The sequence below is a fragment of the Narcine bancroftii genome, chromosome 4 (genome assembly GCF_036971445.1).
Source record: "Narcine bancroftii isolate sNarBan1 chromosome 4, sNarBan1.hap1, whole genome shotgun sequence".
Classification (NCBI taxonomy): Eukaryota; Metazoa; Chordata; class Chondrichthyes; order Torpediniformes; family Narcinidae; genus Narcine; species Narcine bancroftii.
Window position 1 is genome coordinate 300,345,220 of NC_091472.1, and position 60,948 is coordinate 300,406,167.

General features: G+C 38.3%; 2 protein-coding genes across 2 annotated transcripts in view; both read right to left on the reverse strand.

Annotated features, from left to right (window-relative positions):
- klhl23 (kelch-like family member 23) overlaps positions 1-1,414 on the reverse strand; it is a 10,030-nt gene extending 8,616 nt beyond the window's left edge. The window contains exon 1 of the mRNA XM_069930578.1: positions 184-1,414. Within this exon, the coding sequence (XP_069786679.1) occupies positions 184-1,414 (1,231 nt within the window). The remainder of the gene's footprint in view (positions 1-183) is intronic.
- Positions 1,415-19,802: 18,388 nt separating this feature from the next.
- Positions 19,803-60,514, reverse strand: phgdh (phosphoglycerate dehydrogenase). Its single transcript, XM_069935686.1, has 12 exons — positions 60,279-60,514; positions 59,202-59,353; positions 57,730-57,795; positions 56,179-56,233; positions 55,770-55,868; positions 40,099-40,231; positions 38,575-38,723; positions 34,988-35,140; positions 34,533-34,671; positions 33,931-34,058; positions 25,018-25,243; positions 19,803-21,752 (listed from the first exon to the last, which is right to left on the reverse strand). The coding sequence occupies exons 1-12, from the start codon at positions 60,411-60,413 to the stop codon at positions 21,598-21,600; spliced, it is 1,590 nt and encodes a 529-aa protein (XP_069791787.1). The 5' UTR covers positions 60,414-60,514; the 3' UTR covers positions 19,803-21,597.
- Between the last annotated feature and the right edge of the window lie 434 nt (positions 60,515-60,948).

Sequence of the window (60,948 nt, forward strand, 5' to 3'; positions counted from 1 at the left end):
ATCATTCTTAAAAGTAAATATACTCTAGTTTTCTCACTGATCTTACTTCAATGACATATGCAGTCAGTCCAGTTTTTAATCCTACTTAGTTAGTTTGGTAAAGGTAAAACATGTCAAACTTTTGCTTAACTTTAAATATAAGTAGGTGGATTAAATATGCTTGTTCTAATATTGGATACATACCTTTTAACATGTTTGCAATCGAAGTCCATTTTTTTATCAAAGGATCATAAAACTCTGCATCTTGAACTGGAGCTCCAGCTCGGTATCCACCCATCACATAGACACAGCCACGCATTACCACTGAACAGTGATAATAACGAGCATTTAACATTGGGCTCCCTTCTGCCCAATTATCCATTTCTGAATTATAAATCCACATTGTGTCCAGGGCCTCCAGGTTATCAGAACTATAACCACCTGTTACATAAATATTTGGTCCCAGAGCAGAAACACTATAACTTTCCCTTGTGTGATCAGGCATCTGTGAACCTTGTGTCCATAAATCAATTGATGGATTCCAAATGTGGACCTCTGAAAGAGGATGCCAGTAATAACCACCAATTATATACATATTGCATGTGGACTTCTTGTCAGATAGTGAATTTATAGCGTAGTTTTCATTTGATTTCAGAACATGACACTTTAAAGAGTGCATCTTAGCATCATTGGTGAGAAGGGACTGCCCATTCACTTCAAGTGCTGTTTTGAGACACAGATCATCCAAATCAATTTGAACATATTTTAATAATTCCACCAAGCATTCAATTCTATTTTCCATGTCAAATGCAATCCACCTGACAATAGCTTCAAGAAGTATATCTATCTTCTGCACGTTGAGATTTTTTTGAGACAGAATAAAAAGGAGTTTGTCCATGGTGATTTCTAAATATTCATCCAGTCTTGAAATTTCCTCGAAATTAGAGAGAATCAACCTTCGAGACTCTTTCTCTAAATCTATACAAAGATGCCTTTCTGCAAAAGAATGCATTCCTATACAGTTTCCAATATCTAGATGTCTGGCCAGAAAATGTTCACATGCTATTTTAACTGATGTAAACTGTAGGAGATCTGCAGTCTCTAACAATGTTTGGACATTGTTCTCTGTTATTAGCACTTCTGATGTGTATACATACCTTATAAGAGCATTCAAGATACTGTGATCAATGTTTGAAAGTTTAATGATCTTGGTAGCTTTTTCCTGCATATCTGCAGTGAACATTGCTTTAAAATAACTGCTGCAAGCTGCCAGAGCAACTTTATGGCAGTGAAATAATTGTCCTGAGACACATTCCAATGTAATGTCTGAGAATAATTCATTTTGATAAAATTCTTTAAATGCATTAAGGAATTCTGCAGAATGGTTTGCATCCTTGAATTCATAGGTATATGAATGATGTTCTTTCCCAGTCATATCTGTAAAAAATTACATTTATTATTTCACTTTCATATTACAATATGTTAATATAATATTTTCTAATAATTGATAGTTTCTAGTGAGCAGGCTTATAAACATATTTAATCTGGAAGAGAGCAAAAGTCAGCACATCCATTAAATGACAATGACATGCCAATGACTTCTCAGTTTTAACCATTATCCCATTCTATGTTACGACCTTGATTTCATCATAAATATGTTGAAATTAGACGCTGTTGTGTGTGGAGGAAACATGGCCTCCCTACCTGTCTGAATGTGTGTATTGTGGGTGGTCACATGCCCCCCTCCCATTTGAAACTTATTCAGAAGTCATACCATCTGTCAATCAAGGATGGGCTCTGAACATCCATTAGTGCACACCTTGCCATTGGCTAATTTCAATCACCTATGGTCATTATTTGCTCAAAGCACAGATTAGCACTGTATATAACACCAACACACAGCACATTTTTTCTCTCTGCCTCATGGTCCAAGCCCAGACATCAATCCATGCCAGGTAGCTACTGTGGACAAGGCTAGAAGTGTCACAGATAAGGTGCGCACTACACTGAAGCTGAGCTGTAGTATTGCGATAGATCAAGATTTGCAGAGAGTCTCACAGGTACAGGGAACCGGGTGTAAGAAAAAGTTCCTATTTGTAGTGTGTGTACTCAAGTGTGTGAGTGTGTTGTGTATAGGTTCACTATTGTCAGAGTCCAACATAAGTCTGAAGTGAATGTCTATATCGATGCTTAAGTGAAATAATAATCAAGTACTGTTTAACATTCTCCCCTGTTGGTCTCTCGTGTGTTAATTAAAGTTACATGTGATTATAACACTCGTGTCCAGACTCATCTCTCCATGAACCCACCGAACCTGATACACTTCCCAATATGACAGGTGCCTCAAATATCAACATAACATTCAACCAGTATAGAACACAGAAACCTAAATAAACATCAGAATGGTAGTGTTTGCTGTGTTAGGAGTGCAATAGAAATTAGATATTCAATAAAAAAATGCCCAAATTATTGAAATTATTTTTAACAAGGATGTGATAATCAGAGGTCACCCCAGTTATATTTAGTCATTTTCTCCCTGTCACAAGCTGAGAAGATTCTACAGTATTCAAGTCATTCTTCAGAATTGGCTTGATAACTGCAGGTAACATTTCCACCATATACTATAATGTAATATACTATAATGTAATTAAAAAAAGGGAATAACTGTATTAATGGAAAAAAAATTTGATAAGTAGAGGGGTGAACATACTTAAAATTGTTTAAGTAGCCAGTTAAAACAGCAAGCATTGAAATTGTACATATACAGAAAATACGTAAATTTTTATTGGTGCTTGTGTCTCCTCATAATTTCAAGGCTCTGCTGAATTTTGCAGACAGTTGCACAGAAATGTATTGAGCATTTTGCAAATTCCTATGCATTGATGTGTACATTAAAGATGACAGCAGCTGGAATGCAAAGGTGTTGGGATTTGCTGATCTTCTTACATCCAGAATTTTCTTCCTCACTTACAATGTGGGAACCACGATAGTAAAACCCACTTATCTATCTTCTCATCTCCACCATAATGTGAGTATCTCGCTTGGTCCATGAAAGGACTGTACCATTTGATGGAAGAATTTGGCTCTTACGAAGGTTGATTATTGTTCTCCTGCTGCATGTCTCATTTGACGAATGAAGAAACTGTGTGAGATTAAAGATGTGCATTAAAAATTTTATGGTATGATTTTCATTTTACAAGTGATCACTTGAACCCAAATTACACAGGTGTATACAAAATGCCTAGGTGAAATATAATTTTATCACCAAGTAGCTGCAAACTGCCCTTCTGAAAGTAAAATAATTTATTGCATGGGATCAGTGGATGAAAAATATTTGTTGGTGTGCATTACAACAAAGAGGAATGGCCTTTCCTAAATATTCAGTCATCTCAACAATAGAATACATTTGGATCGGTCAGGAATCACACAGCAAGAGATGTCTCAGACTGATCCAATGTCCATTGTTGAGATTCAGTCATGCTGAGGAAATGTCATGCCTTTTTTTTTAAATTTTTTTATTTTTCACACTATAAACCATATTGATCATTTTCCTTTTCAAATATATAGTGTCATTTTCTTCCCCCCCTCCCCTCCCTCCCTCCCTCACCTCCCCTCCCACCTATTTAAAGTTCAGAATCTAAGATACATTAAACCCGTTAAACAATGTTGTCACTCAATAAAAATAAACAAGAAATTCCACTGAGTCAGGTCTTTTCATTATCTTCTCCTTCTGTCATTTTAGGTGGTAGATGTCCACGGTAGGTTTTCGCTATTGTGTTTCATGTATGTCTCCCATATTTGTTCAAATATTGTAATGTTATTTCTTAAATTGTATGTTATTTTTTCTAATGGAATACATTTATTCATTTCTATATACCATTGTTGTATTCTCAAATTATCTTCTAATTTCCAGGTTGACATAATACATTTTTTTGCTACAGCTAGGGCTATCATAACAAATCTTTTTTGTGCTCCATCCAAATCAAGTCCAAATTCTTTGTTTTTTATATTACTTAGGAGGAAGATCTCTGGGTTTTTTGGTATATTGTTTTCTGTAATTTTATTTAATATCTGGTTTAGATCTTCCCAAAATTTTTTCACTTTCTCACATGTCCAGATTGCATGAATTGTTGTTCCCATTTCTTTTTTACAACGAAAACATCTGTCAGATGTCCCAATTTGTCCTTCAAGTAGGATTTCACTTGGTAGTATGTCAACCTTGTATCGTCAGTTATATTATATTTATCCTTCAGTTGTTCAAAGGATAATAGTTTATTTCCCAAAAAACAATTCTCTATTCTTTTGATCCCTTTTTTCTCCCATTCTCTAAAGGAAAGGTTATCTATTGTAAAAGGGATTAGCTGATTTTGCGTCAGTATTAGTTTTGGTAGTTGGTAATTTGTTTTATTCCTTTCTACATGAATTTTCTTCCAAATGTTGAGCAGATGATGCAATACCGGAGAATTTCTACGTAGTACCAATTTTTCATCCCATTTATATAAATATGTTCAGGTATCTTCTCCCCTATTTTATCTAGTTCTAATCTAGTCCAAACTGGCTTTTCCCTTGTTTGATAAAAATCTGATAGGTATCTTAATTGTGCGGCTTTATAATAATTTTTAAAGTTTGGTAGTTGTAAGCCTCCTTGTTTATACCATTCTGTTAATTTATCTAGTGCTATCCTCGGTTTCCCCCCCACCTTCCATAAAAATTTCCTTATTATTTTCTTTAAATCGTTGAAAAATTTCTCTGTTAATCGTATTGGTAATGTCTGAAATAAATATTGTATCCTTGGGAAAATGTTCATTTTAATACAGTTTATCCTTCCTATCAGTGTTAGTGGTAAATCTTTCCAATGCTCTAAGTCATCTTGTAATTTTTTCATTAGTGGATAATAATTGAGTTTATATAGATGGCTGAGGTTTTTATTTATTTGTATACCTAGATATCGCATTGCTTGCGTTTGCCATCTGAATGGTGATTCTTTCTCAAATTTTGAGAAATCCACATTATTCATTGGCATTGCTTTGCTTTTATTTGCGTTAATCTTGTACCCCGACACTTCTCCATATTCCTTCAATTTCCTATGTAATTCTTTTATTGATATTTCTGGTTCTACTAAGTATATTATAACATCATCTGCAAATAGACTGATTTTATATTCCTTGTCTTTTATTTTTATCCCTTTTATTTTCTGTTCTTATCAGTTCTGCCAGTGGTTCTATGGCTAAATGTCATGCCTTTTTGTTGTAATCAACACCAACAAATGTTTTTCTTCCACTGATCCCATGCAATAAACTCCTCAGGATATTCCAGAGATTTGGTATGACATTGGAAACTTGGGCAGACTTCTACAGATGTGTAGTGGAAGTATGCTAACTGGCTGCACTAATACTTCTGAGGGCACTAATACTTCTGAGCAGAAAGCCCTGTAAAAGTTAGTAGACACAGCCCAAAATAACACATGAAAGAACTCTCCCCACCATCAAGAAAATCTACATGGAATGAATCCTGCAAGCAGCAATCATCAAGGATCCACACCTCCCAAGACATGTTCTAGTCTTGCTGCTGCCATCAGAAAAGAGGTATAGATGCCACAAGACTCGCACCACCTGGTTCAGCAACAGTTACTACCCCTCCACCATCAGACTCCAATAACAAACTCATTTAAGGATTCTTACTTTGCACATTATTTATTACTAAAAAAAAATTTGTGTTGCAGTTTGTTTAAATTCTTTCTTTGTATTTCTCTTCTGTATCTGTATTTTTTCTTTGTTATAGCTTTTTGCACCCACAATATGTAGAAATTCTACCTAGCCCACAGGAAAATGAAGTTCAGGTTTGTATGTAATGTCATGTGTGTACTGGACAATAAATCTGAACTTTGAGGAAGGGAGAACTTTCAAGCTGAATGATTGTGAGAAGTGACCTGTTGAAGTACAGCTAAAGAGTGAAGGGAGAGTTTAGAATAAACTCAATATGCAGCTGAATCTTCATGATTCAGTGAAATTATTAAGCTGGTCACATTGAGTTCAGGAAGAGAACAAAATTCTTGTTGCTGTCCAGACATGTCTATGGGAGACAACTTCTTGATGTACTCATCCTGTCAACAGCTTGACAACCAGTGAAACAGCAATAAATGTCTATATCAAAAGTCCAATTGCCTTTCCTCATTGCCAATAGCTTCAAATTCCTTTCAGCATATTCCCTGATCTTGTCATTATTGTGCCACTATCTGATTGGTCAAGAGAGATGGAAAAATACTGTTAACGGGATAGCTGAGCAAAATCTAATCCTTCAAAAAAATTCAAAATAGTTTTGTTTCCAACTCACTGGTCAGCACTTCTAGTGAGAAATTAATATATATCAAAAGAACTTAACTCTCACTGCTATGAGCCAAATAATTTAAGTTCAGTTAATTAAATAAATATAGAATGAGACACGAAACTGCAAGATTCTTTAAAACAAATACCCCGTACATTCAACTTATACCAGCATTAAGCTGGGATAGAACCACCTCAACATTTCACTGTCCTGACCAATCTTTTCTTCATCATGGCTGGGTCAGAATTCTGAAATGTCGTCATGGCAATAATGAAATCACAGGAACAGCCAACCTCCAGAGGGATAATTAGGATGGGCAATCGAAACTGGTCCTGACAGAAGCACCCATCTCCTGCAAAAAGGAGTCAGATGTTTTAAGACTTGGGGAAAACACGGGACTGAATTCTAGCAAACTTATTAGCCAAAATGTATGTGAAGATTGTTCCATTTTCAAGCTATGCATCATATGAAAGGCCCAAAACGTAACCAGTAAATAAATGATACACATAGCCTGGAATTTTACTGTTCCACATAATATTTAATTTGAATCATCAACCCAAAATTAAATTTGACCGCAGTATTTTAATAATTAAGATGGTTGATTGTCAGGTGGTTAAGTTCCTTTATATTTGGTAATAAGGAAGATCAAATTGTAAGGTGCTGGTCAAGGTCAACATAAGAATGATTCACTTGACACGTGTCTTCCTTCCAGGAAATTCTAATTCTAAGCATACAATGTTGTATATCTACATGTTTATTGCTGAACATACAGTATATATTTTATCCTACTACACTCGCTGTTTTTGATTCCATCGATGATAACAGTTTCTGTTGTTGATTTCCCTATAAATATAACGTATAATTTTGTTGTCTTCGAAAAATAGTGATTTCAGAGCTTAACGTTGTTATTGTTGGAACAAAAATGAGAATCAACCGCTTATAAATAGCGACAAAGCATGCAAAGTGCATTTATCAAGCCATAATCCTGGAATGATCTTAAAAACAACACCCATACTGAGGAAGCAACAATACCTTGTTCTTACAAGATTATTCTTTTCGCCAGGACCAAGTAGATCAAAAAGTTTATGTGTTGTTAGTGGGCACTTGCCTGACTTAGCGAAGGCCGAGGATCGCACATGGACTCTACTTAATCCTGAGAACTCGAGGGCTCCAGTCCTATTTTGGACTACTAGATAGTTCATCTGATCAGCTGTCATAGTTTACTGATGGTAGTCAACAAATTCAAGCTAAAAATACACTCCAAAGTTCTCCAGAGCAGACCTGCATGTGGAACATGGAAAGTCAGGCAGCACAGTGTAAAGAATGTTTAACAGCGTGTAATGCTAGACGATGCGGAATGTAGTTTATTATAGTATCTCGGAACGAGGTTTTTTTTTCAGAAGCAATATTGTGGAGTTAACTGGTGATTATTTTCTGAGCGTTTTATCCTCGAGAGGATCAGCAGCTAAATATATTTCAGAGATAGATAGGCTTTTAGTCACAAAAGAGATATGTTGAGAAATCAGAGAATTGGTATTGAAATGTTCAGCCACAATTATATTGAAGTGCTAAATAGCCAACTCCTGCGCCTAAACCTGTATTTATGTTCTCAGACATTGATGGAGGTAGACATGATCAATTGAGGTTTGAAAATTATGAGGGGTATACTGGACCACAAAGATTTTGCTTCCTGAACACTTTTGGATGTATTTTATGGATCTTGGGTTGCTGATCATGAAAAATTTCCTATCACGCACTGTTTTTAGATATACCTATCTTTGAGATTTCTTGTCATGTTTTAATCCTACTTCAAAACCATGAAGTGCAACATATCACTGAAAATTCATTTTCTGCATTCGCACTAGATCATTTTCCATGCTGATCTTGGCACAGTCAGTGACGAATATGGTGAAAGGTTTCACCAGGACATTGCTACCATGAAAAAGTGGTATCAGGGCAACTGCAATCCATCAATTCTAACCAACTATTGTTGGACACTGACAATTGTAAGGTAAAACATCATGAGATGGGAATGTGTAGGGAGTTACCCTGTACAAGGCTGTAACAAGAAGGGGAGGTGTCCTTGTACTCCTGTTAGGTAAAACATCATGAGATGGGAATGTACAGGGCTGTAACAAGATGTGAATGCATCCTTGTACTTACAAGATAAGAGAGACATTGATGGATTGAGAGGCAGGAAGCTAGCAGGGAAAGGATAGCAACAGTTTTAGTCATTGGACAAGTAATGATATGATGATGTTCTAAGCACATATCCAAGGGTATAAAAAATCACCATTTTGCTGATAACGGCAGAATGCATTCTCCGACTAACATGGTTAGTCGCAAGTGTTACAATCCGGTAATAAAGAACAAAGAACCCTGATTTCGACTCAGTCTGGTGTTTGTCTCACTCATTCATGAACAAAGCAGACCTAACACAAGGGAGGCATCAGATGCTGAGTACAAACATTTTTAAGCCAATTGAACTAACTGCAGTGAACTGGGATTCACTGGTAGGGTGTTGTGATGATGGCTGGCCCCGCCTCCTGGCTCCACCCCCATCTTCCCACATATAACACTCGTTTCCCACCTAAACCCAGAACCCTTCTAAAGACTACTTTTGAAACCTACCCTTAGTTATAAGCTAATAAAAGCATTTGTTCTTCCCCTTTTATTCACAGTACAATTTTATTAGCTTATTCCCTAATGATGGAAGCGCTACTTAATCCAGGTATGCTATTGATAGACCCCCTGTCCCCCAACGCAACTGAGAAGTTCACATACCGGAGACCTCTTCCACACCAATGAACTCAGGAGGTCTGCACTCATTTCGAGGGTAGGAATGAAAGGGTATGCAGTCATCAGGAACTGCTCTACGTATGACACTGTTATCGAGGTGCAGAAGGCTAGGTACCAAGTCGCAGAATGAAGTCCTAGCAAGGCATCGACTCGTTCTAGCGGTCAGGAGTGAACATCGATGGCTACCTGCTGAATCTGTGGACGCTTGCCAAAAAGTGCAGGTATGAAGTGGCTGCAGGCTGTGTTCATGAGGAAGAACAGATCTGGGACACTCTAGTCACGGGGGTCTGCTCAAGATACATGAGGCAGCGACTGCTCAAGTCAGGAAAGAAGGACCTGGCTAGCCACATCGAGCTGGCCAAATCACTGGAACAGGCCAAGCTCCTGATGACTTGGAAAGCTCGCTGGCCAACTCTTGCTTGAAGCACTTTGAAGTTCTCATCCGAGTCAACCAGTTCTGCAGCGGCCTCGAGGAAGTTGCTAAAGCAGCTGATCCACTGCTCCCCTCCTGGGGATTGGGGGTCTACTTCTAACTGATCAGACCACAGCAGCTTCTCCATTACTGGAGAGATAATTTCTGTACATTAAATTGTAGTTCACTACCAGTAGCCACAAAGACTAGGCAAAGGGAACAATTGGCTTTAATGTACAGAAGAACCTTGCTGGCCCAGATCCAGGTATTGGAATGGCGGGAAGGGAGAGGTGGCTTGATCTTTATGGCCCAGGACCACAGGGGAGGAGTCATAAGGTATGAGTCATCAGTGGATGGGCCAACTCCATATATACAGTAGTCAGCCATAACTACATACAATGGAGGAAACGTATCACCACAAACCCTTCATGTTTTCAGCCTCGAAAGCAGTCTACAGAGGTCTCTATTCAACAAAGGGATGCATCAACTTTTATACACTCAAGAAAACAAGTTGAACTCAAAGATTACATCATTATTCTACATACAAGATAAATTACTAATACATACAAGGTAAATCACACCCCTTGTAGCCCCCTCCCCTATATCCCTGTATCAAGGTTGAATAAAAACACTGAGTTATAGTTATTCCACGTAAGGTAGGTTTCTTTTCCTGATTTTCCTCCTGTTCAGGCTGTTTCTCCACTTTTTTTTAAACTTTCTTCTTCAGTTATCCTCACTGCCTGATACACTTTCTCCAGTCTCTCTCCTTCTGTCCTGAAAAGCCTCAATATCTCTGCCTCCTGCTCTCTCTTTCGTTCTCATATTTTGGATTTATCTTTAGGTTTATAATTTTTGATTAATACTTCCATTTCATCACACATGTTTATATCAAAGGTTAACAGTTTTTTTGTTCTTTTTTCCCCATTTTTCATGTTTTTATGATATTGTTTTTAGATACTGGGAACTTTTTACTTAATATTTCAACTGCAGTTGCTTTACTCATTGTACTATTTTGTTCAGCACACTTATCAATTAGTCCAGTCATAGTCTTTTTATTTCTGTCACATCCACTCTTTGCAGTCACTGCTATTTTCTATACTACTTTAATTTTTCCTTACAATTTGTGGTTTTATATTATCCAATTGGTCCCGATTCTCTCTAGCTTACCTGTTCTGCCCATGCAGACCCCTTTACTGAGGGCGGTATCCACAGGATGCCTCATCTGTTCAAACCCCTATTTACCTAGGGCAGTATCCACAAGGACTTTCTTAACTTGCCCAAGCAGACCCCTATTTACCTAGAGTGGTATATGCCGATCTCTTGTCCATTCAGACCCCTATTTACCTAGGTGGTACCCATGATGACTTTCTTATCCTGCCTGTGATGAATTATATATTTTGTATTACATATAGATATGTTTTTGAAGGAGATAAATTGTGGGGTAGAGTAGATCACAAACACTTCACAAAGCAGATCTCATTTAAAATGCCAGAGCTCTGCTCAAGCCAGACAGTCCAGGCTCCAAATGCTTTTGCAAAAACTTTGAAGATTTTGCAAGTAGGCGTTAATTGGACATGCTGGATTATTGTTTTGAAAGCAACAAATGAATGGACTTGGGTCCAGTGCCACAATCTGTCTGGTTGCAGTTTGCTGTTTTTAAGAAGGTCATGTGGTTTTGCAAGAGGAGACCAAACAGGCTTTCTCTAAGAGAGAGAGAAAGAACTGGTTTCTGCAGCATGGCAAGCTGGCAACTTGTTTAAAACCCCATTTTGAAGACAGCTTGTGAGTTCTGAATTCAGCCTGTTGAAATAATCCTTGTGGTCCATAGAAGAGGAAATGGCTGGCTAGAGTGTTTCACCTGAAATAAGGGAAACAAAAGGAACTCTGTGGTGACCTGCAGAAGAAGAGGTTATCATTTGGAAAACCCTGTTGGGGCAAGTTTCTTCGGTAAGACACTGAAGTGGCTGATTGGAGGGAATCAGTTTGTGTGTGTCCAATGAACAACAAATCTCTCTCTGAAACCAACAAGAACCTTCCTAAGTGGTAACCGATTACTTTTAAACACCAGAGCTTAGTGAAAATTCTAAATTCTGTGCACAGTATAAAAATTGCCTGATACCAGTGAACTTGGAGGAGTAAGAAGTGAGATTGGACTGTGAATCAAAGAGCTTTTCTGAACTTATACACATTACATATACATGTGCTTAGAATTAGAAGGGGGTTAAGTTAAAGTTTGATCCTGTTTTTATGTTTAAATAAAATTTAAAATTACTTTTGTTTAAGTAACCATTTGTCTTGGTGAATTTCTATTGCTGCTGGGTTTTGGGGTCCTCTGGGCCTGCAAAAAGACCCCTATTTACCTTGGGCAGTATCCACAGGATGCCTCGTCCACTTAGACACCAATTTACCTAGGGCAGTGTCCACAAGGACTGACCAACACCATGTGGAATTTTATTCAATCTCTATCCCTCATTTCTACTCACCCCACTGCGCAGTCTTCCTGATCAATTCCCTGAGCCTCCTTTTAAGTTAATTCGTTAACAGATTCTTTGGATCAGAGGGACCCGCTATCGTTTGGTACTTCTGTGTCCCCGGAGACCTCCCGTTCCCAACAGATTTTAGACCAAATTTAAAGCAAAAACCACTTATCATTTTGTGGGCGGCCATCCTTTATCTGTTGGTCCCAAGAAGATCCCTGAGGGGCTGGGAAGCACCCTTGGCCAGCCTTTCTAATGAATCTCCTTCCGACCATGCTTGCTGTGCCAATTTTGTCGTGGTTGGCTGAAGTCCAAAAACAAGTGAGACAACATGGAGAATTCTTCAGGAAAGTTTAACCTTTATTTGCAAGTAAAAGCTGAGATAAATCAAAACCTGAACTCTGAAATGCCTGTTGCAATGAGACACTGCCGTTTTTTTAATATACAGAATTTCAGTTACTTATCAATGTTCAATTTTGATTGATGTTTTGTACCAATGAGCTCATCCTGGGTTCAATTCTTGGTTATGGTACTCTTAACACTTCTCCTTGCGCTATACTTATCTTCTTGTAACTGGCCTGTTTCAGAATAAATCACTCGTCACTATAGTTCCCCCTACCTTGTCCTGTCTAACATCTCCTATCTGATCTCCCGTTTGATAGCTTATTCTCTGGTGCCTGTAACCACTATTATTTTCTTAGATTTAAATGCATGACCTTAGGGTTAATGATGTTTTCTCTCTGGACTTGTTTTAAAGTTAGCAGGCTTTGGAGTCAGCAAATTCTACACGTACTATAATCAGCCAACTTTTCTACATACTGTGGCTGTTACTTAATTAAATTAACATTTTCCATAATCAGTGTAGTTGAAGGGCACAGTAAATTGTTACATAGTAATGGATTAATGAATAGATAATGAATAGTACATAGGTATATTTTCCATAATAGTAGATCCATGCACTCTCACAATGTTTAAGATATAGCTAGATAAGCATTTGTATTGTTATGGCACAGAAGGCATGACTGCTAATGGGATTAATATTTATAGACAATTTAATGGCCAGAGCAGACACACTGGTCTGAAGGCTTGCTTCCACGTCGTAGGTCTATGATCCCATGGCCAAAACAGCTGACACATCTATGTCACAATTATTTCAACAAAATCCCTAACTTGGGTTTACAATGAAGAATCCTAAAATATGTCAGAATCAATCACTTTACCATTTAAATATACTAGCATTGAATTTCCCATCAGCTAAAATCTGGGTCAACTAACAAATGAACAGGTAGTGGTTCTACAATAGGAAATATTAGCATAAATATGGACATAGTGCCTACATTCATGAAAAGATCATCATGGTCCCTTCATGAACCATTGCAGTCTATACAATAAAAATTGTCCATATATCTTTATTCTTCCTTGCAGGGCAATTTATGGAGATGTGCATTCAACTCGGCAGGTTATCTGTCACATAGTTGCTCTTTAAGTGACCAGGATGAATGGTTGTGATGCTTCTTATGCACATCTCATTCTGCACCCATTATACATCATGGGTGGATGGAGAGGTATTGAATCCCATACCAGCCCTTCTCAACCTCATTTTGGCTGATGCCTCCTTAGGACTCTGCTCAAAGTTTATGGTCCTCCCTTACTTATGAAGCAGTCATGTTTTTACATCAGTGGTGTGCAAACTAACGGAGAGGATTCTTAAGGCTAGGATCTACGAGCATTTGAAGAAGTACAGACTACTCAAGGATAGTCAGCATGGCTTTGTGAAGGGAAGATCATTCCTCACAAATCGAATTGAATTTTTTGAGGAGGTAACAAAAGAAATTGATGAGAGTAATACGGTAGATGTGGTCTACATGTATTTTAGCAAAGCATTTGACAAGTTTCCCCACAAGAGACTCATCCAGAAAGTCAAGAGGCATGGGATCAAGAACCTTGGCTGTGTAGATTTTTAAAAATTGGCTTGTAGGAAGAAAACAGAGTGGTAGGTAGTGAAAGAAAAGTATTCTGCCTGGAGATTGGGGATTATTTGAGTGCTGCAAGGATCTGTTCTGGGACCCTTGCTCTTTATGATTATATTATAATAAATGACCTGAATGAAGGGGGGGGGGGAGGGTGGGTAAGTTTGTGGATGACACAAAGGTTGAAGTTGTGGATGGACCTGAAGGTTGTCAAAGGTTACAAGAGGATATAGACAGGAAGCAGAGATGAGCAGAAGTGGCAGATGGATTTCAATCTGGATAAATGTGAGGTGATGCATTTTGGAAAGAATAACCAGAAGGCAGAGTACAGGGTTAATGGTTGGTTACTTAAGACTGTGGATAAACAGAGGCACCTTGGGGTCCAAATCCATCCATCCATCAAGGTTGCCGCACAGATTGATAGGATAGTTAAGAAGGCCTATGAGATGCTAGGATTCATTAATGGGGGCTTGAATTCAGGAGTAGAGAGGTCATATTACAACTCTACAAATCTCTGGTCAGACCACACTTAGAGTATTGTGTTCAGTTCTGGTCACCTCATTATAGGAAGGATGTGGAAGCTCTGGAGAGAGTCCAAAGGAGATTTACCAAGATGCTGCCTGAAATGTGAAACAAGTCTTATAAGGCAAGGTTAGCAGAGCTGGGACTTTTCACTTTGGAGCATAAAAGGAGACTTGATAGAGTCTACAAAATTATGAGAGACATACATGTGGCAGACAGCCAGCACCTGTTTCCCAGGGCAGGATCAGCAAACACCAGAGGACTCATGTACAAAGTTAAGGGAGGGAAGTTTAGGGGAGACATCCAGGGTAATTATTTTATACACAGAATGCTGGTGGAAGATGAAATTTTGGGGGCATTTAAGAGACTTTTAGACACATGGATTAAAGGAAAATGGAGGGTTACAGGGTAGGGAGGATTTAGTCCTTTTTTTGGAAGGAATATATAGGTCAGCACAACATTGAGGGCAGAAGGGCCTGTACTGTGCTGTATTGTTCTGTGTTTTAGTTTCTTTTGTACTTCTCTCCTGCTGACTACATACAAAACAAACTCTATGTGAGGTGAAAACAAGGCTTTTAATTAAATGTTCTGTGGCCCTTGCGGGAAGGGGTGCAGGTGGCTATAGAGCTTCCATTGAGAATGGCTGACTTCGACTTCAATGAACAGATTTAAACTATATTTATACTTGAACTATCAGAGAAGCTGCAACAAGGCATTCGTTGAATCTATTCAATCTATGACAAACTTAAACCTGAAACTTAATGCCGTTACAGCTGCTCCCATCTGTGCAAATGCTGACCAGAAGTCACATTTTGGAGAAGGGAAACTATTTATTGTTGTTTCCAACAACAAAATGAATTGTGTGCATAGGGTTGGGGTCCAATCATGCCCATTTTCCTAGTGCATGCAGTTGAAAATTGTTTACTGGGCTATGCAAAGGTCTCCATGTGTGTCTCACTTCCTTTGAAGAACAAACTTGTTCTCAGAGTGCTAATGAGATGGCCTCTTGCCCCATCATTAAAGAGCATGCAACAAAAAAAAACATTAAAAATCTTCAGTATAGCTTAAATGCCTATTCATGGCCAACAATACATTCAGGCTAAAACTCATTTAAAAAATTTCAAAAAAGCACCATCTTTTTAGAAATCCTGGTGGCTCTTGCTTCAAAGCCTGGGCCTCAGTCTACCATTTTAAACTTGTGAGATCAGTTTCCTGTGCTTCCTTTAAAACTTAGTGGGCCTGATTTCCAAAGGTACCTTTAAACTCATTGTGTTCATTGGCAGATTAACCATTAGGCTGAATAGGCTGAAGCCTAAGGGCCAGAGGGTAAAGGGGCCCAAGCTGCCCAAGATACTTCATTTCTTTTGTAGATATTATTTTCATTACAAATACTATTTTGTTATCTAAATTTAGCTTCAAGCATATAAACATTTTGAAGTAAACAAGTAATGCTTTTAGGGACTTGCGTCGTACTGGCAACTACTAACCACAGTATTCAAATGATATGGAAGCGTTTACAGAGGTTTACAGTTTGTAAATCCCGTAGTGAGGTGGCATCTCAGTTAATCACCCAGCACCCACTAGTGCCATTAACTGCCTCCAGCTCTGTGCAAGCCACTTTAATTTAACCCCCACCATCCATTCCTCCACCTTCCTACCAAACTATTAGATTTTTAACATCCAATTTGGAGAGCTGCTCCGAAGTCATAAAACTTCGCCGTGAAATCAGAGAGCAAAGAAAAAGGCGGGAAGAGTGTTTGGAGAAATTGCTGAGATTCACCATCTCAGGTCTGATAGCCAGATCAGTCCTCGGCTTTATCCTGGGATGGAACAAGGGGATATGGGGTGGCTCAGCCATAGGCAATGGGAGGCATCTGTCTGGAAGTTGCTTGCTATGTGAGCTATGCACAGAGGACACACACCCTCGTGGCTCCCCTGGGCAACTCAGGAACCAAAAAGAGATACAGAAAGTAATATCGTCACCAGAATCAGCCAATATGAAGCAAATCCAGTAGAAGAAAAAAACAAAGATTGTGGGACAACAAATTCTGGGGAAAGATTGGGACTGTTTGCAGAAAATTATGAAATTAACATTCACTTGAGAGGACATGTGCATGTGTGTATTTCAATTCATTTAGAGGAACAGGCAGATAGAAGGAAATTGTGTGGAGATGTTTTCAAGCCCCGTCTCCTGGGCATGATGCGAGGCTGATGCACAAAAGGGGTTGAAGCGGTTCTTTTTGGACTAAAAAATGAAAACTGAAAGAATAAAGGTGTAAAGAAGCCATTAAAGTGTATGGGAATGAGGCTGGAAATGTACCACCCATCCAACTACTGCAGGAGCAGCCAATCCTTCTGCCTGTAATCTCCAGTTGATGTTGGAATAACAAGAAAGGAGCCCACAACCTGACACTGAACTACCTATCTCCCAATGTATCAATCACTCGCTTTCCACACTAACACAATTTATTAAATAATTTGAGGGAGCATGCAACTGATAAATCACTAACAAAATAACGGTGTCCCCTGTTATGGGCCCAAAGGACCCCAAAACCCAACAGCACTAGAATTCACAAGACAAATAGTATTTAAAAAGTTACTTTTAATTTTCTTTAAACATAAAAAGTGCATAAAAGTTCTTTGATTCAGTCCAACCTCACTTCTCACTCCTCCAAGTTCACCAGTATCAGGCAATTCTTATACTGTGCACAGAATTTAACATTTAGAATTTTCACTAAGCTCTGGTGTTTAAAAGTAATTGGTTACCACTCAGGTTCTCATTAGTTTCAGAGAGATTTGTTGCTCGTTGGACACATACACACACACACAAACTGATCCCCTCCAACAGCCATTTTAGTGTCTTGCCAAAACTTGCCCCATCAGGGTTTTCCAAATGATAACCTCTTCTTCTGCAGGTCACCACAGAATTCCTTTTGTTTCCCTTATTTCAGGTGAAACACTCTAGCCAGCCATTTCCTCTTGCAAGGACCACAAGGATTGTTTCAAGATTGAATTCAGAACTCACAACCAGTCTTCAAAATGGGTTTTAATCAAGCTGCCAGCTTGCCATCCTGCAGAAACCAGTTCTCTCTCTCTCTCGAAAGCCTGTTTGGTCTCCTCTATCTCTCTCCACTTGCAAAACCACATGACCTTCTTAGAACAGCAAACTGCAACCAGACAGATTGCAGCACCAGACCCAAACTTCTAAGCCCATTCAATTTGTTCCTTTTAAAACAATAATCCATTACTCCGCAGCATGTCCAATTAATGCCTTCTTGTGAAGTCTCTTGAGTTCAGGTTCTTCTATTTGCACCTCCTATTTGTCTTTACAAAGGCTCTGGGCCCAGAGTGTCTGATTTGAGCAAAACTCTTGCACTTTAAATGAGATCTGTTTTGTGAAATGTGAGTTTGTTTGTGACCTACACTACCCCCATAATCTATCTTCTTCAAAAACATATCTATACTGTTACGGAGTCCAGAGAACCCCAAAACCCAGTCGCAATAGATATGCACCACCACAAAGGGTTACTTAAATAAAACTTGCTTTTAGTTATCTTTGCACATGAAAAGAGAATCAAACTAACGTATTACTATCAACTTACTTAACCCCCCTCTAATTCTAACCACACGTGTGTGTAATGTGTATACAAGTGTAGAAAAGTTCTTTGGTTCACAGTCCAATGTCACTGGTCGCAGGCAATTCTTGTACTGTGCACAGAAGTTGGCATTTATAAAATTCACCAGGCTTTGGTGCTAAACAGGCAAATGGTTACCACTCAGGAGGGTTCTTGTTGGTCTTCAAAGATTCCTTTTGTTCCAGGACATCCACACCCAATTCCTTTTTAATCAGTCTTGCTGGCAAAACTTGCCCCCTTCAGGCTTCTCCAGATGATCCTCTTTCTTTCAGGTCACCAGAGTTCCTTTCAAACAGCCAGGCTTCTTTGACCAAGCATCTTCCAAAGTTTTCCAGCTTGCCCTCTGGAACCAAAGTTTCTGTCTCCTCCCTCTCTGAGGGCAAAGCTGTTCTGCCTCTGCCTGCAACGATCACATGCTCTTCCAGACAAGCTGCTGCTGTATGTTGCTACTTTGCTACCTTTTGCAAAATAGCACTCTGCAAAAGTCCTGCAAAAATTCTGTTTTAAAATGTTTGTGTACAACCTGCTCTAACAATCCTCCCAAACCACCTCTAAATACTCTGTCACAATACGTGATATCAAATAATATAATCTACCACTCCCCTATTGTGATTCACAGGTCCTAACCAACAGGCAGTTGCTTATTATGCAACCCTTTGTGAGATTGTTTTTACCATGGTCCATGACCATGACGATATAATAACGAGACTCACCACCCATTGCACGCCTCAACAAGTTGGTGCAAACAATGAAAAAGTTCTCTGTTCATACCAGTATTTTGTATTATTGACAGTTTTTCATCAAAGCATTAGTTTTTCCTTCTACAAAATAGCTACTAGGGAATGCTAACATAAAAGTGGAGCACAAAAAAGGAAAGAGAACAAGAGTCTACCTCACCCCCACCCGATAAGGAGGGGCAACCCGGAAGGTTTTAAAGCACCCAACACTAAAGTCAGGGACTGATTCAATTAACCCTGGACTCTGCCACAGGAGTGGAGTAAGTGATCCCCTTAATTATTCATGCTGTTAAATTATGAGCAACACAGGTTTCTGGAAACCCTGAGTTTGCAATGGTCACTCTAAATGGCTGAAAGGCAGGGTGGCTGGCTAGTACAAGCCAGGGTGGCGTTGCACAGGAACAAATTGCAAACTGCCCCAAATGCAGCCCTATGTCAAAGCACAGGGATGAGGTCCCTACTGGATGGGTGGGGAAAGAGAGAGACCTTACTAAAGCTCAGCCTAGGCCCTGGATGATCGTTAGTCTGCTACTGGCACCACTAACATTTTAAGTACCAATGGAGAGTTGGGAGTTTCAACAGAATAACATTTAATTGATTGGAAAAATTTCAAGTCTGCCACCAAAGTCACAAGGATGCCATTATTGAGCCATCACCTGCACAGAGAGACCATATCTTAACCACCAAGTAAGCCTGAATCTGTGCAGACAGCCAAGAGACATTGTTTTCAAAATAAGAGTAGAGCATGTGTCAATTCTAGATTTAACATTCGTGCTTTTGGATGTGTCCAAGAATATATTTCAAGGTGTAATTACTATCAAATATTTTAAAATGTATTTTGGCCACAAGGTGTACTTCTGTGAAGAAGTATAGGAGATTTTGAACAGTAATTCAGGCAACTATATAACTCATTTGTCACCCCTGAATAAGCATTAACTTATTGCAACTCATGTTTCAGTTACCTTTATTAAATATTTTGCTGGATACGCTTGGGTCAACACAAAGCTCTCTACATCTGATGCAGTACTTTTGCAGAGCTTTTACTATGGAAATACAAGAAACTTGACATTCAATATGCCTATAGCAAGCTCCCACAAACAGGAATGAAATAATTGTTTTTTCCCCTCCCACTGGGATAAATATTATTCAACTATTCTTAGTATGGCCCTGGAGTATTTGACATCCACCCATAGGAACTTTGCCTTGAAGACAATTCTTCTTCTATTCCATATAAACTGCAATGATCCTACTGCTGACTTTTGTATTCAAATCTGCAGGGTACTGTTTCAACTATAAACCATATCTTAAAAGAAATGCCCCATTGAGTTTAGTTTTATGCCATACACTTAGCTACAAATGTTTTAAGTCAATACATCTTGAATTAAATGGGCCAAAACAGATAAACAATGATTGATTATTGCTACTAAGATTAGAAATGATTAAATGATCATCTGTTCACCCTTTCTAAAAACAAATCATTTAGAAAAGATAATTTACTCAATTGCTTTACAGATCATAGAAGAGTAATAAGCTACAATATCCCAAGCAGCATATCATCATAAATTTGCTTAGAAATTCCATTTATTGTGGAGATAAAGATCAAGTGAAATACAGTTGGAAAAAATGCAGATATCAAAAAAAATGCTGAAAATGCTCAGCAAGTCAGACAATATCAGTGAAGTCAACATTTCAAGTTGATGACCTTTCATTGCTTAAGTATGATTCATGGAATGGTGACCCAGTTTGTGCTTAATTGCAATGGCAAGCAGATCATGTAGCCTTGTTATCAGATAGGTCAGATTTCTTGTCCTTTACTATTTGCACAACCATTGATACTATTGCCATTGGAGTCCAAATTTGAGAGTGAGAGTTTGAGTGTGTATAAACATTGATGTTCTTCAATTGTGTAGATGGGGGCATTTTATTCTGAGCATCCTATTTAGGTCAAACAGCTAACCTCCTCATTATGTGGGAGTGGGAGTGCAGGGGTGGTTTAAATGTTCCTAAAATACCATCTACCATAAAACCAACTCACATCCATGCATGCAAGTAAAAAGATTGCTTACATGTCAAAATTTTGGGTAGAGATTTGTACATTTCACAAGAATATATTTCTCTTACCTGAATGGGATACCATAGGAATCAGCTACAACGTATTCACTTCCAAGTCACTGAAACCCTGAATTAGGGCGTTCTAACTATAGGCCTTCATCAGATCTACCATTAATGTTTTTTGATGGTCTTGTAATGATTTACCAGAGACAACACTGACTTACATTTTGATACTAGTGAAATGTTCCTTGTTTTAATAACTCCCTGTAGCAGGGATTTTCTATGGTGTAGATAATTGCAGTAACAATTTCAAATAGGAATGACAATTTTACACATCGAAAGATGTGAAATGTCACCAGACCACTAACCTGACACCGGACACATCTCAGCCCCCTCTGAAGTATAGCAGAAGTATCATCGTTTTTAGAAAATATCTTGTCACCTTGTCATCACGTATTGTGCAATCATATGCTGCCTGACAAATCAAGTATTTCTAGAATTTTCAGCTTCAATTTTACATTAATGGCAGTCATATTGCAGACAAAACACAAAATTAGTTCATACAAAGACTCAGTTTAGATTACTTATTGAAAAAGCACCATTATTTTAGTAAATTCAAGCTAATCACTACTCTGGTAAAATTGACCTAAATTTTGCCAAGGTTTTCGGAATAGATTCAGAATCTGGTATTCAAATTGATAGTTGTCTTGATATCTTCACATAGGACTTAAGGAGATTCAAATCTACCAATAGCGAAGTAATTCTCATAATGCACCAATGATCTCCCTCCATAGCAGTTGTAACATTGTATGATTCAATCTGAATTCCAGCTGAAGCCAGCACACCTGAACAAAGAAAAGAGAATTATAACTTTAATCCAGGGTCATTTACAGCATATTCTAATTGGTCAGCTCTGCTTCAATTACACTTGTGGAAAACCAAGATCAGAGAAATAATTCTTCTAAAACTTCATCAGTGTGCAAATAGAATTTTCTTTAAAATAAAGGGTTGCACTAGAGAAAAAATACTAATATTTCAGATGGTGAAAGGCAAAAGCATGCAATTAAATAAAACATTCAGAACTAAGTGCAGAAAATGGCCTGCATAATTTAAAAAAATTATTCTGACTTTAAAAGCTAATTTTTTTTAAAATAAAAGATAACTACTAAGCTCATGCTTATCAATTTTATTTCAATATTCAATGAGTCAAAAACAATTTTCATGCAAAAAACCTGAAGAAACAAAGGCTCAATTAACTATCTGATTCCTCATCTTCAGACCACAATCAGTGAGGAATGGCAAGAACATCTCCTCTACAATCTCCATCAGTGCCAGTGCACCACAGGGCTGCATTCTTCACGCCCCCCTCCCCCCGCTCTGCTCCCTCTACACCTATGACTGCGGCCTAATACACCACCACCATCCACAAATTTCTTGCAGTTATCACTGTAGTCTTCTTTGGCTTGGCTTCGCAGACGAAGATTTATGGAGGGGGTAAATGTCCACGTCAGCTGCAGGCTCGTTTGTGGCTGACAAGTCCGATGCGGGACAGGCAGACACGGTTGCAGGGGAAAATTGGTTGGTTGGGGTTGGGTGTTGGGTTTTTCCTCCTTTGCCTTTTGTCAGTGAGGTGGGCTCTGCGGTCTTCTTCAAAGGAGGTTGCTGCCCGCCGAACTGTGAGGCGCCAAGATGCACAGTTTGAGGCGATATCAGCCCACTGGCAGTGGTCAATGTGGCAGGCACCAAGAGATTTCTTTAGGCAGTCCTTGTACCTTTTCTTTGGTGCACCTCTGTCACGGTGGCCAGTGGAGAGCTCGCCATATAACACAATCTTGGGAAGGCGATGGTCCTCCATTCTGGAGACGTGACCCACCCAGCGCAGCTGGATCTTCAGCAGCGTGGACTCGATGCTGTCGACCTCTGCCATCTCGAGTACTTTGACTTTAGGGATGAAAGCGCTCCAGTGAATGTTGAGGATGGAGCGGAGACAACGCTGGTGGAAGCGTTCTAGGAGCCGTAGGTGATACCGGTAGAGGACCCATGATTCGGAGCCGAACAGGAGTGTGGGTATGACAACGGCTCTGTATACGCTTATCTTTGTGAGGTTTTTCAGTTGGTTGTTTTTCCAGACTCTTTTGTGTAGTCTTCCAAAGGCGCTATTTTCCTTGGCGAGTCTGTTGTCTATCTCGTTGTCGATCCTTGCATCTGATGAAATGGTGCAGCCGAGATAGGTAAACTGGTTGACTATTTTGAGTTTTGTGTGCCCGATGGAGATGTGGGGGGGCTGGTAGTCATGGTGGGGAGCTGGCTGATGGAGGACCTCAGTTTTCTTCAGGCTGACTTCCAGGCCAAACATTTTGGCAGTTTCCGCAAAACAGGACGTCAAGCGCTGAAGAGCTGGCTCTGAATGGGCAACTAAAGCGGCATCGTCTGCAAAGAGTAGTTCACGGACAAGTTTCTCTTGTGTCTTGGTGTGAGCTTGCAGGCGCCTCAGATTGAAGAGACTGCCATCCGTGCGGTACCGGACGTAAACAGCGTCTTCATTGTTGAGGTCTTTAATGGCTTGGTTCAGCATCATGCTGAAGAAGATTGAAAAGAGGGTTGGTGCGAGAACACAGCCTTGCTTCACGCCATTGTTAATGGAGAAGGGTTCAGAGAGCTAATTTCTGTATCTGACCCGACCTTGTTGGTTTTCGTGCAGTTGGATTATCATGTTGAGGAACTTTGGGGGGCATCCGATGCGCTCTAGTATTTGCCAAAGCCCTTTCCTGCTCACGGTGTTGAAGGCTTTGGTGAGGTCAACAAAGGTGATGTAGAGTCCTTTGTTTTGTTCTCTGCACTTTTCTTGGAGCTGTCTGAGGGCAAAGACCATGTCAGTAGTTCCTCTGTTTGCGCGAAAGCCGCACTGTGATTCTGGGAGAATATTCTCGGCAACACTAGGTATTATTCTATTTAGGAGAATCCTAGCGAAGATTTTGCCTGCAATGGAGAGCAGCGTGATTCCCCTGTAGTTTGAGCAGTCTGATTTCTCGCCTTTGTTTTTGTACAGGGTGATGATGGTGGCATCACGAAGGTCCTGAGGCAGTTTTCCTTGGCGATGAGTCAGCATACAGAATACAAGGAGATTGAAAACATGGCTGAATGGTGCACCAACAACAACCTCACACTCAATGTCACCAGAACCAAAGAGCTGATTCTTGACTTCAGGAAGGGAAAACCAGAGATGTACGTTCCAGTGATCAGAGATAGAGAGGGCAAGCAAATTCACACGGAGAGTGGTGGGAATGTGGAACAAGCTTCCAGCTGAAGTGGTAAATGTGGGCTCGAATTTAACATTTAAGAAGAATTTGGACAGGTACATGGTTGGGAGAGGTATGGAGGGCTATTTGCTGGTGCAGGTCAGTGGGATTAGGGAAAAAAATGGTTTGGCACAGACTAGAGGGCCAAGGTGGTCTGTTTCTAAGCTGTAATTGTTCGATGGTTCTAAATTTAAACTCTTGGGAGTCACCATTGCCAAGGACCTTTCCTGGACCCAACACACAAATGGCATCATGAAGAAAGCACATCAGCACCTCTACTTTATGGAGATTTAGTATGACATCAGAAATCCAGGCCAATTTCTCAGAAGTTTGGTGGAAAGTGTGCTGACCAGCTGCATCATGAACTGGTATGGGGACATCAATACATCTGAATGCAAGGCCCTACAAAGTAGTGGACACAGCCCAGAACATCACAGGCAAAACCCTCCACACCATAAAGAATATCTACTTGGAACACTGCAATCATTAAGTATCCACATTACCAATCACATGCTCTGTTGTCACTGCTACTATCAGTTCATTGGTGCCACAAGACTTGCACCATCAGGTTCAGGAATAGCTGTTACCCCTCCTCCATTAGACTCCTCAACAGCAAACCAGACTCATTGAAGGACTCTTACTTTTGCACTTTGATTTTTTTAAATCTTGCAGTTTGTTTACATTTCTTTACTTGTTTACATGTGTACATAACTTCTTGAAAAGAAGAAAAATATTGACAAATGCTCATGCCTGAAGTCAAATGAATTGCAAGGGCGATTCCCATAGACGACAGTAAACCTGCTTTCTTTACCTGCAACAAACTGTAAAACTGGAGGATATTCCACAGCTTTATAAATCAGCAAATTTCCACTGAGAGGAACTGCCTGCTTGAATGCTGCTCCATCAATTTCCAGGAGCACTGGATGGCCAACTTGAATGGTACCCAGAAATTTTTGGGAGGCACTGGAATTAGCAATCTCCAATGTGCATACATTAGTAAGGCCTCCTGGAATTGCATCATCAAGCTTGGTTACTATCTGTAAAAGATGTACCTTTACATTAGAGTTTAATCACTATCTTTGGCTTTTGATGTAAATACAAGAAACAACATATTGGCAAATATGAGAAACGATAGTGAGAAAAAAGATAGCATATGTTGGAGGCATCCAGGTCACACAGAACGTGAGAAAAGAGTCAACATTTCAAATAGGAGATGGCAGAAGGAAGAAAGAGAGAAAACAAATTGGTTTTAAAATTTCAGGGGAGCTGAGGAGGGAATGGATAGGGCAACAATGAAGCTATGACTTTTGGGGAACAAACTGTAGATTTCAACCAGTTCATTATTTAATGATGGCAGTACAAGAGTGAGAATATGAACAAAGGGGCTGTAATGGACAGGTAGCATCCACCACCTGGTAGCACTGCTGTGTTCCTGTTCGGAGGGGACACTGCCTGCCAATCAAGGTCAAAGACTCACACCAAGCCATCAAGGTGACCCTTGCAATTAGCCCACCCAAATCACCAGGTGCTGCAGTCCAGGTAGCCTGCCCAGACTCAGCCCTGATCTTCACCCAAATGGCTCAGGTGAATCACCTCAGCTAACCCCTGCACTGGGCTTCGAGCCATTGGCCACAGCAGCCAATGGGGCCCATCCTGCTCTGAGTGATTGGCCACCCAGTACTGCCTGCAGAACTGTAAAGGTCCATGTTCCCCTTTGGACTCCTCATGGCACACAAGTAGCACCTTTCACACTGGGTTGGGGTGAATCTCGAGATCATGTAGCAAGAGCCATGTCCATACTGGCTAAGGGGTGGGGGCACGTAATATCACCTTGATCCTGACTGTTGAATGTTCATGTAATTTCCCCTAGTCCTCTGTCGGTTCCTCCCTCGTTATTCTATTTACCCCTTGCAAATTGTGTGTGCATGTGTGTAGAGGTTTGCCTAGCATATTGACCCTGTTGTCCCATTTGCATCCCCAAAATAAACATGTGCTTTGTACCTCAACTTTGGTCTGGTTATTAACCGGTGGGATCCACACAAACCCGAAAAAACAGGGTCATAAAAAGTAGCAAGGCACAGAATGCTAATAGGGAGAAGTAAAACCAAGCCAATATCATGGACACAATTTCAATGGAAATGGCCAGTCACATGAGTGTAATTCCTGAATTTGTAGACAGATATAGTATAGAGTTCTCCAACATACCCAGATGGACGATGAAGTGCAGGGCCTTGAGCTTTGTAACTGCAAGGGAGGCCACTGACGGGTAGATTAGAGTGGGAAAGGAATGAAGAATTATAGTAGGAAACCGGTAGCTTGGCATATCCGAGAACTGAAAGCAAATGTTGTGCATTGCAGTTACCCAATCAGTGCGTGATAGCTCTGATGCAGGGAAGACCAAATGGTGATCAGTGAATGCATGACACTAAATTGGAAAACTTGCAAGTAAATTGCTGCTTCACCTGGAAACAGTGGGAAACATCTATCATTTTCACTTTGGGGTCCAAACTTGATTTCAATGGGAACATACATGGTACTGCTTTGAAAAAAAATATCCTATTTTAATACTGGCTCTGGGCTTTATGGATTGCCCTGAGTAACAGGTGGAAGACAACCAGGAGAGGTTAAAGACAGAAATTAAAAGACAATTCGTAAATAACATTTTAAGTTTAAAATATCCAAAACACAAAGTCATCGTTCTCATTGACTTGTGCAATAATGTTTCTCACCAACTTCATCTGCTGCATACGACCTGATAGGATAGCTGATAGTTTCAACCATCTCTCTTAAAGTCTTTAAATATTTGTACAGTTGAATTCAATTTGTTTCATCTTGATGCTTTCTTTTAATCAATATGTATGGTGTGTGTTTAGGCATGTCATCTTAGGCAGAATGGCAGGTCAAGCCTTCCATCCCAGCTCTGTGGATTTTAAGGTATCTTAAGAATTTATATTCCAACTGATTTTTGAAGCATAGAAGAGAAATGGACAGCTCAGTGTTAGGGCCTAGTGCACAGATAGTGGAACTGGGAAGATTGCTCTATCTAGATGTGTGTTTGGATGTGATGCATTCCTAGGTCTGTGCATTATAGTCTCATATGTTACACAATATATTTATCATCCTAAGAAAACATTGCATCCCAACCACTTCATTAGTGCTGCGTACATTCTGAATATGTTCAAGATGGAAATCACATCACTGGCTGGAGTCATACTGATAATTTACATCAGTCAGAGAGCAATTATTCCCAACCCCAAGATATCACAACTGGGCAGGGTTCCTGGCCTAATCATTCTTGGCTGTTTCATCAAAGACTTTCCTTCCACGTCAAGGTCAGAAATGTGATGTTCAATCCCAGTTGCTAGTCCTCAGAAAATGAAATAATCATGTCTGAATACAGCAAAGCTAGAAAATATTCACATCTGACATGTGTCAGATAATGACCATCTCCAAAAAGGGAAAGTCCATCTGTCTATCAATGACATTATCAAGTTTCCCACCATCAAGATTCAGTGATCAGGAGCACCAAATAAATTCAACCGAATCAGGGATTTAAATATTGTGGCTGGAGAAACAGTTCAATATCTTTACTTTCCAGGCCTTGTCACAAACTGTAAGACAAGAGTTTGATGGAATACTCTCCATTTGTTTTTTGTTTTTTTTGGTTTTTTTTAAAATTTTTTATTTTTCACACCATAAATCACATTAGTCATGATACACACTTTTTCCTTTTCACACATATACAGTGACATTTTCTCCCCCCCCCCTCCCTCCTCCCAACCTACCCCTCCCACCCCCCCCTCCCATCCATTTAAGGTATACAATCTAGGATACATTAAACCAGTCATACAATGTTGTCACTCAACAAAAATACACCAGAAATTCTACTGAGTCCATTCTTTTCTTTCCTTCTCCTTCCATCAACTTAGGTAATGATTGTCCCCGGTAGGTTTTCGCTATTGTATTTAATGTAAGGCTCCTATATTTGTTCAAATATTTCCATATTATTTCATAAACTATATGTTATTTTTTCTAATGGAATACATTTATTCATTTCTATATACCATTGTTGTATTTTCAAATTATCTTCCAATTTCCAGGTTGACATAATACATTTTTTTGCTACGGCTAGAGCTACCTTAACAAATCTTTTTTGTGCATCCTCCAAATCAATTCCAAATTCTTTGTTTTTTATGTTACTTAGGAGAAAGATCTCTGGATTCTTTGGTATATTGTTTTCTGTTATTTTATTTAATATCTGATTGAGATCTTCCCAAAATTTTTCTACTCTCTCACATGTCCAGATTGCATGAATTGTTGTTCCCCTTTCTTTTTTACATCGAAAACATCTATCAGATACTGTTGGGTCCCATTTATTTAACTTTTGCGGTGTAATGTATAGTCTGTGTAACCAATTATATTGTATCATACGCAGCCTCGTATTTATTGTATTTCTCATCGTTCCAGAACATAATTTCTCCCATGTTTCCTTTTTTATCTTTATATTTAAATCTTGTTCCCATTTTTGTTTAGTTTTACCATTTGTTTCCTCATTCTCCTTTTTTTGCAGTTTAATATACATATTTGTTATAAATCTTTTGATTATCATTGTATCTGTAATCACATATTGAAGGTTACTTGCCTCTGGCAAACTCAAACTGCTTCCTAATTTATCCTTCAAGTAGGATCTCAATTGGTAATATGCCAGCGCTGTATCTTGAGTTATATTGTACTTATCTTTCATTTGTTCAAAGGATAATAATCTATTTCCTGAAAAACAATTTTCTATTCTTTTAATCCCTTTTTTTCCCCATTCTCTAAAGGAAAGGTTATCTATTGTAAAAGGGAGTAACTTGTTTTGCATCAATATTAGTTTTGGTAATTGATAATTTGTTTTATTTCTTTTTACATGAATCTTCTTCCAAATATTGAGGAGATGATGTAATACTGGAGAACTTCTATGTTGTACCAATTTTTCATCCCATTTATATAATATGTGTTCAGGTATCTTTTCCCCTATTTTATCTAATTCTAATCTCGTCCAGTCTGGTTTTTCCCTTGTTTGATAAAAATCTGATAGGTATCTTAATTGTGCGGCTCTATAATAATTTTTAAAGTTTGGCAGTTGTAAGCCTCCTTGTTTATACCATTCTGTTAATTTATCTAGTGCTATCCTCGGTTTCCCCCCTCTCCATAAAAATTTCCTTATTATTTTCTTCAACTCCTTAAAGAATTTTTCTGTCAGTTGTATTGGCAATGCCTGGAATAAGTATAATATCCTTGGAAAAATGTTCATTGTAATACAGTTTATCCTTCCTATTAGTGTTAGTGGCAAATCTTTCCAATGCTCTAAATCGTCCTGTAATTTTTTCATTAGTGGATAATAATTGAGTTTATATAGTTAGCCGAGATTTTTGCTTATTTGTACACCTAGGTATCTTATTGCCTGCATTTGCAATCTAAATGGAGATTCCTTCTTAAATTTTGAGAAATCCGCATTATTCATAGGCATTGCTTCACTTTTATTTATGTTTATCTTGTAACCCGACACTTCTCCATATTCCTTCAATTTCTTATATAATTCTTTTATTGATAGTTCTGGTTCTGTTAAGTACACTGTAACATCATCCGCAAATAGACTGATTTTATATTTTTATTTTTATTCCTTTTATATTATTATCTATTCTTATCAATTCTGCTAGTGGTTCTATAGCTAACGCAAACAATAAAGGTGATAGTGGGCATCCCTGCCGCGTTGACCTGCTTAAGTTAAATTGCTTTGATACATGTCCATTTACTGTCACTTTCGCTAACGGTCCCTTATATAATGCTTTAATCCAATTAATATACTTCTCCGGTAAATTGAATTTTTGCAATACTTTGAACAAATAATTCCATTCTACTCTGTCAAAGGCCTTCTCTGCATCTAAAGCAACTGCTACTGTAGGTGCTTTATTTCCTTCTACTGCATGAATTAAGTTAATAAATTTACAAATATTGTCTGTTGTGCGTCTTTTTTTGATAAATCCAGTTTGGTCTAAATTTACCATTTTCGGTACATGCTCTGCTAATCTGTTTGCTAATAGTTTAGCTATTATCTTATAATCTGTGTTTAGTAAAGATATTGGTCTATATGACGCTGGTGAGAGTGGATCTTTCCCTTGCTTTAGTCTTTCTTTGGCTTGGCTTCGCGGACGAAGATTTATGGAGGGGGTAAAAAGTCCACGTCAGCTGCAGGCTCGTTTGTGGCTGACCAGTCCGATGCGGGACAGGCAGACACGATTGCAGTGGTTGCAAGGGAAAATTGGTTGGTTGGGGTTGGGTGTTGGGTTTTTCCTCCTTTGCCTTTTGTCAGTGAGGTGGGCTCTGCGGTCTTCTTCAAAGGAGGCTGCTGCCCGCCAAACTGTGAGGCGCCAAGATGCACGGTTTGAGGCGTTATCAGCCCACTGGCGGTGGTCAATGTGGCAGGCACCAAGAGATTTCTTTAGGCAGTCCTTGTACCTTTTCTTTGGTGCACCTCTGTCACGGTGGCCAGTGGAGAGCTCGCCATATAATATGATCTTGGGAAGGCGATGGTCCTCCATTCTGGAGACGTGACCCATCCAGCGCAGCTGGATCTTCAGCAGCGTGGACTCGATGCTGTCGACCTCTGCCATCTCGAGTACCTCGACGTTAGGGGTGTGAGCGCTCCAATGGATGTTGAGGATGGAGCGGAGACAACGCTGGTGGAAGCGTTCTAGGAGCCGTAGGTGGTGCCGGTAGAGGACCCATGATTCGGAGCCGAACAGGAGTGTGGGTATGACAACGGCTCTGTATACGCTTATCTTTGTGAGGTATTACTGTAATTATTGCTGTTTTACATGAATCTGGTAAGCTTTGTGTTTCATCAATCTGGTTGATTACATCCAGGAGAGGCGGAATTAATAAGTCTTTAAATGTTTTGTAGAATTCTATTGGGAATCCATCCTCTCCTGGTGTCTTATTATTTGGTAATTTTTTTTATTATCTCTTGTATTTCTACTATTCCAAATGGTTCTGTTAATTTATTTTGTTCCTCTATTTGTAGTTTTGGTAGTTCAATTTTAGTCAGAAATTCATCTATTTTCCCTTCTTTCCCTTCGTTTTCAGTTCGGTATAATTGTTCATAGAATTCTCTAAAGTTTTCCTTAATTTCTTTTGGATTATATGTAATTTGTTTGTCTTTTTTCCTTGATGCCAATACCATTTTCTTAGCTTGTTCTGTCTTAAGCTGCCATGCTAGGATTTTGTGCGTTTTTTCACCCAGTTCATAATATTTCTGTTTTGTCTTCATTATATTCTTCTCCACCTTATATGTTTGTAGTGTTTCATATTTTATTTTTTTATCCGCCAATTCTCTTCTTTTAGTTGTATCTTCCTTCATTGCTAATTTTTTTTCCATATTTACTATTTCCCTTTCCAACTGCTCTGTTTCCTGATTATAGTCCTTCTTCATCTTGGTTACATAACTTATTATTTGCCCTCTAATGAATGCTTTCATTGCATCCCAAAGTATAAACTTATCTTCCACTGATTCCGTATTTATTTCAAAATACATTTTTATTTGTTTTTCAATAAATTCTCTAAAATCCTGCCTTTTAAGTAACATGGGGTTTAATCTCCATCTATACATTCTTGGAGGGATGTCCTCTAGCTTTACTGTCAATATTAAGGGTGAATGGTCCGATAGTATTCTAGCTTTATATTCTGTTTTTCTTACTCTATCTTGCATACTAGCTGATAACAAAAATAGGTCTATTCTTGAGTATGTTTTATGTCTAGCCAAGTAATATGAGTATTCCTTTTCTTTTGGGTGTTGTTTCCTCCATATATCCAAAAGTTTCATTTCTTCCATTGATTTAATTATAAATTTGGTTACTTTGTTCTTTCTGTTAATTTTTTTCCCAGTTTTATCCATATTTGAATCCAAATTCAGGTTGAAATCCCCTCCTATTAATATGTTCCCTTGCGTATTTGCTACCTTCAAAAAGATATCTTGCATAAACTTTCAATCTTCTTCGTTAGGTGAATATACATTAAGTAGATTCCAAAACTCCGAATATATCTGACATTTTATCATTACATATCTCCCTGCTGGATCTATGATTTCCTCTTCTATTTTAAATGGCACATTTTTACTAATTAATATAGCCACTCCTCTTGCTTTTGAATTATACGATGCTGCTGTTACATGTCCTACCCAATCTCTCTTTAATTTCTTGTGCTCCAATTCAGTTAAGTGTGTTTCTTGCACAAATGCTATATCAATTTTTTCTTTTTTCAGTAAATTTAATACTCTCCATTTGTCGATGAGCATAAAACATCTCTCAAACCATTTGACAATATTCAGTATCTGTGTGATGACTGCAGAGATAAGCTGCTTTAATATGGAAGCTGAAGTTAGACACATTCAAAGGATGAGTTAGACTTGCCATAATCACATGGAAATTTTTCGAAGAAATTCTTCATTGCAGAAGACAATTAAATGCCCAAACTCTTCAAGATGATTTGTAATGAGATAGGAATCAATGCTATATTGTCGGTTTGAGGTATTAACTCAACAGACATCCCAATCCGTCTTCAATGTTAAATGTGCAGTGTCAACTATCAAAGCAGGTTTTGTCAGCTCATGAAACCTGACAGATGACTGTTAGCCAACAGAATAACATTCCTTCAATTCCACTGCCATTTGTTCCCATTTTAAACATGGTCACTTTCATCAAAGATGCATTGGATGTACTCATCCATGTTTTCTACTGCATGAATGGTCAGCTAAGTTTATACATCAGCCTGTTATTTCTCCCTCATGGGAGAACAGATCAACAGTTAAGACATACTGAAGAAAAGCTCATTTGGGAAGACAGTGTAAAATGTTATGAAACCCACTTCTCCCTTATTTGCAAAGGTTGCTCCCTATTACAGTACAGCATTTTACTAAGAGTACAGACCAAACACGTGCATCTTGAAAAAAGAAATCTATCAATCCAAACATTTAAAACCACACCAGGTTTTTTTTAAAAAAAAAGGACAATATGGGAAGAACAGCATGTAAATCAAGATATGTGGAGGCAAAAGATAAAAACCAACATTTCAGATCAAGCCCCTGCATCAGGACTGAGAGGGAACCGGAAAAGAAATTGCCAGTGTGGGGCAGAATGATGGAGGGTGGAACAGAGGCTGGTAGGGCGAGGGGGAAATCTGACAGGGAGAGAATAATGGAACCAGCTGGTAACCCTGCAAACATAAAACAATCCTGTATTGACAATGCACTGGTGCATGTAACTTTATTACCTTTGCATCAATTAAGCACTATGGTACATCTGGATGGTTACCAGAATACGGTTTATTCTGCTTTTGAAGTTCTGCCCCAAATTTAAAATGAAAATTTTGTAAGGAAGTAGCAGAAAATGAAGTTATAGTAAGCAGGAAATACCCTCAAATACCAGGAAATTTCACTCCATGGAACATGACCCCATTTTTCAATCTGAGCAGCTTTCATTACTGATTGCGGGCCCACAGTATTCCACTCATCTACAAAGTGGCATCATTATGAACTTCTGTTCCATGCACAAAAAAGGCTATTTCTCAGTCTCACACCAAGTATCTGTTGTAGAAGCCCCTTTATATGAACTTTTGACAAACTGAATTGAAATGAATTGATTAGAACAATGGCCACACATTCAATAAAATTTCCAGCACAACTTACATTCAATCCTGATTCTTTTGCAAGGAAGGGTGCATTAACGAGATTAATGTGGTGTTCCACGTCTTCTCTAAGCAGTCCTAGAGTCACAGCCGTGGCAATGCAATGCTCAGTATTTCTCAGAGACATACCTTTAAAAAAGTATTTAAATACAAATCTTATTCCTTTCACTCTTGATCTCATGGTTTCAGTTTTGAATCACAATGCCAGAGGAGTAAAACTTAAGTATTTTATTCCTACCATCACATTGCTTAATTCATCAATTTTGATGCAGTAAAAACCCATGGACGATTCTATCAAAAACAGTGACAAAATCTGACACCCTGAACATCAAAGCTGCTTACCAAAGAGAAATATACAAACACACGCTTCACAGTAGATATTGTCCTTAGAATCTGACCAAATCAAGTCTCAGAGCTTCTGAAGATTATTCCTATGGGGAGGTTACCCAATAACCTGGTTTTGTTATATTCTCCTGGATTTATTCTATTTGAATACTCACCAACCACAGGGTCCACTTCAGTCATTAACAGATTCCATCCCAGAAACAAAAAAATCTCAAAACAAAAATCCAGGAACAAAAGTAGTCCAAATTGTTCACTCACCTACCGTTGTAACTTGAAATTCTGTTTGACCATTTATTTGTCCAGCAAATGCTTTTGCCACCATTCCAAGTGCTTCCCCAAGCTGTAGCCAAGGTTTGGTTTCAGGAGTCACTGCACAGCTGAGAACCTGGGCATTAATCTAACCAAGGACAGAAAAGTCAACCAGCCACACCAACAACTTTGTGAAAGAGTAATACTAAATCACAAAAGGAAACACCATTCCAAAATATAGGGCTGTGATTGCTATAGTTCACAATGTCATACAAAATCATTTTTCATATTGCAAAAGCCTTTCATAACTTTCATTTCAGTAGCATCTTTAGTTCTAAATAAACATCACCAATTATTTTTGTGTTATTCCACTTTAACAGTAGCTTTCTTTGGATTTTGTTTCATTATCAGTTTAGCCCAGGTGATACTACTGGTTAAGACAATACAGTGGCAGAATTACATACTACGCCAACTGGTGAGCTTCCCTTCACCATCTCCACAATTTGGGCAGCAATATCCTTTCCACAGCGTTCCTGGGCTTCATAGGTACTCGCACCTAGATGTGGACACGCAACTACATTTGGATGATTTACAAGACAAAGATTCTTCGGTGGCTCCTGAAGGCAATACAAAATACAAAACATTGTAAACAGAAATTCAAGACCTCTCGATTCTACTATTTATTCTTGAAATTGAATGAAAAAACTCATTACAACAACTTAAACAGAAGCATGGACTCGCCTGTTGAAAAACTTCCAAAGCTTTACAAGGTTTATCTGGGATAACAATGGAAAGGCTTGCTTTAAAATATGACTTAGTGAATGCTGCTAGGGAATATCATGAGATGAAGTGCACGTCTCTGAGGAGGACCAACCAGAACCATATTAGCACCATAGAACATTTCAGTAAAGAAACAGTCCCTTTGGCCCTTCTGGACTGCTCCAAACTATTTTTCTGCCTAGTCCCACTGACCTGCACCCAGTCCATAGCCCTCCCATCCATGTACCTGTCCAAATTCTTCTTTAATGTTAAAGTTGAGGCCACATTCACTACTTCAGCTGGCAGCGCATTCCACACTACCACCACTCTGTGTGAACAAGTTCCTCCTCATGTTCCCCCTAAACCTGTCCCTTTTAATTCTCATTAAACTGCTTTTGATTGAGCAAAATTCTTACCACAAATCTCTTTCAATTAATTTATTTTTCAAATAGTTCCAACTCTATTGGAACAGTCCACAGGTATTGAGTGCCTGAATTCTGTTTCCCCACAAACAATCACGACTGCCAAAGCAAATCAAGAATTGTCATGAAAACAAGGAGCATTTTTACATGAATTAATCCAAGCCATGCAGATAATTTCTGGAATTCTCTCCAAGAGGGATGAGTATTTATATGACACTGAGACTTTTAGATATTAAGGCAGGGGTGGCCAACCTTTTTATTTTTAATAGACAGCATACTGCACTGTAGCAGGCCATTTTGGCCCACGATTCCATGCCATCCAATTAACCAACACCTCTGTCACTATTACCATGCTGTAGGTCTAAATTTAAAATTAAAAGGTTGGCCACCCCTGAATTAGGGATACAAGGGTAAATGAGATTAGTGCTAGAAGAGACCAAGGTAACAATTTGGCACAGTTGATTTGATTACAGTAGGCACAAAGCCCCAACCCACTTCTGTTTCATGACTATTCACGTGCATTTTGGATACCTGCTCTCCCTTTTATTTGAATATTAGTATTTTATTTGCCATTTTCTAATCCACAGGAACTTGTGCACAATTAAGGGAATTTTGGAAGATGGTACTCAATCCACTCTCTGCAACCACTCATCATTCTTCGACTCACTATGTGCCTAATACCATTTCTGCCATTAATATTAATCATTTGAAGTTCCTCAATCCCCATTATTTTTGAATACTTTTTGCAACTTCAACTGAGAAACAAAGTGTTTCCCAAACATTTCTGCCATTTCTTATTTCTCTTGTTGAAACCATTCTTTACATGTTTTTAGTAACAAAGACATCGAAATGCTGGAGGAACTCAGCTGGTCTATTCAGCATCTATAGGAGACAAAGATATATCACCGATATTTTGAGCCTGAGCCCTTCTTCAAGGAAAAATCAGAAAAGGCAGAAGCAGGATATATCAGAAAGTCTCAGAATTCAAACAATGGGGAAGGATTCACTCATGCTTTTAATAACTCTTGGTATATTTCTTGAAAGATTGCACTTATTTTCTAGTTCCTTCCTTATTGTTACTTTATACAAAGGTCATCCCTTGCTAGTTTAAACTTCTCAACATTCAGGCTTCCCACTATTCATGCAACTTTTTGAGCCTTACAATCTTAGGTTTCACAGGTTAGCAAAGAATGGATCACTTTTCCCACACTAATTCCCGAAGGAATATTTATTTATTAAGATTTTTTTCCCCCCCAATGTTTACTACCACACCTTCTAATCTTATCTTCCAAACCTCTTACTAACTCACCCTTACAGCATTTAAGGTTCTAGTTTTGCTCAATGTGAACTCTTATCCAGAGTATCCTACACTGAGATGACCAACTAAATCAGTATAGCTGTAAACAATAAAATCAAATGCAATCATTTCCTCATCCATGGCACTGTTCAAGGAAACTGATTTTCCACAAGATTAGAACGCTTCCACCAGCGTTGTCTCCGCTCCATCCTCAAAATTCATTGGAGCGACTTCATCCCTAACATCGAAGTACTCGAGATGGCAGAGGCCGACAGCATCGAGTCCACGCTGATGAAGATCCAGCTGCGCTGGGTGGGTCACGTCTCCAGAATGGAGGACCATCGCCTTCCCAAGATCGTGTTATATGGCGAGCTCTCCACTGGCCACCGTGACAGAGGTGCACCAAAGAGGTACAAGGACTGCCTAAAGAAATCTCTTGGTGCCTGCCACATTGACCACCGCCAGTGGGCTGATATCGCCTCAAACTGTGCATCTTGGCACCTCACAGTTCGGCGGGCAGCAACCTCCTTTGAAGAAGACCGCAGAGCCCACCTCACTGACAAAAGGCAAAGGAGGAAAAACCCAACACCCAACCAACCAATTTTCCCCTGCAACCGCTGCAACCGTGTCTGCCTGTCCCGCATCGGACTTGTCAGCCACAATCGAGCCTGCAGCTGACGTGGACTTTTACCCCCTCCATAAATCTTCGTCCACGAAGCCAAGCCAAAGACCTCAAGATGCAATTTGTCCAGTTTGAAACCACTCCTTGATTATTGCATTACTTTTCCTAAAAGACAGCTTCATTTCTCAGTTAATTCTGTCCAACAGAAAAGCTACATTTAGGGAACCTAAAGATAGATCTGTGTTTTCCAATCATTTTCATTCATCTTCTCCAACCAAGTTGATTTCACTTCCTGTTGGGTTTAGTTAATAGCCTTTCTCACATCAATCCTAATATCAATTTATACAAGAGGTTACTCTCCAAACAAAAGCATTTTGTCTCATTGTTCAAAATTTGGAAAATTTATGCAATTGGACCTATTTATACAAACATGAATAAATGTTTCAAGGAGGGTGGGCAGTCCAAACATGGGACTGAGGTCACAGAGACTACCAGGAGCATTTTTGCTGCTTAAAATTAGGTACTTACACAATTGTTCCTTAAATTTAGTCCCTCAGCAGCTTCATGCCGGGGCATTAATTATACTTACCAACTTTGACACTGGTCATTCTACTGGAAGTCTCTGGTGCATGCATAAGAACTCCCAAAGTGGGAATTTAAGTCAAAAATCTATTGCAAGCAGAATGAATGCCCCAATCCTCTCTCAAGAAGAAAAATTCCCAACTGGTTCTTGGCCATATGTAATGTACAATCCTGCTACTACTATCAAGACCACAACATCTCACTTCAAGGAAATTAATTGAAGCCTTGAGATGCTTTTAAACATTTTGCAATTATAAGAAATGTTTCTGCAACTCTTAACAGAATGAAGGGTGCACAGGAAGAGTTACTTAACATAACATATTCATGAATTTACCATGCAAGAAAATGCAATGGATATATTTTTTTTACCTCTACAAATACATCTAATCCGGCACCACCACACTGCCCAGATTCCATTGCTCGAAGCAATGCTTCCTCGTCAATAATACCTCCTCGAGCACAGTTAATAACTTTTACTCCCTTTTTACATTTGGCAAAGGTTTCATCATTCAACAAGCCTAAATGTAAAAGAAACAAAGAAGAAGCACATGAAATTTTGTTAAGAGTTGGAAAATCCTACATTTCTTCGATGAATTGAACAATTTTATTTCAAAAAATTGCTGGGTCATCCACTGGCCCAGTCCACTAATTAGCAATCAGCTAAAATATCCACCATAACCAATGTGTTTAAAAATATACACCGAGCCTTTAACACTGTAAAATGTTCCAAGTTATTTTAAGTATAGTTGTCATGTTGGTATTGGAGTAAATAAACAAAAATTATCAAATATCAGACCCAAATCACCTAGATACAAGGTGAATGATATTGACTAGCAATAAGTGCAACCTACTGGAGAAGCAACAGCCTCTTGCCTCCAGCTCACTACTGTCTAATATCCTGTTGAATTTATTATCATGGCTAACACAAGTATATATTTTTTTCCACAATTACACAAAATATCACGAAAATGCAAACAATTGAAAATGAACACAATTAAAAAGATTTGTTCCATTACCACATGATCTAAGCGCAAATCAATAAATAGGAATTAACAAAATCCTTAAATCAACTTATGGTTATCCATCACTTTCAGAAAGCGATAAGCAAAAGTAGTCCAAGCTAAGATCTTTCAGTTGAAGTAAACAACGAGGGATGGGCTGCTGAACTACCTGAGATGAAGGTAGCTCCAATTTTTAGTCTTTTGTTTTCAGTTTTGTGATTACATTTGATTGATAATCTACCAGAAAAAAAATGTTGATTCTTCCTCAGTTTATATTACTTTTCTTTTGCCAGGATTCAAGTGCAATAATTGTTGATGAGAAATGAGTAACTATTTTTAGCCCTATCACAAAGTACAGATTGCAGTAGCAGTGATAGCAAAATAGATTTGAGTAAGAATGTATATTTCACTCCAGAAACCCAGCATACAAAGCAATTTAAATGGTAATGATTTATTTCAAGTGTCAGTCAACATTTTCCAGGAGACGAACAAAGTATAAATGGTAAACTAAGGTAGGTTTATTAATAACTAAACAATTAAACAGTAGCAAAACCCTTTTATGTAGGATTTAACAAACATGAGATGTGATTTCAGAACTACTTAGATACTTCAACGTTTGAAATGCAAAGTTTCAATTAAGGTAAATACAGTACAGATACACTATTCCTGAAAGCTCACAAAACTGGCATTTTTTTCCCCCCTGTTGCCGGGCCATGGGCGGGGGCAGCGCGACCCGGGCCGGCTTAAATCTGGGGCGGCTAGCTTTTGTTCCGAAATGCGGAAAAATCCTAAATTCGGAACACACTGTCCCCCAAGGGTTCTGGATAAAGGATTGTGTACCTGTAGTTTATCTAGTATCAGAAAATGCAATATTAGAGGCATCAATATTTACCTTCAGTAGATGGCATTAAAGGTGTATGTACAGTGATGAAGTCAGATTGTGGCCAGAGTTGTTCCAAAGACACAAATTCTACTCCAAATGTAACTGCCACCTCAGCAGGAATTACTGGATCATAACCTATGGTCTGAAATAAAATTCCAAAATGCAATGTGCTCATTTGAAAACTCTTCAAATTCTCTTAGTTCCAAAATCTACATTGAGTATTACATAAAAGCATGGAAGAACTGATTTAACTTAAACAAGAATACAACTAACAACCTCTCACTCAACGTCATCAATGCCAAGGAGATGATTGTAAACTTTAGGAAAGTTAAACCAGAGGTGAAAGATCCAGTTATCACTGGGGGAAATCAGATGTAGAGGGAGAGAAACTAAATTCCTGGGGATCACCATCTTGAACCATCTTTCCTGGAACCATCATATTAATGTCATGACGACGGAAGCACACCAGAATGTCTACCTCCTCAAGAGATGAGGAGGCTTGATATGTCATCTGAAATCTTGGCAAACTTTTACAGATGTGTGGTGGAAAATGTCCTGATCAGCTGCATCGAGGTCTGTTTTCAGTGGCACCAATACACCAGAACCCAAATTTACTGTCATAAGTCACAAAATTTGTTTTTTTTTTCCAGCATTCAGTGTAAACATTCATACAAAAACATTACAATAAAAATAGCACACGAAAAGTCAAAGTAAGCCAGTTTTTGGTTCATGAATCAGATGGCAATGAAAAAGAATATGTCCTTGTGCTACTGAGTGCTAGTCTTTGGGCTCCAGTACCATTTTCCTGATGACAGCAGACTGAAGAGGGCATGCCCTGGGAGGTGGGGGTCCTTGAGGATGGAGGCTGCTTTCTTAAGACACTGCCTCTTGTGATTGTTTGATGCAGTGAAGTCTGGGGCCCATAATGTCACAGGTAGCGTTAACAACCGTCTGGAAATTTTTCTTGTCCTGAGTGTTGGCACCTCCAGACAGTGGTGCAACCAGCCAGAATGCTCTCCATAGTACATCTGTAGAAGTTTTCAGGAGTCTTCAGTGACATACCAAATCTCCTCAAACACCTCAGAGTATAGCTGCATCAACGTGGAAGTTCCAGGACAGATCATCAGAGATGTTGACACCCGGGAACTTAAAGTTCTTGACTCTCTCCACCACTGAGTCCTTGATGGGGACTGGATCATGTTCTGACTTCCTTATATCTGAGCACAAGGCCCTGCAAAGGGTAGTGGACATAGCCCAGTACTTCACAGGCAAAACTCTCCCCACCATCAAGAACATCTACATCCATCGGAGAGCATCAAGGATCCAGACTACCCAGGGCATGCTCTGTTCTCATCACTGCCATTAGGAGAGAGGTATTGGTGCCACAGGTCTTGTACCTCCATGTTCAGGAATAGTTGATACCCCCTCAATCATTAGATTCCTGAGAAAGAGACTCACTCAGACTCATTTAAGGATACTTACTTTGCTCATTTATTTATTACTTAATATTTATATTGCTTTCTTTTGTTTACATTCCTCTTGAGTATAGTTTACACTTAACAGTAATTCCAAAATTTGCCACCCCCACAGGTAAAAGAATCTCAAGGGTTATATGTGATATCATGTGCATACTGACAATAAATTTGAACTTTGAACCTGCATGCCACTGTTAATGGAATAAAAATGTTTAGATGTGTTTCAGATTTGAAAATAACTAGATACAGTACCAAGCAGTGATGAAAGTTTCAGGAAAGTGAGATCAAAGTTGAGATTAAACAGGGGCAGAGTTTCAGCTAAGAATCTAGTGTTTGGCTAATGTAGCTGAAGGGAGAATTATAAAGGACGAGCTCGATGATAGGAATCAAAAGGAGAAGTTATTTAAATATGTAAACTTCAGCCAAATAATTATAGTTAAAATGAGAAGGATAAGCAGGTTTATAATTGCTCACCTGCAGGAAATGAAATTAAGAATCCCTCTCAAAATTAGAGTGATGCACAAGAGGGGACAGAGGAAATAACGGAGCATTCCCGGTCATCAAGACAAAGTAATTTTTTTTTTGTTGCTATGTTTTCATGAATTACCTTCCCAATTACATGAATTGTGAATGTCATATTACAATTCACAATAAATGAAACAAATGTCTAAAATTACCAGGGCTTTGGAAGCAATTCTGGTGCAAAGTACAAGTAGTGTTTTCAACAACTTGTTAATCTTCTACTGATAAAGGAATTCAAGCAAATTAGATTATAGAAATGAAGGTATTAATTTGGCAATGCTCAAAAAACTAGTTTTAAAAAAAAAATCAGGCCACATTTATGTATTTTATCATCTCAGTGCTGTCCTGAATTCTTCAGTTATTAAAGCTATCTTAAAGTCAGTGCCCATTATAACATAACAGACACTTTAGACACAACAGTCTCCCAAAAGCAGCAATATGATAGTGACCAATAAATACTTGCAAGGTCACAGAATGTTCAACCAAACAGTACTAACCAAGCCTTGGGTGACATACCCATCCAACAAGATGCAACTCTTCCCATTTTACACAGCTCTCTTCATAATTTACACAGAATCCAGTGCAATTCTGCAGTTCATTTAGATACAAACTAGAGGACACAAGTTAAGGGTGGAGAGGGTTGGGGAACATTAGAGGAAATTTATTCACACAGAGAATGGTGGGAGGGTGGAATGAGCTGCCAACTGAAGTGACTGTGGGCTCAATTTTAACATATGATCAGTTTAGACAGATACATGGATGGGCAGGGTTTGGAGGGAAATGACTGGGTCCAAGTCAATGGGACTAGGCAAAATAATAGTTCAGCACAGACTAGAAGGGCTGAAATGCCTTTTTGCATGCTCTTATATTCAATCAGTTTTGGCTTCTACCAAGTACAAAAGATATCATGTAAATATGCATGTGCTTTAATAATAATCAACTATCAGAGAATATTAAATGTATACCATCACTATAAATTAAATAGTTGCATTGTTCACAATTTGCATTGCAAACAACTTCTCAATGGGATTTAGGAGTTGCCATCTCCTGGGTAACAATGCCAATATAGAAAAACTGTGACAGAGTATAGAGAAATGTTTTTGGGAGATAAATTGGGAAAGGTTTGTTAGAGTAGGTTACATGCAAAGATTTTAAAACAGATCTTGGGAGGGGAGGGACTGGTCGAAGCCCTTGTGGTTCATGCAAGAGAAGTGGACTGGCTGTCTAATGTTTCACTTGGAAAAAGATAAACCAAAAGGAACTCTGTTGTGACCTGAAAGAAAGGGGTCATCTTCTGGAGAATCCTGATGGGGCAAGTTTCGTCAGCAAGACACTGAGGTGACTGATGGAAGTACATCAGTTATGAATGTCCTGGAACAACACATCTTTCTCTGAAAACCAACAAGAACCTTCCTGAGTGATAACCATCTACCTTTCGAGCACCAAAGCCTGGTGAACTTTATACATGTTAAATTCTGTCCACAGTATAAGAATTGCCTGCAACCAGTGAACTTGGAGGAATGAGAAGTGAGATTGGACTGTGAACCAAAGAACTTTTCTGAACTGACACACACATGCGCTTAGAATTAGAAGGGGGTTAAGTTAGGTAATTTAATAGTGATAAGTTAAAGCATAATTCTGTTTTCATGTTTAAAGATAATTAAAATCAACTTTTGTTTAAGTAACCATTTGTCTTGGTGAATATCTATTGCTGCTGTGTTTATGGGTCCTCTGGGCTCGTAACACTACATAAAAGTTCCAGACACAACTTAAATGGAGTGATAATAACAAAATGACGATAATAATCTTCTTGTCATTTACATTGTACAAAGGCACCAAAATTCTTACTTCCTACAACTAAAAAGGTTAAAAACTACAACTAAAACAAAACATACTGCAATAGTATACTTAACTGAATTAAAAAGAGACAATAAAGAAATTGTTAACAAAAATTCAGCTATCCTTACTTAGCAATAAGGCAGACAGTCCTTTTATGATGTTGGAGCAGTCCCTGATTAGTGTAACAAGTGGAGGTTCAAGAGCCTGATAACTGTTGGAAAGAAACAGTTCTTGAACTGAGAGATGCTGGCCCTCTATCCAAAGATAACAGTGAGAAGAGATTGTGACCAGGGTGATGGGGGTCCTTTAAGATGTTGGATACCTTCTTGAGGCAATGCCTCTCATAGATATATCAATGAAGAGGAGGCTGGAGTCTGTGATGGACTTGGTTGTGTTGTTAAATTCGAGTGCCTTCTGCACTCCTGGGCAGTTGAATTCCCAAACCAGGCATCTGTGCAAGTCTGACAATTTGACGACATGCTAAATCTCCTCAGACTCCTAGAAAGGAGGTGTTTGTGTGCCTTCATGGTCACCTCAATGTGCTGGCTCAAGAAAGGTCTTCTGAAATACAGATAAGAATTTAACTCTCCACCTCATCAATGTGGACAGATGTGTGGCCCCTTGACCTCTCCTTTATAAAATCAGCAATAAGCTCCTTGGCAATGACATTGAGAGCAAGACAGTTGTTCTGGCACCACTCAAGTTAGAATAACATTTTTATCAAACTTGGAAAAATCCATACTCTAAAAAATGTAATGCACAAGAAAAAAATAGTTATGGTAGATTTGCCTTTCCTCATCAAGCACTGAGGAACAGCAGCAGTAACACAAGTTGGGCTACAGCTGAGTACAGGCTATAGTTTTGGTCTCTACAATACAGAAAGGATCATCAGGCATTCCTGACAAAGGGGTGAGCACCAAAGCATTGAGTGCCTTTGATTTTATATGGATGCTACATGACCTGCTGAGTTTCTCCAGCACTTTTGGGTATTGCTCCACACAGAAAACATCCAAGATCACAATTAAAATTGGTACTATGAGAAAGCCAATGCCACCAATACTTTCGGAGCTAGTAGATTATACGTGAGGGGAACATCCAGGTTGGGCTGATTATCTCTGGGGAAAACCAGGAAGATTTAATTGAGCAATCAATTTCCACTTGTTCTTGCCCATAGCTTTTTATTTCAGTCTTTCTTCCTTTCAATATTTCTTAATTTCAATCATATAATTTTACTACCTCTTGATTTTCTTTCCCTTGCATCTCTACTCCTTTCACTCTTCCATTCCTTCTCCACCCCTTATATCCTTCCATCACATTTCTGGTCAGAGTGTAGCGATTTGGTGGTAGGGTTATCAAAAATTAGAAAAATTGACATTTATCCTGTTATGTTTAAGGTCATCCAAGAGGAACACGAGGTGTCCAGACTGCCTGTAGATCATGGCCTGCAATCATCTTGGATCTTCTTGTCATTTCAGGAAATTGCTGGGTCCTCCACCTCAAGGGACCATCTGAAAAATGAGGATTTTCTCCACTAGAAATGTCAACAACTGGTTAAAAACTATTTAGGGCAGTAAAAATAACTGCTTCTCAATTCTCACATTGAGCAAAAAAAGTTGAGAAATAATTATTTTGCTCAACCAATGGAAGGATCGGTAACTGAAAGGGAGAAAACTGGAAATACTAAGTTTGAGATCAGGAGTGAACAAACTTGCTTAACGCAAGAACCAGATACAATAAACTTCAGATTTTTGAGAGCCACAAGACAAAATTATACAGGTTTTTACTTTTACATGCACATTTTGTTACAAAATTGTTATATTAAACACATGTACATAATAATATTTATTCATGCATGTAGTTTTTAAACTTTTAATTTGCATTAGTTTCAAATATACCAAATATTTTCAATTGCAAGCCATGCCCACTAACACCACCAACATGAGCACCAGCTTGTAGGATTCCATGAGCCACACATTATATGTGAAAAGACCAGTGTGTGGCTCGCAAACCACAGTTTGACCTCCCATTCTAGATGAACACCTGAACAGCCATATTATGGCAGTGCCAGTGACTGGGGTTTGAATCTAGCTCTATCGGTAAGGAGTTTATACGATCTCCCTGAGTCTGCATGGGTTTCTTCCAGGTGCTCCAGTTTCCTCCCACCCTTCAAAATGCTCAGGGATTGTAGGTTAATTGGTGTATTTTGCAGGGCAGAAACACTTTATTGTGCTGTATGTCTAACCCAAATCTGGGAAGCAGGATTAACTAGGGACACAAAGGGAATAAGAGCCACCTCCTGTGCTGGAAATATTTATGATTTCCAGCTCATGGCATTCTCATACAACCTTATGGTACTCATTTCACAACATACATTTTCACTTCTTTCAAGAGTGTTCAATTGTAAATAAGAATTGAGGAAAAAACACAGTAGCTGCAGATGCTGGAATCTTGAGATGACAAGGTATTGCTGGAAGAACTCAGGAAGTCAGGCAACATCCACGGGTAAAAATGGCCAGTCAACATTTTGGGTTTGGACCCTTTATCAAGACTAGAGGGAAAGAAGTGATACACAAATAAAGGGGGAAAAAGGCTAGGGGAGGGGCCCCAAGATGTAATAGGACAGAAGATGAGCAAAGGTTCAGAGTGGGCAGCCAGTGAATAGCTGGGGCCAGGGTCTGGACTATGGTTGCAGCCTGAATATGAGGGATCAGGAACACGGGCAGGTTTTCAGAAGTAGCTGGGGTCTGGAGCACTTGTACATTTGCTGCTCCCTTTAAGCTCAGAATACTTTATATATTTGGGTACTAAAAAGAGAATCCAATAACCTGTAAAACCTGCTTTCAAGTACTATCAAAGTCAGGATGCCAGACGAGTCTGTTTTGCAGTGGGGGCTGGGTGGGTAAAAATGGAGAACAGCATGAGCACAAGCTGATTATTCAATGAGGAAACAGAGACTGCTTCTTCTAACCAGAAAAAAAACCTTAAAATTACATCAGAGGAAAAATGTTGCACTACATCAATCAGCTGATATTTTGCTTGGATGCATTTCATGCCAGAACTCTCTAGCACAAACAAAACCCAGCAAATGCCAAGAGAACCAAAGTGAGTGTTATGCAGCTCAGTCCTATAATACTTATTTTCAACTGCCAAGCACAATGTCTTTCAACACTGTGGGAATGGAGAAAGGGACTCAAAATCAACAGGAAAACATACAATGGGGATATAAAAACTGCTTTTAATGAAAGAGACTTTGAACAAAGTTAGCTTGGATACTTCCTAAACAAATTGTACATCATCTTGGTGGTTTTAAGTAGCTTCACAAAGCTATTTTTATTCTTGAATTGAGTTGCTAGTCCAGAGGACTCCAAAAACAAGCAGCAATCGATATGCACCACAACACAGGGTTCCTTAAACAAAAGTAGTTTTTAATTATAATTGAACAAGAAAACAGAATTAAACCTTATTACTTAACCTACCTAACCGACTTAATCCCCCCCCCCCTCTAATACTAAGCGCAGGTGTGTGTAATTTATATTTAAGATTAGAAAAGTTATCTGGTTGCAGGCAATTCTTGTTAATGCTAACATCTGTGAACAATACAAAGTTCACCAGTCTTTGGTGCTTACCACTCAGGAGGGTTCTTGCTGGTTTTCAGAGAAAGATTCCTTTTCCAGGACATCTGCAACTGATTCCTTCTCAATCAGTCTTGCTGACAAAACTTGCCCCCTTCAGGGTTCTCCAGATGATCCTCTTTCTTTCAGGTCACTTTTCAGACTGCCAGTCTTCTCCTTCGAAGAGACAACCTTCCAAAGTTTGCCAGCTTTGTTCTTCCAGAACTGATTTCTGTCTCCTCTGTTTCACACCCTCCCTCTCTGAGAGCAAAACTGTTGAGTCTTTCTGCAAAAAGTTCTCTGCAAAAGTCCTGCAAATATTCTGTTTTGAAATGTGTGTGTACAACCTGCTCTAGCAATTCCTTCCAAACCACCTCCAAATACTCTGTCACAGAGTTAAAAAAAGTGTAATACTCTAGAAGGTCCCCTTCTATACACAATGTAATGGATCAGTGTTAATATTAATACTAGGTTAAGCTATATTTCTTATAAATATGTCTTAAGTAATGCATACAATACATTCAGAAGTGATGTCATCTTTCGGACTAGTGATATCTACAAGCCAGAGGTATGAAGATCACATGGTTTCTAAGAAACTGTTGCTAACAGCTGTTAAAGATTCCAGTAAATGGTCACATGATTTCAAAGAATTGGAACTGATCTCATGTAAATGTCACATGATTTGGAGAAATAAATAATCAAATTCAGAGATTTTGAATCAGAAGACTCCAGGAGTTGAGAAGACAAGACCCTGTGATGCCCACATAGGAGTACAACAGTCATCTCTAGAAAGAAGGTCTTACTATATCACAATAGCTGTAACATCAAGAGAAGCAAGGGGTTGAATTACAGTAGCCAGAATAGGAGGAGAATCCTTGTGGGACACACCAGTGTTAGACCTTTGTGAAACAGAGTTGAATTACAGTAACTGGAATAGGTGCAGGTATGTGTTACTCCTAATAAAAGGGAATACAAAAACAGCAAGTGGATTTCAAACCAGGGACCACTCCTGACTGCTCTTTTAAGAGATAAAAAGGGGGCAGCCTCATCATGAAAAGAAACTCATGAACTCTTAAGCTAAGAGGGAGCCAAAGATCACCAACGTGAGAGTTTAAGAATAAATCTCTTCCTGGGAAATCAACTCAACAAGATTTGAGAGTTTGAACAGTTACACCTCTCCAGCAACAATTGAGAGACGCATAAACAGATGGGTTAAGTTTAACTCAAAATTTATTAACAATTGTCAATAGCAGAATTAACTCAATCTTAACACCCAAACACAAGCCATTATGGCAACTATATACTAAACAACAGATATTTATAATGTGTATTTGGGGGGGAAACCCAGACCATTACAGTCCAAGCCCAAAATGCCCATCCCCCTGAAAAAACCTCAAGTCAGTCAATGTCAAGTCTGTCAGTCAAAAAGGAACAGCTCAGAGTCTAGTCTCCAGGCTTAGCATTCTTAGTTTAATTGAATGCTGGTCTTTTAGTTGGACATGGAGACAGATGGCCGTGATCACTGTAGACTTACGGCTTTCTTGAGTTTCGAATGTGGCAACAATCACCTTTGATTTCTCACCCAGTGACCTCCTAGTCACTACACGAAGTTCACGCCTCGAAGCCCACTTCAGTGGGACCTCTGTCACACAAGTCTTCCCCTCTAAACACCCGGTCTTGGGTTGTCAAGAGACTCCTGTCACACAAAGTCCTCCTCTTGGAAGGATACTGCAGTAAGTCCAGGTCAGACACATACACACTGTTGTGCAAACTACTGTCAGGTTAATAACAGTGCTGGCATCCACGGACAAAGTAGCTCAGTCTTCTTTCTCTTGCTGAAACTACTGGATGAGCACGCTGACAGTTACGGACAGCAGTGCTAACACCTGTGAACGAAGCAACTTGGTCTCGTTTGCTGAAGCTGCCGATCGTCTGACTGACTGGCCTCCAACCGATTAATCAGTTCAAAACTCAGCGCTAGGTCTTCAACTGCCCCAGCATGTGCCTTCAGCTCTCCTGATTGGTGGAGAGAGGTTGACAACAGTTGGTGCGTTCTCTGCAAGTCCATCAGCTTCCAGCGTGTGGCTCTTGCACTTCTGACAGCTTTAATTTCTCCCAATGCTGTTTCAGTGCTTCCCACGTAACTGTCAGTTTTCCCAGCAGCGCACGACACCTGGCCTGAAACTTAAATTGTCCAGGTCGATAACAGAGCAGTCCAAGGACTGAATCAGTATTAACAAACACTTTATAACTGCTTTAACAATTTAAAAGAACCTGATGTTTCATGAACTACAATTTAATGAAACTTCAAGTTCAAAACTATTTTAAAATACTAGGCCTTAAAACTAACTTTTCAGACTCAAGTTCAAACAGAAATAGTTTGGACTTTAATACACACACATTTATACAATTACATTTGCGCATAGTGGGGTTTAAGCCTGGAGGTCAGTGAGAAAGGTTATGTGGTTAATAGTTTAATATAAAATTATTTTAAATTTATCTCTGTTTAGCAAATCTTCCATTACTGTTCCTGTGTTAGTATTAATGGTGGTCAGTTATTTCATAACAAATGTGAATGGCAGTTTTGGGAGTGGGGGGGTGAAGAGAAAAAGATTGTTTGGTTGATCTCATGGATACAAACTCAAATGACATTAATTTTCTTTAAAAGCATGCAAAAATCAATATATTAAACACATCCTGAATCAAGACCAGGATCCTGAACCAGTTTCCTTCTAAATTACTTGTTTTACATACAAACAGGCAGCAATGGTAATAACAAGACAGTTGTATTTTCAAACAATATTTTATTATGAATTATTAATAACAACACTTCTTACTTAACCCCACTCTGCGCAAATGTATTTACGTGTGTGTTAAAACCCAAACCACTACAGTTTAATCTTGATTCTGGAGTGAAGATTTTAAAGCTCAGGGTCAGAAAGCTTTTGTGCTGAAACTCAAAGTCTGTTGTCTTTATTCTGATATGTCTTTATTACTTGGACAATCAAACTCTAATGTAATGATTGGGGGAGATTTGAATGTGGTACTGGAGCCTTTATTGGATAAGTACCCAAGAGTAATTAAGAAGTCTAAGATGGCAATCCAAGTGATTAATATGATGGCAGATGTGAATTTAATTGATATTTGGCGAAGAGTTAATCCTATAGAGAAATATTTTTCTTTTTATTCCTCGCGACATAATTCTTTTTCTAGAATTGATTATTTTTTAATATCAGCACATTTGCAGGATAGGGTTACATCTGTGGAGTATAAGGCTAGATTGGTTTCGGATCATTCATTACTATTATTAGAATATTTGAGTTCACAAGATGTTCAGAAAGCTTCAAGATGGAGATTTAATACTATGCTATTGCAAAAACCAGAATTTATTAGTTTTTTTAAAACAGCAAATTGAAATTTTTATTGGTATTAACTGTAATTCTGTTTCTAGTCATTTTGTTTTATGGGATGCAATGAAAGCTTTTTTGTGAGGCCAAATTATCAGTTATGCCTCTAAAGTAAAGAAGGAGAGAATTAAAGAGATTGAAGACTTAGAGAAAAAGATAACTGCTACTGAAAAATAATTTCAAAAACATGCTACTGAAACGCAAAAGAATCAGTTAACTAATTTAAAATTTAAATATAATGAATTACAAACATATCGGTTTGAATGTTTAATGAATTGAACTAAGCATAAGTTTTATGAATGGGGTGAGAAAGCTCAAAGTTTTGTCATGGCAATTAAAAAAGGAACAATTATCTAGGATTGTACCAGTGATTAGAAAGAAATCAGGTATTACTTTTAATCAAAAGGAGATTAATGAGGAATTTTGTAATTTCTATAAACAATTGTATACTTCAGAATGTAAAGATGTAACTGGAGACGCAATAGATTCTTTCTTGAAAAATATTAACTTGCCACAATTGAATCAAGAAGATAGACAAGAGTTAGATAAACCTTTTAGACGATGAAATAGAAATGGCAATAAGAGATATGCCGAATGGAAAGGCACCTAGTGAAGATGGGTTTTCTATAGAGTTTTATAAAGTTTTTTATGCTGATGTATCTTCTATTTATAAGGATGTATTACAACAAACTTATAATACTTTTCAATTACCTGAAAATTATTCTAACGGAATAATTACGGTTATACCAAAAAAAGATAAAGACCCTTTACAGGTTTCTTCTTATAGACCATATCATCGTTAAATGTAGATTATAAAATTGTAGCTAAAATTATGGCTAATAGATTAGCTCAATATCTGCCTAAAATTATACATGGTGATCAAACGGGATTTATAAAAAATAGGTATGCATCAGATAATATTTTATGGTTAATAACCTTGATAAATAAATCTAAATTTCAGTTGAACTATCCAATAGTGGTTTCATTGGATGCAGAAAAGGCTTTTGATAGAGTAGAATGGAAGTTTCTGTTCAAAGTACTTGAGAAATTTAGTTTTGGTTCTTCATTTATTGGATTGATAAAGGCTTTATATAATAGCCCGAAGGCTACAATTGCTGTTAATGGCCAAATTTCAGAATCTTTTAGTTTGACAAGATCTACTAGACAAGGATGTCCGTTGTCACCTGCTTTATTTGCTATAGTTATTGAACCTTTAGCACAATTAATACATCAAAATGAAAATGTTAAAGGTATGAGAGTTCTGAATGAGGAATACAAGATTAATTTATTTGCTGATGATGTTTTATTATATTTGGTGGATCCGGATACTTCTTTACCTGCAATTCAAGAATGTTTAGAAATTTATGGCCAATTATCTGGTTATAAAGTAAATTGGGCTAAAAGTGAAATTTTGCCAATTTGTAAAGATGATTATTCAGTGTATAAAAATATTACAAATTTGAAGTGGACTATACAAATTAAATATTTAGGAATTAATGTTAATACAAAATGTCAAGAATTATACTCAATTAATTATCTTCCTTTAATAAAAAGGATTAAATTAGATTTAATTAGGTGGAGGGATCTACCTTTGGGTTTACTAGGGAGGATTAATACCATAAAAATGAATATTTTTCCTAGAATACAATATCTGTTTCAATCAATTCCTTATTTTTTTTTTTTAAGTTTTTTTTAAGGACTTATATAAAGCGATTAGAGAATTCTTATGGAAGGGAAAATTTCCGAGAGTAGCAATGAGAAAATTGATGTGGGATTTTCAATTTGGAGGTTTAAGATTACCAAATTTTCAGCATTATTACGAAGCAGCTCAATTTAAATTTCTTAGTGCATTAATGAATATGGACGACCCACCTAGTTGGGTAAAGATAGAAATGGCGGCTATTTTAGAAAAATTTCCTCATGAGTTTTTGTTTCGATGGAATAAAAATTTACTACGAATTTACGATGTGCCAATATTGAAACATTTATTGAATTTATGGACAAGTAAACAAAAAATAGGGACTTAAAAATATATATTCTGGAAGATTGCCATTATATAATAATCAACTTGTTCCTTTTACGGTCTCCAATGCCACTTTGAAACAATGGGAAAAGAAGGGAATAAAAAAATTAATCTGATTGTTTTTCTGAGGGTTGTTTTTGTTCCTTTGATGAATTACAAAGGAAATATGGTATTAGTGGAAATTCTATATTTGTATATTATCAATTAAGATCTTTTGTAAAACAGTTATGTGGTCGACATATTTTATTACCTGAATCTAATTTTGAAGAATATGTACTTTCAATACCAAAAAAGGGGTATATATCTGATTTGTATTGTATTTTACAAGAAATTGATAGTAAAAAAGACTGGGATAAAGATAAGTTGAAATGGGAAAAAGATTTAGGACATAAAATAGCTGAAGAAGCTTGGATGGAAATTTGTCAGAATAGTATTTGGAAATTAATTAACGCTAGACTAGCGATGATTAATTATAATTTTATTCATCAGCTATATTTAACACTAGAGAAATTTTAAAAATTTGGTCTTAGTAAGTTGGATTCTTGTTTTCGATGTGATCAGACGGCCAACACTTTTTTTTGCATACTGTTTTGCTTTGTGATCAATTGCAACAGTTTTGAAAGGTAGTCAATCTATTTTTAACAGTTTATATAATATCCATCTTGTATTAGATCTGATATATTTTTATTAGGGAACATGCAATCATTAATTGATTTAGGTTTAGAGGATTATCAGATTTCCTTTATCTATTTAACTTTAGTCGTGACTCAGAAATGTATAGCACTTACTTGGAAAGACAAAAATATATTAACTTTAGATAAATGGTATTTGGAGATGAAATTTTGTTTGACTATGGAAAGGAGATCTTTTTCAATTCAGGATAGGAGGTCTTTTTATAAGTTAAAGTGGACTCGGTTTGCTAATTATATGCATTTAAGTTTGATTTAAATATATGTTTAAGCGTGATATTTTAGTATTGATAAAAAAATTTTGTGGTTAAGTTTTATCTCTTTTTTTGTAAGTGGGTATTTTTTTTCCACATATAATATTGTTAGTTTTATTAACTCTTCACTCTTTATTTTGGGGGAGGGCTGGACTAATTTTAAGTTAGATTACTAATATTGTGTTACAATTGACAGGGGGGTTATTTTGTGTAGTTTTCTGATGTAATATTGTAATCATACCATTTTAATTTTTTTTAATTTTTTTCTTTAAATGTAATTCTCTATTGTATTCATGTTATAAAATTTTAAATAAAGTCTTCAAAAAAAATTATGGAGAAAGTGTGAGGCATCAGATTTCTTTAAAATGTTGCTCAAAAGCAATAATGAAGCATTTTGAGACATCAAGTCATTAGACCTCTTAAAAACTCAAATTTATTTTGTAGAGTTGTTTTCAGAGCAATGTTTCTTCATACGAATGATTTTCTCTCTTGCATGGAGATTTTGGAATCTGTTCCACACAATGAATCTGTCCTTTTCAAAAAAGACTGTAAAGTGGCTATTTCCTTTCACAATGATTTTACAAACCCAGACAACAGTTAAATGAAGTGCCCATATGGAAAATGAACTGCTCTCTATCTTAAAGAGACAGTCAGAAGTGATCTTCCTCCTTCAAATACCACTTATTCTGTGTTTTCCTTTGACCAGAAATAATGTAACAGTACCTGTTATGGTATTTCAATCCTGTGTTACTCACAGGATGTCCAAGCAACTGCTTCCATCGTGTGTTAACTACAGGATGGCCAGGCATCTACTGGTTTCAAAATGTCTCTGGTTCCAGTAATGTCTCATCACATGATGTGACATCATTTGTCTTTGAAGTTTATAATGTCTCTTCATATTTATTTGCTAAAAGCATCTCTAGACACTTAGACCCACTTCAAAATTATGAATCTAAAGCAAAAGACTACTGTCTACTGAATTAAAAGTCCTGCTTGTTTCTATAGCTGCCTCTGAATTTCTAAGTACTAAGCAAAGTATTGTATTTAAATAGATAGCTTCCTTGAGCAACAAGCAGTTCTTCTTGAGTACTTCATTTTTAAGACTGTTTACACAGGTTCCACCGAACAAATGGGTTCCAAGATTTGCCAGCTTCTATTTAATAAGAGGGTAATGGTGTGTCTGTAAAATGTAAATGTGTAACCCTGTTCCAGCCCACAATCCCCTCACTAATATACAATTCTATAACTTAACTTTAAAGATTAATATGAACACAAATCTGTTACATTTGAACTTACAAATATTATTTCAAATATCCATTTCTTATTGCAATATGGTTTTTCTCTGGATTACTATTGTAAAATTAGGCATCACTGCTTAGAATCCTTGGATACAATACAATAATCTATTCTGCAATTCCAAAAATGTGCATTGTAAATGAAAATTAGCCAGTGTTGTGCAAATTTCCATCTACTGTTCAATATTCCTCTGAACACTTTAAACAAAAACTGACCTAGCTTAGGTCACTGCTAATCATTTTTGGCCCGAGTTTCACATTCCCTCTTATCGCTGAAGCATTTTAGGCATATATATATATTTTTTTAAATTAAATCACAATACTGTCAAAACTTATGTTTTTTAAGTTTGAGCATACAGACTTTCCTGTTAATCCCATCTCACCCCAGTGGTCATTTTATCCCTGGAATTATCACACGTTTGAGACACAGATTTCATATTGTGTAGTTACATCTCTAAATTAAAATGTTTATTTGGTGAGATATTCCGTCATTTTTAAAGTATTAACAATATTTCTTTTTTTAAATTAGCTGAACTCTCATGCTCCATCATGCAGCAGCATTTACCTTCATTCCAAACGACTGCATTCTTGTGGCTACTTCTTTGCCAATTCTTCCAAGTCCCACAATTCCAAGAGTTTTCCCATATACCTCCATGCCCATGAACTATGAAGAAGTTGAGATCAAGATCATATGGATGGATCTTAAACTTCAGAGCAAGAAAAATACAACTAATAGATCTTCTGCTCGCGTATACTTCCATTGACTTCTTTTCAAATGTTTTGTCACTCAATACAAAGAAAAATACTTCACATTACTTTCGAATATATTCATTGACTGTTAGAACTCAGCATGTCATAATACGGTATTCTAGCCAACAAAGTTTAAAAATTCTGAAGACCAATTCCCCCTCCCCCCCCACTTTAATTTCAGGCCACCTGTTTGTGCATTTGAGGCATCCATCACTCTACCTCACCTTTTTTCTCTCCCAGTTTCCAGCTCTCATGGAAGCAGCTGCCTGGGGAATTTTCCTAAAATAGCAAATTGATTTTAATTTATCAAAGCTGAAAAGCAAATAGCTGTAAACATTTACTAATATTAGCCACAGTAAAAGAGTATCATAAGACAATGGAAATGGAGATATTCAATGGGTTAGGCAACATCTGCAGCAAGAAAAACAACTTGAAAACCTTTCATTAGGACATTTTTTAGATTTCCAACATCTGCACATTTTTTAATTTTCAATACAAAACTAATTTGGATTAAGATACATTTTGCTTGGAAAAAAATCCTTAAAATGGTATGATGCCATTCAGTTTAAAACCATGAAGTTTGAGACTATTGACAGCAAAAATATTAAAACTTAAGAGCAGGTAAATCTGCAAATAAACAGGAGGAAGATCTTAAAAAGTATTATCTAATAAAACAGTCTGCTTGTCAAGAGCTGAAACACTGATTGACAAAATAGAAAACAAAATAATAAAGAGCAGTGTTGTCACAGGGGAGAGCAAAAAAAATATTGTAAGAGCAACATACAGGAGGAAAGAATAGAATGTAAAGATTAACAAACAACTTCACAAGTTTCAGCAAAAGTAAAATATCAATCATCTTTAACCATATAACCATTTACAGAGCAGAAACAGGCCACGTTGGCCTTACGAGTCCGCACCGGTTCACCAGAACAACTCCACTAGTTCAAACCTCCCGCTCACCGCCAATAACCCTCCAACCCCCTCACCTCCATGTAGTTTTGTTATCTTAACCTTCATTGAGAGATCTGCCAATTGATTCACATACTGTTGACAGGTAGATCTCAGTCTAATTAAAAATTTTAAATGTGCGATTTTGTGTTTGGGGTATCCACATATTAAATAAAGGTGTCCATTTTAACTTTGCTTCTTCAGAGTTGGAGTTGGATGATTATTAGAGGGTCATCAGCATGCAACACCAACACTACAAATTGATTTTTAGATTAAGAACTTAAATATAAAAAGATATTTCATTTATTAATGATGGATTTTTTTGACTGAGTGTTCTGATTTAATAATTTGCATTAAAATATGAATTTTTTTGAAAATTTAATTTAAGTTTTCCATACGTGTAATAATAGCTGTATAAAGTACAACAATCAAATATTAATACCAAATCTATTACACGATGATATAAACCCCAACCCCTTCCCCCCACTAAACTAGCCCCAAGAGGAGAGAAATAAGAAAAGGAGTAAGTAAAAAAAAGAAAGAAACTAGAATAGAAACCTGGCTGCAAGTTCCCCCTCACTACACAGAATTAATTGTTTACCACTTTTAATTCTTTCAAGGAGGTTAACAAAGTTCAAGACTCAAGGAAGAGGTCTATAAATTAATTCCCTCAATTCTTAAGTATGGGTGCCAAATTTTCAAAAATAGACTTGTTTCTCAAATTTTAAGTGATCTTCTCCAAAAGGAACACAACTACACATTTCTGCTTTCCAACATTCCATACCCAAGTGGATAAAAATATACAAATTGGTTGAAAAAAATCTTACCTGGCCAAACACATGATCATTGCACAGGTCATTTCAGCAGCACTGATTGTGTTTCCATTTGGCGTGCTTCGGAGAAAAATTGTTACTGTTCAGTTACTAATCTTTTGGATTCTGCAGAACTCAAAGTAAAAGGATAGGTTCGCTTGTTCATGAAAAAAAATGATTTGTCTTACTCCATTACCTTTAATATTTTGTATATGGAGACATTTTTGTTACAAGTATTCAAATAATAGAACAAAATCCAATTCAGTGACAGGAACCGTCTGGACAGTTTCATAACTTTTTGACCCTGGTAATTCAATCCAGTGTCCTTCTACATCTGGTCCACAAATTATTGCTTGTTAACAAGTAGTTTTAAATAATTTGTTTTTAACATCAGCAACAAATTTGGACTGCAGAAGCAGTGTGCATCTGGGAAGCAATTCATCACGTTTCAAAGATCTTCAGTACTCATGCAAAATCAGGTATATTTGTTTGAAAAACAATGGTCACCTAATGGTGTTTTCAATGAATGTTTCCACAGCATGAAATTTACCAGTCTGATAAAGCTTTGTTCAGCTTCTGCAAATTTCTGAAAGTAATAATGCTCTTAAAATCAGTTATATAGCATAAAGGACCACCATATTGCCCCAACAAAAATCCTACACTGATCCCATTACTTTTCCCATAACACCTCATTCATTGGCCGCCCACCTAGATGAGAGGACTGTAAGTGGCAATTGACAGATCTTTGGAATTTGGTGGGAAACCACAGTATCAGGAAGAAACTCAAGGGGCAGGGTCAGCGCCAAGAGGGAGCATCTAGTGACTCTCCACCTGCCCCTGGCCGCATGACTAGCATGCATCAAGTGTCAGTAGTATGCAATAAAAGCAGCGCCCTCGTCTCCTTCGTTGGAGGGGTGGATGGTGTTCATTTTCATGGATCGTTATGACCCAGCATCCAATACACTGCCCCCCCCCCCCCAGCCCCATTGACAGGTAGATCCCAATATCTAATAGCACCCCTCTCCCCCTCCATGGTCAACAGGTAGGCCCCAGCATCCAATACTACCTCCTCCCCCCCCCCCCCCCACTTTCGACTGGTAGGAATAGCATTCCCACCCCCACGTTGAGCAAGTTTATGAGTGTTCCACTGCATCCCCCTCTAATACACTAATGCCCCCTTTCTAATGTTCGTTCTGGCACGGACCCTGCCAAGAGGATACGAGGAGAATGTGGGAACTTCGTACAGGTAACATTTGAGGATATAGTTTTCTAGAATAGAAAACGATTAGCTAACCATTTTAGATCTGGCACACTGGAGTATGTACAATTAATAATTAAGTGGATGTTTCTGCACCTATTTAATATTGTCAAAGAATATCAAATGTCAAAAAAAATTCTATTTTCTGTTCTGTTAAAGTCAATTATTTCAAGCAGACGACTTTCAAATCTAATTCCCCATTTATTTTGAGCAATCAAATTATGCATACTTCATCACAATAACTCCATTCCTTGTTGAAGCATCCAAGTCCACGTTATCCACTCCTGTTCCAGCTCTTCCGATAATCTTCAAGTTCTTTCCAGCATTTATGACATCAGCTGTAACTTTGGTTCCGGAACGGATTATAAGTCCATCATAGTCCTAATAAATAATAATAATAAATTAATACTCTCGTTTGATCCTAATATGTTAAACAGACCAGGGAAGGCGGCGTAAACATATCGCACCAATTGTTAACGACAGGGCGCATTATATAGAAGTGGATTCGCTCCATTTTCAGATTTCCCTCCAAATACATGACATTTTTAAAAATATTTTCACGCGAGGGGGAGTCTTTACATGAAACATCCGCAATTTATATCGTTAAAGCTTCTTTTTGATTTCCACCAAGAAGGAAAAAAAATCTTTTCAATGAATCAAGGGACAAGTATCAAAATTAATGCATTTTCGGAGGAAGCTTTTGCAAAGCTCGACTGCTCGAGCTTAAATTGGAGCCTATTTGCCTCCAACCAATTATATAGAGACTCAAGCTAACAGGCTTGAGTGTGCTAAACAGAAAACAGCCCCTCAAAATCCGCAACAAAGACCAACAAGTTCCCATTAGATCTACAAAAATTTCCTAAAAACCACTCAAGCCCTATATATTCGACCCTAAAGTCTTGGGTCAAAACTACACTGGGAAAACTGGATAAATCGAGGTTGAAGTGCCACGAAGGCTCAGAAAATGACCTCGAAGTGGATGAAGTGCCTGCTGCATGTACAGAGTTTTGGCTCCAAAAGAACCGGCGGCTGCCCAACGCTTTGCGCTCGGAATTGAACTTCTCGGCGCTGTTGCATCAGCAAAGAAGCCTCGTTGAGTGAGCCCGGAGGCAACCGCGCCTGCAGGAAGAGACAGAATACAAGGGCCACGGCAAGTGCGTTGCCATTCATTACCCAGCCATTTACTGACAACGGGGCTGGGAGGAGACGAGACCGCTTTCAACGAGACCGTAAACCGGCCGCGCCGCCCCGACCACCTCGTGCAACCGGCCCATCTGAAACGAGAGTTTCGCCCCTTCATTTGTACCTTCACTTCAGCGAGCAGCTCATCCTTGCTCACGCTTTTCCTCTCCCCCACTTTGATTCCGTTTTCCTCCAGGATTTTCCTGCAACTGGCAGCTACACTCTCGCAGATGAGGAGACTGCGAACCGTAAAGGCCATTTCTCCTTCCAAGTTCGCGAGGGAGAGCGTTCACGAGCTCGTCAGCCCCCGACTGATTAAAGCTGCCCACCGGCCCCCGATTAAAGCCGTCCGACCCCGCCCACCGGCCCCACCTAATCAAAGCCGCCCACCGGCCCCGCCCACCTGATCAAAGCCGCCCACCGGCCCCGCCCACCTGATCAAAGCCGCCCACCGGCCCCCGACTAATTAAAACCGCCCGACCCCAGTCCTCCCTAAATATTAAACATCCCAGCGGCGACTTGCAAATGAAAACACGAGATGAAAAACTTTCAGTCTTGTCAAACCGGATGATCCGATTTTGAACACTATTTGATCACATTGTAAAGAAATGAGCAGAAGTTATTTTTTTAAGTAATTGGAATTAAAGGTGCTCACAGTTCACGCAAATATTTGGTAATGATAATAATTATATGTGGAATTTTGACAGGGTACATTTCTTCTTTGGCTTGGCTTCGCGGACAAAGAAGATGCGCGGTTTGAGGCGAGATCAGCCCACTGGCGGTGGTGAATGTGG

Bases quoted from the DNA above. Each gene is read 5' to 3' on its own strand.
- phgdh (XM_069935686.1), bottom strand. From the start codon at position 60,413: ATGGCCTTTACGGTTCGCAGTCTCCTCATCTGCGAGAGTGTAGCTGCC. The intron at 40,232-55,769 runs GTAAATGCTGCT...ATTTTATTTCAG, and splicing joins TGCAGTCGTTTGGAATGAAG to ACCATAGGTTATGATCCAGT. The intron at 34,059-34,532 runs GTGAGTGAACAA...ACTTTTTTAAAG, and splicing joins ATTTCAAGTTACAACGGTAG to GTATGTCTCTGAGAAATACT.